This window comes from Halichoeres trimaculatus, unplaced genomic scaffold (genome assembly GCF_033239565.1).
Source record: "Halichoeres trimaculatus isolate MK-OKI-2021-1 unplaced genomic scaffold, fHalTri1.1 fHalTri1_scaffold_18, whole genome shotgun sequence".
NCBI lineage: Eukaryota > Metazoa > Chordata > Actinopteri > Labriformes > Labridae > Halichoeres > Halichoeres trimaculatus.
The window spans coordinates 19,346,520-19,418,608 of record NW_027437196.1 but is presented as its reverse complement, the minus strand read 5'-3'; the positions used below and the strand labels follow the sequence as shown (position 1 = coordinate 19,418,608).

At 40.2% G+C, this 72,089-nt stretch overlaps 1 protein-coding gene across 1 annotated transcript; it reads right to left on the bottom strand.

Annotated features, from left to right (window-relative positions):
* Positions 1-39,049: 39,049 nt before the first annotated feature.
* On the bottom strand, positions 39,050-48,335 carry slc35b3 (solute carrier family 35 member B3). The gene is made up of 10 exons (XM_074693849.1): positions 48,029-48,335; positions 46,935-47,171; positions 46,571-46,692; positions 46,233-46,387; positions 43,255-43,362; positions 42,968-43,065; positions 42,699-42,791; positions 42,227-42,338; positions 41,917-41,986; positions 39,050-40,000 (listed from the first exon to the last, which is right to left on the bottom strand). Exons 1-10 carry the CDS (start codon positions 48,110-48,112, stop codon positions 39,850-39,852), a joined length of 1,230 nt encoding a protein of 409 aa, XP_074549950.1. The 5' UTR covers positions 48,113-48,335; the 3' UTR covers positions 39,050-39,849.
* Positions 48,336-72,089: the final 23,754 nt, after the last annotated feature.

Here is a 72,089-nt window from a genome sequence, read left to right as displayed (position 1 = left end):
TCAGTTCTGACTGGATGCCAACCTGCAAACTGGACACTTGTGAATTAGCTCAAAGGGGCACATGGGTTTTATCTACCAATAGAACAAAAACATCAGAAGTTTTTTAGTAGAGCGTACACATTCCAAAATAAAGTCGCCCAAAACAAGTGAACCACACTCAGCCTTCTGTGTCTTCAGATGTTTCTGGCCTCCATCAATAGATATTTACCAAGACCACCTAAAGGACAGGACTTTTTCCACAAGCCAACAACACTTCCTGCATGTGTGTTTGTGTGCACTTCTTTACTCCTGTAGACACTTCATGTGCCTCAGCAGATTTCCTGGGCAACGAGGATTTCAGTCAGAAAGGCTCAAACCTTTTCCATAACATAGAGGTCTTTGTCTGTCTACAGCGTCCAGAAAGAGGCAGAAAGGGCATTGGCCTAGGCGTCTATCTTTGTCTTTGCGTGTTTCAATGTGTGTGTGTGGGTGTGTGTGACAGCTAATGTCCACCCTGGTGACACGCTGGCAGCTAGGCCCTTGGTCGTGTTTTGACATACCTTCAGCTATGGGAATCATAAAAAGAACAAAGGTGCCTCCTCGCATGTGTCTGAGTGATACTTTGCTGTTTAATGTGTTGAATGTGTGGTATTCAGCACTTTGGAGGTGGATGAGGCCTCAGCAGTCCTGCAGGAGCGCCCAAATCTAAGCCGACAGTCATTCTGCTGAGCTGACGTGAACTCACTGCGCTTAGACACACTTTCAAGATCAGAAATGTTGAGGTGTGTGATTTTGCCAATGTTGGAACAGAACATCTGGGCAGAAATAAAAATGTTATTTTTTGTATTCTGATGTGATAATCTGGTGAAATGTTTGGTCTGAAATTAAAGAAATAGGACAGTTTTGTTATATTACTTAACATTTGAGTTTTTCTTCTCACGTTTTTGCCTCGAAATGATTCGAAAAGTTGTGAAAACAACATATAAATGAATTAATAAAATAATTTAAAGGGATAACATGGGCAGCTCTAGAAAACTTCACAAGTAGTGGGTGATTGTGTGACTTTAGCCTATTAGCTTATCTTAGCTCGGCTTTTGTTGCTTTGGTTAAACTTTTCAAACCATTTTTAAAGCAGTCAACTTTACTAGATGCCATTCTTGGTATAAACTGTATGAATTCAGATCATAAACAGCCATTTATTTCCATTCAGTTTAATGCAAATTTAAAAAAAATAGTATACATATTAAAAAATATGACATTTGAAAAATAGTGATAGAACACTGCGTATTCCACTTCTATCAAGTTTGTTTCTTGTGCAACCCGAGCAGCTCTCTTTTATTTACTAAGCTATTTTTCAGTGTTTGACTGCTGAGCCATGAGGCACAGTGTGTGTGTGTGTGATGCACTTAAACCTCCCCATTAGAGGCTTTCAGTGCTACACCCACCCAGACAACCCACAGTTCACCATTTCAGAAATAGAACAGGTTCAACCTCTCTCAAATTTGACTCACGGAGCAGATGTTTGTGCCCTTTGTTGGATGCTTTTATCCACAGTCCCTGCAACACAGTGAGTATGAGAGGGCCCAGAGGGAATCAAACATTTTTCTTTTCTCTCTGCCTCCTTTTCTTTCTCTTTCTCCTTCCTCCATCTGAGGTAAGTGACTGAGGATCTGTACTGTCTTGTGAATGATCAGAGTTCAACATTTTCTGAATATGCTAACAACAGAAAGAAGACCTTCTGATAAATAATTTCAGGTAAATTGGTTTAAAATGTGTACTCAAGCAAATGCAGAAAAATCAGAGCGCTGAGAGTTTAAAATGTAACATCTTCATTCACTTTTTAAATTTTTGCATACATATATTTGGAGTCACACATGTCAAGGTTTTCTTTTCTTTTTTTAATGTGTGTGCATGTGTGTGTGTGTGTTCGCTCCATTCCAGCTGTCCCAGGGGACCTGCTGGTCCAGGCAGTTTAAGTTGGAGCTGCTGAAAGGCCGTTGGCACAGATGTCACCAGTCCCCAGTCTTTTCCAGGCTTATCAGATCATGTTCCACTTTTAGGACGCTTGTTTTTTTGTCTTACTGCTTTCCCTCTCCTTTCCAACCAACAGACTTTACCTGTCTCAGCACCAAAAGCAGCTGCCAGGTATCTGTCTCTCAGTCATTTTAAGTCCGTCCAGAATTCATTCCCTGCTTGGCCTGCCGTCTCTTACAATTTGTGTCTGTAAAAGGCAGCTTGATTTGGAAGTAACGGACCTGATGCCAGCTGTTCTTTCATACTGAGCTTGATGGACATCTCTGGTTCCGGATAATAGCCTGGACTCTGTACATAGAGCGTCTTTGTGGCCACCTGAGTGTACAAGTGTGTCTTGAAAATCCCCAAAATACACTGTAATGGATACACACTGTAAGTTGTGGTTCAAGGAATGCGGCTTATTCCCAAAACCACAAACTGCTGAACTGGGAATGCATGACGGCAAAACTGAAAGATTTTAAAAGTTATTTAACGGTACTTAAAAAGAAAATATTGCTGTTTCAATTTGAAATACAAACTGAAGTGAATCAAGTTCAAGGGTGGAGGATGTAAGGTCAAATTGCTGGATTATAGATTTAGATTTTTATCACAAATGAGCAAAATCAAGCACATTTCTAGGGTTTAAAAAGCAGTCAGACTTGTGGCATGTTACTGCATAAAAGCATCAATTCACAGCTAGTACATTCCTGACAATGGGTAAGTGCTGCACATTTCATATAAATAAATACATGCACACACCAGTAAGTGCTTATAAAGATGTAAAAATGTAAAAAACATTGCACATTAAGTACACAGTTATTTGGCATTTTACCCTTGCCGCATATGAAAAATGAGGCCCGTTCATGAATTTACAATTCAGATGGGTTTCCTTAGGGATGCCCATTTAAGATGCATTGGTATAATATATTTGTTGTCTTTACCGCTCACCACTGCCATTGAACATCATTAGGTAATGCGCATCCACTGGTGGAGGAAGAGCTGGTGTTTATCATCATTTACTTGGCAAGGAGTCGTTAGCTGAGGCCTTGGGTCGACTCTGTTGTGAACTGGGCTTTTTGTATTTCCACCACCACTGTGCTCCAGCCTGCTCCGTGTCTCCCCCATCATCTATCATATCAGTTTTACATACTAAAGACCAAAGAAGAAGAACACCATTAGCAGCACGTTTAGTGAGGGGGGTGAAGTTGTCTGGAACTGTCTGTGTTTCTGTGCGTGCCTTTGTACACATCTGTCTGACAAATATGAATCCATGAAGCTCATTTGTAAGTCTGTGGGAAACTGCAGACTGACAAATAAACAGGGAAAAGTCCAGGCAGCCATTTTGGTTCAAGGAGCGACAAGTTCATACCGAGTGGATCTTTCTTTCCTGCTGTGACGGATTATGAGAGTCATTTTCTAGGGTCTTGAGAAGAGGTCTACATGGAACTCAACAACCCCTGTTTTAACTCCATTATACATCTCTCTGTGGGGTGCAAGGAAGAACCATCCATCATGTTTTGGAGGAGAGAGGAATGAGGGATGACCATATGAGCATCTGTGAATATTCATCCTGCTTTAGAGATTTTTGGTCTTATTTAAATGTCAAACTTCATTCCTTTGAAATTACTTTCACACTGACACTATTTCATTTTATCAATTCAATGAAAAATACATTTCTCCCTTAATCAATTTCTCCGCGACAAACCCTCAAAGCAATCTTTTTTTTCCATCCCTATCACATCTGTTAAATTGCTAATGTAGAGTGACACAAAAATGTTAACGTATTTTCTTTGTTACACACCTTTAAATTCTTGATTCTGATTGGGCAGTACTCTGTAGCAACAGTCTGTCATTTATGGATAGAAAACTATAGCCAACAAGATTTGATTCATAACCTGCCAGTAGTAACATGTTATCACAGTGAGATTATTCCAACAGGTCCTTTTTCATAGTTTTTTTTTTTTTTTAATCGCATTTTTGTCCCTCTATAGCTGCCATAGCTTCTTCCTGCCACTGTCTTCGGGGGAAAAAATAACATCACACAGATTTTGAGCGGCACATTTGGGATAAAAAAATCTTGCTGAACGTTTATAAAAAAGGGAATTACAAAAATATAACAAAGTTCTTTTGTTCTTCTTGTTCCCACACACAAGTTAAACATTAATTTACAGTGGGTATGCCTTTAAAATTCATGTTAGTAAATCAATAAAACTATAGCTCAAGAATTAGAAGTTTTTTTTTTTTTTTTTTTAATTGTTTCAAAACCTGATGGTGCAGCATTTATTTGGATAATTAAGCCAAGAGTCAGGATCCTTGTGTATATTTCATTGCTTAAGACAGTGGTCAGAAATACTCTATGTTGGTTGTACAGATTCAAAGATATTTAAAAATACAAAACAATGGAATTCCAACATGTGATTAAAAACAATTTAACTAATCATTTTTCAAAAAAAAAGGGGAAAAAAAATAATCGCTTAACATCCTGAAGTCATGCACCCAAAGAAAGTAATGTAAAAGTCTGGTTGGGTTTTGTTGCCTATGGAGCGTCTGCCTCTGTTCTGATGTTGGATTATGATTATTGAGGAAAGCAAACTCCATACAAAGCTAACACTGGAGTCTAACACTGCCCTGAAGCAAACAGGACAAAAAAAGGCTCTTCTTTACCATTTTTGTTTTTAACACGAGCCGGCTGAAAACACTTTCTGACTCTGGATAATGGGGAGACTCATTTGACATGGCACTGCGTGTTCAATAAGATTTCCCTCTCCTCTCCACACCACTTTTTCACACCACTTGTGTTGATAATTGAATTAGACGTTTAAGACTATTATGATACTGCAATTAGAGATTATTTAATTCCCTTTTATCAAGAGCTCTTTAATTTAAGCAGTGCAATGTCATTATGATCCAAACAGAGAGAAAATGACATTAGTGGGGCTGGCATCTCTTAATCCATAATATTCTTGGTCACCACTAATTGCACCAGAAATTCCATATTCATCCTTTTTCTGTGTGCACATCACTTGATTGTAATAATTAATGTGTTTTTTTTTCTGCTTATTTGAATGAAAGTGTCTGAATCAAATTTGAGGGTGTTCATCAGAAACAGAGCTCTTACCCTGATAATGATGTTTGGAAACTTTAAAGGCACAGTTCACTGCTGTTGGGATTACATTTATCCAGTACCTCATGAGAGATACGATAATACTGTTAATGCTTGTAGGTGAATGCAAAGGCTCATAAAAGTTTTCCTGTGTTGCATCTTGCATATCAATCCAGAAAACATTTTTTCTAGTCCTAATTTGTTCAGAGAGCCAATCACAGTCTTGGTTTTACTTCATCTCCTTCCTCAACCTTGCAAACAGACTTTTCTTTATGTTTTTGTTTCTCCTTGTCCTCCCTTCTTCCCTCTCTCCCTTCCCCGGCCCGCCATGCAGCTTCTCCCACAGTGCGTAATGTGAATGGACTCAGTCTCCTGGGTGTCGTGGCCCCCTCTTGAGCCTTGCAGGCAAATCTGCGGCAGCCGCTCAGACAGGGGCAGCACACGCGGAGTCTGCAGCAGTCTGTAGGGGCAAAGAACAGAACGATGTGAAAGGACGATGATGGGTTTCGTCTTGGACTTGGAGGATTGTATTGCCTGCCGCATGCAGAGCGCAGCGGAGCAGGGAGCAGGCTGCCCGGCCGAGGCAGAGCGTTCTTGACAGTGCTTTGTTTTGAATCCACAAGGACCTGACATATGCCTCAAATCGTTTGCTCTCACGACGCTGCAGATCCATGCTCCGCCGTGATCAGAGACAGGGCCCTGCTGTCTGCTGCTGAGGGTGTGTGTGTGTGTGTGTGTGTGTGTGTGTGTGTGTGTGTGTGTGTGTGTGTGTCATTCCACATTTGTGTGTGTTTGTGCCAAAAAGATGTGCACTTCTTCAATGTGTGTTGGTGTGTTTTTAGTGCTTGTGTGTATTTAGTGTGTGTGTGTGTGTGATGGAGAGTATAAACAGCAACATCCGACAGTGCTGTTTCCTGCTTCACTGCCTATATCTGTCTTTGTTCACTCTCCCTTCATGGGGCAGACTCCTCTGTAAAGTGGAACATGGTTAACATCTATATGATGAATAAAAACATCAGGATCGATAATCTTTGACCTTTTCAGACTAACTCAAACCATTTACAGCATCTGGAGTTTTACCTAATTCATTTTATTTTGAATTCATTTTTTATGTTGCGAAGAATGTTTATCCTCAAAGTGGATTTTTCATATGAGAAACTACAAAATAGGATCAAACTGATGTTTTTCCTCATAACTGTACAGATATCAAAGTGCACAAATAAATACTTCTCTCCTGTCACGTATGTATTGGTAAAAAGACTCACTAGTCAATTCATGGTAATAGGTGTACTTATGTTTGTTTGTCTGGAAGTGTGTGTGCACTTATGATTTTTTGCGTGGTGACTGCATGTTGAGGCATCTTTATGAAGGTAACATAAAATACTACACATTCTTGTGTACGCTCTTGGATATGTCTTTGTGTGTCCCATCAAGGACCGACTGACTTCAGATGCTGTGGCTATGAAATAGGTCAGTTTTCAGAGCTTCTGATCGCCAGAGCATGGCCACAGCATTTCATGCTACATTAATCTGGTTTTAAAACCTAATCTGCCTCTATTAATGTTTCATGCTTAATTTCACGGAGGTGAGGACTGGCTGATGCGGCTCGGGCACAAGAACTATTACCTGGTTGCAGTGGATGGTGTTGGTAGGCATGGCTGAGCGAGCAAGGAGCTCTTTGTTATTCTGCATAAGAGCAACAAATACATCACAACACATGAGTGAAGTTATACAATTACTATTAGAGACATCCAACCTGTGTCTGATACAAAACACTTCTGAAGTGACACACACTTAAATAACAGAAAGGTTTATCACTTTGATATGTAGGCGCTAACTTCGTAAAACAAAAGTCAAATAAAAGCTGAGTTTTGCTATGAATAAGGACAGAATTGCCAAAGTTGCCTTGTTTTTCATATTGCTTTAAACTGTTGCATGACCTAGACATTTCTGTTTCTCAGGATTTTGTGGTACCAATCTGATGGCCCTACTTTTAGCACAATAGTGTAAATAAATATGTTTCTTCAACCAGGAGAAAAAGGGAACAGCCACACTGCAAGATAATAAACCAATGGTACGTTAGGTTGTAAAATCGAAAAAAGTAAAATGTCTGAAGTTTCTTTGAAATTTCTCAAGTGAAGTATCAACTTTAAAAAATCACACTGAAGCTGTGTGTTGTGAAGTTCAACTCGCTGTTGTCATTCTGTACCAAGGTGGTTCAGTGCAGCGTTGCATAATAAATGACTTGCATTGCCCCGGAGCAAAGTGCTAATCAAGGCCGTCCCCTAACTCCAATCTAATTGTCCACATCCAGCTGATCAGGCATAGGAGGCCTTTTTACCCAGCACTTACTGAGATCATTGATTTGAGAAATGATCCAGTGGACTGTACTAACTCAGATATGATTGGGTGGGCATTTAATAGCATTCGGGGGATGGTCTTGTCAATGTCTGCTGGAGCGCTAATTGTAGCTAATTTACTGTGAAGCTTTTCCCAGGCCGCAGTGGTTGGGGGAAGACTCGTTATGGTTACTATGGCAGCTATTTATCTGTACAAGTAGGGGTGAGAATTGAGAAGAGAATAAAGATTTAAAACTGAACACTTATATATTTACAGAATAAATTCAGTGCTGTCAAAAAAAACTTGAGATTGCAAACTTTATTAAGGGTCAATTTTCTGTCATGCAAGAAACCAAATCATGTGACACATGAACATTAAAACAAAAACCAAACAAAGTATTTTAAAGATGCTTTCTAAAGAATGCACTAAACAGTTAAATTTCAATGAGGCACTGAGATTTCATTTTTTTCCCCATTGTACAGCCAATGAATCCTTTCAATGTAAGATACTCAATAAAGATACTGAAAGGTTGGTGTAACACAGATACTCGTCTGATTGGTCAAATATACAAAGTGCATTAAATGCAATTGTTACACAAACATTGTGCAAATGGCCTTCTTGTTGGATACTTATTAATCTTCTCAGAGCTCATGCCATCAGCTTTAAGGCTGTCTAATGACTCGTAACGAAGGCACTGCTCTCTTCTTAATATGGGCCTACTGGGATCACCCCCATACTCCAACACCAGGCTGTCCACTCATCAGTTCCAAAGGACAACTGCACCTTCCTCTTTCAAACATTCAGGTTATTCTGCAATTATTTTCTTTGTTCCTTTCATATTCATGAATGAAATCAATGGCAGTGTATGATTTCTTCCAAAACCACCGTAAATACTGACATTTTCCAGCACAATCCAAAAAACACTAAGAAAAGAGAACAAATATTATTATTGAATTTTCTACTTAAACCCATTCATTTCCATCCTTTTAAATCATGTTCTCACTAGATGTTAATGAAGTAATTTACTTATTCTATTGGCGTCTGTTTGAACACCAGAATACTTTTACCTGAAAGTAACTTGTTTCATTTGCAAATACCTAAAAAATCTTGGTTGGGTTTCTTCAAACGCCGCTCAAGGCTGTTGTCATGTAACAAGAATGAGCAATGCTGCATTGCATAGTTATGTCAGCTGGGGGCAGAGCAAACTTGCAAGTACAATCGCTAACTAGAATCAAGAGGCAGGTTTTCACAATTTAGCAGATAATCCAACCTCTTCACTTACTTTCTTTTAAACCAGCTTTGTTGTATTCCTGTTCTCATAAAAACCAGATACTGTCATAGAATTCAGAGAATCAGTTTGTCCCTTAAAGGGGACATATCATGCTGTCCCCTGATTTAATACCAAGCGGCCAGTCTCAGAATATGAGACAATGCGGAAGAGCTAAAATCTGCTGTTCGTCAAGTGTTTGCTTGAGGCTGGCTCCGGAAGTAGCGGAAGTCACATACACACCAAGCCAAAAATGCCGTTTTCAAAGCAGAAATTAACCTATTTACAGCCTGGTTCGTCTCCTGTTTGAGTCGCTAATTTTACCACCGGCTCCCACTGTACGGGGGGTGAATTTTTTTCAGACTCGGCCGTTCAGAGGATATTAAGATTGCGAGCTTCCCCAATAAGAGGCACAGCTGAGGGTCACATGACAGCCGGCGCCTTGTGGCTGTAGGCGAAGCCCTTGCCACTACCAATATGGCCCCTGTAGCCAATGTGCTTCATTTTCCATTTCAGAAACAGACATGTGACGTCGGCGAGACTACGTCCATGTTTTATACAGTCCATGTTTAATACAGTCCATGTTTAATACTTACATATAATATAATAAATTTGAAAACAAGACCTTACACCCCCTGAATTTTCAAAAAATGAGATATTGTATTTTTTCTGATATCCTAGAACGAAATTTGATGCCTCTGAAAATAGGTCATTGCCAGTTGGCCGCGAGATTTTGACCTTTCTGACGACACGAGGATCCTTTCTTTTTATTGGAGTAATCTGATAAAGCAGCTCCTCCTCTGTGAAGTCAGTTAGTCACACAACTGCCACCGAGGGATACACCCACCAAGAGCCGAGTATAAACGTGTAAACTATACATGTTACAGTACCGCTTTGACTCACCACACTGAAGCGTCCTGAGATGATCCGTGTCGAGGTGGATTTTCTTCCTCCTGAGCTGCAGAACCGTCCGGGTCTGACTCGGGGTCCAATACAAAAGGACGTATCCCACACTCTGCCATTTTATTAGTGCTATCAATGCCTTACGGTGAAGTTTTGGCAAACAGCAAACTCGCTCGGTCTGCCCTATCCTAAATAGCGATTTTGTACATACTGCCATGCTGCAAAAACCGCCCCCTGGCTCTACTCCCTCCGCCCCTCTGATAGAACTGACCAATCAGAGCACAAAGGGCTGTGACGTTGCGAGGTTACTGGAGGTCATTCTCGAAATGGAGCGTTTCAACAAGATCTTCAGAATGGCCTAAAATGAGGATATTGAGAATGTTATTGTGGGGAAATGAAGGAACTAAATGACTTGTACTGAGGGCAGAAATGCTTTACAGGCATCCTAGTCTGGCATAGTGAAAAGGAGAAACAAGCATGATATGTCCCCTTGAAGGCTGTGTTATGCTTTCCACACGAACTTGACACACGAGAAATGGGACATACAAAATCCGCGCAAGGGAACGTGTGGGGCTTTTATGCTTTTTTACACCCCACGTGGCATCCATTGATGTCCATTCCCAACTGCAGGGGGCGGTGTAGCACAAACGTATATCTACCAGAACACTAAATGACAGTCAAGGAAGTTTGGCTTTGTTTACAACACATTTACATATCTGTCCCAGAGATTTTCCAGGTTCTGTTGACCGATTTCTTTTCTCTGCAGAGAGTGGTCGCAATTTCACACCATGAATCAGATACCACGTGGTTATCATGGTGATCTCTGTGTGAAGAGTCACTGTACTTCTGCAGGTTGACCACTTCCGCCATCTTGTCTGCATGTCCCTGTTCGGCAGGTTAGAAATTTTCAAGAGTGCACGATGCTGAAACTTTCAGTGTGAAAAGATCCACATGAGGGGGCGTAGGTGCGAAAATGATGCCATTCGTCCACATGAATCTTTTCACATCAGCCTTTACTTTCCAGAAGAATGAACATCTGCTGGTCCATTCAGTCATACGTCACCAGGAACTCACATCATTCACACTGCTTGTCATGTGGCCTGGCAAGAACTTTTGTCTAAATGCATTTTAACATTGACTTTACATCAATATACCTTCACAAATAATTTCATTCATGTTTGGTGTGACCACAAGATTACAGTTGAGGAGGCTGTTTGGCTCAAAGAACAATAAAACTATAGCTAATAACCAGAGGGAGTGTGAAAACTATTTGCTCTACTCTGAATTTTTATATGTTTATCAAACTGTGAATTGTTTTAGTTAAAAAGAAGACATACAACCAAAGATGTTCTCATGGTATCACTTTAAAAGGGTACAGGTGTTTTAAAACAAAACCCAGACCAAGATCTACTCCAACATTACCTGCCGTCCTCCGTTTAACCATGAATCATATTCTTACTTTGTCTAGAAACAGTGAGAACGCCTCCTTCCTCTTACTTCGATCCAAAAAAAGACTGACTATTGCTTCGCTCACTCTGCGGGTGCACTCGTCACCTCTGTGTTACCTCTGGGTTTGCCCCCTCTCTCTCCAGGCCTGCTCTTTTCCTGGCCACATTATTCCATTTAAACTTCAATCCTATTTACAGCCTATCCTCTCCCCCTGCCTGCCTGGGGCCATCAAACTATTCATCCGGCGGACTTCATGTCACCCTGCCCTGTCATAAAAGCCTCTGTTGGGATATGTGTGCATGAGATGTGTGTGTTTGTGTGGTGTGGATAAAAACTGTGTGTGTTTATGGTCGGGAGGCAGGAGTGGACATGTTTATAAGTGTGCTGCATACAAAAATGTGAGCTGTTGAACACATTTACTTGATAATTTGGATGCAAAATCTGACCCAATGGCTCTCATTCATCAAACGTGCATATGGCTGAAAAATGGGTGTACGCTCCGTCCCACGCACAGATTGGCATTTATCAATCTGAATTTGGGCGTCAGACAAGCTTAAGTCCCATGACAGTTACATGTCAGAGGACGGTGCGGCAAGGGAATTATTTGTTTATTTTGTATTCGTATGAGCACCAAACATTTTCAGACAGAAAAACTTATGCTCTTAGTCTTCTTCAAATCCATAAAGTACATCGCTATGAAAAGCAGCGGTGCGAGCTGTCAGCTGATTTTGTTCTGGAAAAAAAAATGTGTTTCCTTAAAAGCTTTACTTTGAAAAAAAAAAAAAAAAAAGAGAAAAAAAATCGAGATGCTGTCATCAGTTTTTAATGTGCTCCCATGTCCATGATAAAATCTCTGCAGAGAACATCCAGAGGACGCTGAGTCAAACTTTTAGCCTGGAATTTTTTTAAGGAAGCTGTATTGATTACAGAATTTACTGTGAAGATGATTATTTCACTCCTCACAATAGTATATAAATGTGAACTGTGCAAAAAAAAAATGAATATGTCATAACAAAAGATGTTCACTAACATGGGATCATGAACAACCTGGTCTTCTTCTGGTACAAATAGTCATAAAAATCTGGTCTATCTGTGCGTAATTGTGGCTGCCGAACTACGCAGCGCCATTCCTCTCTTCACTGTTGCTATGGCGTTGCCGAAGTTCCATTTTTCCCGTAATGCGTCCCCCGATGATGTAAAGTCTGTGGGTTGGGTCAGCTGAACCTTAAATGTTTAGGCATGTTATTTAGATTACGACTGTTTTCAGCCACCACATTTATCAACACCTGATCAGGCATACGTCATGATTGGCCCTGGTACGCACGATTCATAAATCACATGTTAACATTGCCGTTAACACATTTTACACCCAGATCTTCGCCAATTCCCACGCAAGATTGATAAATGCAGGCCACTTTCTACTAATCTGCTTCTTTTTTGACTTCACAGGCAAAGAGACGAAGTTACTTTAAGAAAAAGACGTCATCAGGTGTATGGTCAACCCACCAAACCTCGAGTCTTTGACCAAAGTAAAACCTTATGGATGCCTGTCAAAGTTAGAGGTTTTCACAGATTATTGAAGCATGGCGCATGTTGTACTGCCCTAAATGCTGCATTTAGAGTTAAACAGGCCAAATGTGAGGTGTACAAAGGAGTTAAATGAGGACAGGTCCAGCAAATTGAAAAGTACTATAATAATTGTAAAGTAGCCGAGAGAGCAACAAAGAGATATTGAACATGAGCTGTCAACTTATGGCTCAACAGCTCTTCTTTGACTCCCTCCTCTTCCCAATTTGTGCCCCGGTGGAACCTCCTGGATCAGCAGAAAAGGGAAGTTAGGAAGAGGTAGGATAAAAGGTATGCCCATCACCGTCCTCTTCCCCCCTGTTTTTGTTGTTGCTTGTTGTTGTTTCCTGCTTGTCTTTTACGTTGCATTTCCCCACCAATTACTCTGGAGGATGCTCCTCCTAATGGGCCGCTGCAGCGATGTTTCAGGCGAGGCTCTTTGCTCTTTGGTGTGCTGGAGTCAAGGGGTGCTGGTGATACTTCAAGACAGGCGAGATGAGGGATAATGTGAGATAGATTGACAAGCAGAAGAAGGCATTAGGCAAATGGCATCATTAAAAAGTGCAGTTACCTGCACAGGGCTTCATGTGGCGTCAGATGAGAGGGGAAGAGTGAGAGGCAGAAAGAGGGAAACACATTGGGGCTCTGTGCCCGCAGCTCTGCTGCTACCCGGGTAATTTTGATCTTCTTGCTCTTTTCTCCTGTTTTAATATCCTCCAACACTTGACTCACAGGCTTTTTCCTGTGAAAGAGACCAAAGGAGGCTTTGATCAGGCTGTTCACCTTTGATTCTGTGTCTATGTATGTGTGTGTGCATTCAGACCTTAATAAAGTAGATTAGAGTTTTTAAACAAATAACTTGAGGTGTTAAAAAAATTATACACACAAATTAGAGTTTTCTGTTGGAAGAGAAAACTAGCAGCTATTATCTTGACTGATGGTGTGAGTTTTTGGCAAAAGTCAATTTGACTTTTATTTGGTGACTGTTTCTGGACATAGCTCAACATCATTTGCTTATTCATGAACCTTTTGGCCGACTGCCACAAGGCCTAAAACAATACAATCAAAGACGACTGTGCTTTGAATGGAATTTATACCCCTGATCATGTCTGTAAGTTTGGTTTGTGCACATGATGTGTGTGTGTGTTAGTGTGCGTGTGTGTTTCACGAGCTGCCAGCGGCACCCCAGCAGGATTCTCTGCAGTCAAATGATTTTGTATTCCTTTTTCTCCTTGGCTGCTCGTGCTGCCATTTAAACAGAGCCGCAACAGTGGATGGTCATGTGTGCCTGAAACAAACACACACACACACACACACACACACACACACACACACACACACACACACACACACACACACACACACACACACACACACACACAGTTCTTTCCCTAACTAGAGAGCACCAGAGTGCTTATAAGCTAAACCAAAACTATGATGGTGGTAACAGATAACCTGCTGAAAGTCAGTGTGTAAAGCCCTGTTTCCACCAAGTGGTCCAGTTTGGTTTGTGTCAGTATGGCACACTTTTAGTGGCATTACCACTGGCTAATCCTAAGACACATCCCCAAATAACCAAGATGAACCTGTCATGATTTGGGTTTTCTGTTGTGTTTTTCTGGATTTTGGAGTTTTATGTCTTGAGTTTCTTGGTTCTTTTTGATTCCTGTGTTATTCTTGGTTATTCTTGTTGAGTATTCTGAATTTCCTGGTTTTGTCTTTAGTTCCTGTGAGTTTTTTTTTTTGAGCAGCTACAGGGCGCCCGCCGGTCACGTGACCTGAGCTGTGCCTCTGATTGGAAAATCAAACAACCTAATAACTTCATACCACAGAGATAGAAAAAAATCACTCACTGTACAGTGTGTGCCGATAGTGAGATCGGTGTTTTAGACCCAAGTTGTTTTATTAACCAGGCTGTAAATATGCTTTTTAATTTTTTTTTTAAGTGAGTTTTTGATTTTAAGTGTAGTTAAAATAAAATTTTTTATTTCCATCTGCTATTGGGTCTACCTCTCATTTTCTGCCCCTCTGGATTTCCGGACAGAACCGACCCCCCTTTCTGGGAACCTTCCATTGTTGGGGTGCGAGAAATTTGATCTGCCCCCACTGGAGTCATAGCACTGCAGTCAGGTTATTGGTCCAAAGAATCATCACTTACTGTACGACAGTGGCGGCTGTATTTCTCCTTGCGGCACGCAGTCTTTTCTAAAACAAAGCTTGATTGTGCTTTGTAGCAAAGAGCCACATGGAAATCACAAAAAAGGCAAATTTCTGGATGTCCCCCATCGTTGCGCTTTGTTTACCCTGTCATGTTTTTCTTCTTCATTGGAATTTTTTTAGCAGGGTATGCTGTTGTGCTGCTATGGCGTCAACCTATTACATAGCTGATGTGGCCATTGGCATCCAGCTTACACACTGCCAACCATGAGGGGGCACAGTTGACTGTGGAAACCATAGACTTTTTATAGAGTGGACAGCGTGGCTCCGCCATTTATCATTGTACGGTTTTGAAGCCAAAATTCCTCCGTCACAGGCGCAGCCATTGTAATAGTTGTGCAGCCAGATTCTGCGCAGTAGAGGCTGTGAGGGATTCTGGGAGAATCTGAGTGGAGCTGGGTGACAAAAATAATAATTATGTTTTTTCTTTCGAGAATCTAATCACTTCTTGACTCCCAACATATTTTACAATCCCCGAAAAAAATACACGAGAACGGCAGCTGTCAATCATCGTTAAATGTTACATAAAGCCTCGTTTTTAACCTTGTATAACTAATGAAAATGAAACTTTTCAGAACACAGAGGACTTGAATACAAGACAGCCAAATGATATCTTTGGACGTGAGAAACATTTCTACGAGGTGTATTAATTTTCTAAAGTTTTACCACAGCTCATCTGGAATGGCTGGAGAGCTGGATTTTTTAACCTATACTGCAGCCAGCCACTAGGGGGAGCAGTTTTTGTGGAGACCTCACTTTGAGCCGAGCAGGCAGAAGTCCATTTTGTTTACAGTCTATGGTGGAAACATAAACAGGATCAGGCTTAACTGATCCAACTTGTACCAAACCGTACTGATCCAAACCTGACTGCTTGGTGGAAACTGGGCTTGAGGATCTTGTTTGTAGTTAATTTTTTCTGTTATGTATAGACTCTCAAAGCTGCATGGATGTAGTTTATAAAACCTTTCTGCCTCATATAAAACTAAGACGAGGAATTGAAATGTGTTGGCAAAATTGTATTTTCTTAAACAGTTGCTTCTTAAAACGTAGGTTTCCTCACTTAAATATACAGATTGAATAGAGATAACAAGTTGTGTTCTTATCAGTCCTTATGCGTGTGTACGTTTATTAAACTATGTCTCTTTCAGGAGCCTACATCTGCAGATGAAACAGTTTTCTCATTCCCAACACAAATTGGTTTCCAGCACTAAGCGTAGTCCAGGATGGGAGAAATGTTCCCCTCATGATTGTCACAAACCAACAACTCGCTTGTTCCCGGGTGCAATAGACCAATGAATGAATAATGAAATAAATAAAATCAATGCCTCGCACATGTTTCAAATCCATAAACCTATCTAATCGGCTCGGCAGGGAAATGGAGAGCAGTTGAGGCCTCACTTTCTCAGCGTTCTACCATTATGTAAATTGAAGCCAATCAAAGTCCCGCCATGGAGAAGCTTTGTAATAGAGCGTTGATTAGCTAGGCGGCTTTGAATCAGCCATAAAAAGAGTCATATAAATGGGTAAATTCAGCCTGGCATAATTTAGCCCAGTGAACTTAATTTGACTCTGAAGCCACACTGTGTTATACATGTGAACATTATGGTAACCATCCATGTTCAGGGGAAATTTATCTTTCATCTTTCATGTTATTAATGGATTTGATGCCAATTCAGCTTAATTTCAGACCCTGACATCAATCTTTGGGTAGTCTGTATAATCAAAAAGTCCTCTTGATAGTTCTGGGTGAATCCAGGAGAAGTGAGTTGGTATTTTAAAATGGGGTTACATAAGGTTTTTAATTAACCACAATACTCACACAAAAGTTTAGCTACAGTGTTTACCACTGGAAAAAGGATCTGCAACAAAACATCATTTCCAGCAGCCACCACTTAGTACATGATTAAGTTTCTATTTCATTTTACCACCAGAATGCATTTTATTCATATAACATATAGGTTTCTGAACCAGTGCCTCAACTCCAAAGTAGCATTAATTCATTGGAGGTATTAGGCCAAGGTTCTAAAAACTAGTGATAATCAGAGTAATAAGTGACTTTCATCAAAAATGTAACTGAGGTTTATAAAAGCTGTCAGTCAACCAAGAGAGTAACTACTGCATTATTTTGTTTTTCTTAAACACTCTTAGGAATCTTATACAGTTCAGTCTAAAACATGTAACAAAATTGAAGCACATCTCAGTGACAAAGTAAAAATACTTCCTGTTCTTTTGTTCTGCTCCTTTTTTACAGTTTGATTGAAAGATTGGACAGTTAGCATGTAGCCTGGGTAGAATACATGTTTTTCTTGCTCTCCCTACTTTCACTCCTTGTGTCCCAAACTCTGTCACACCCTCTCTCTTCTCTGCCCTTGTTTGCTTTTACCTTCCAGAGTCAAAGATAGGTCTGGCCTGTTTGTGTGTCCTTGGGTGTCCCTCCATCTCTGCCAAAGACATGGCCATGATTAGAAAAAGGTGAGTGAGCACTTCCTCTGGTTGTGTCCCCTCTGACTCGCTGTTGTCCTCTTTAGTGTTGTTAGCCAACAATATGACTCCGGCGTTTCCCCTTGGTGACAGTAAACTGCTGTTTGTGTCGACCTTGTTGCACACTGAGCAGGTTCCAGTTTATAGTTGGTCTTCTGTGGACCTGCATGTCTGTGTTTGTGTGTCTATAGAGGAGGTGTGGAGGTTACTGCAGGCCTGTGTGTGTGACTACACAAAGATGAGACAAATTAAAAGAACACCTAATAAGATAAAACACTTTATTAGACCTGCAGCGAATTACCATACACATGAATTTCTTTTCTTTTCTTTTCTTTTCTTTTCTTTTCTTTTCTTTTCTTTTCTTTTCTTTATTTTGCTACCCTTTCACTAAAGTTAGTCAATAAGGAAACAGGCTGAAAGTAATATTAAGGCTCCTGAACTGGAGATGGTGCAAACCAATCGATTGAAAATGAAAATTAAAAAATCACATAGTACCAACATTAAATATTTTCAAAGCCAGCAGGAAAATACATTTTGTCAGAGGAAACTACCTGAGTATGAAGGGGCAACATCAAGTAAAGATCGTTTTGTCCTCAGGGGGCAAACATGATGGTGAATTTTAGAAAACTTAAGGAGATGTCAAGAGTTATGTATAACTAGAGGTACAGCTGACTGGAGTGACAGGCTGGCACTCTGCATGTGTTGGCAGAAAGCCTCAGCTCTGCTTGTTTCCCAACACAACTTTAGTTGGGTCAAGTTTAGTATTTCCAATATGGCACCTGGCGATGATAAAAACTTCACTTCCTCAAACAGATGTCTGACATCTTCAAGACTATGTCCATGGTACGCCCACCAGATCTGTGTCGGGTCTGTCTCCACTTCGGTGTAGTTACCTCCTCCAAGGAGGCTATGTTTCTGAGAGATCTTGTTCGTTTGTCTGTCTGTAAACAACATTACTCAAAAAGTAAGGAATGGATCTTGATGAAATTTTCAGGAAATGTTCAAAATGGGATAAGGAAGAGGTGATTATATTTTGGAGGTGATCTGGATCACGGTCTGGATCCAGGACTTTTTTAAAGGATTCTTTATCGTTGTGAGATAGGGCTGTTTTCACCATATGTGTATATAACTCCACAATAAATGGTCGGATTGCTTTGCAAAAGAATACAAGACAAGGTCACCACAATTTCTGACAAATGTAAAAGTACGATCCAGAGCCTGTCAATATTTTGGATACTAAGATCTGGAATATGAAATATGTACAGGGTCATCATAGTTTTCAACACTGTCAGGTAACAAATTATCGTACAAACCTGCAACTTACACCAAATTGTAGCAGACAGTTTGCTGAAAGGGAGTATAACATTAAAGTAGGACTAAAGTGTTGCGTGTCAATCACAATATGCTTGGTGGAGGTCTGCACTCTCTGAGTGCTTTTCTAGTTTGAGTATACTCCCTTGTGCTTCAACACCAGTACTGAAGTACTTACGACACCTGGAGCCACGTGACCAGGGATTTCACGCTGAATCAGTGGTTCTGTCGGCCCATGATTCAGTCAACACTGTTTTAATTTGGAAATCACCTGAATGTTTTCATATCATTTTGATGTTTGACTTCCTGTCCTGCTATATCTGCTGTGTGAAAATTGATTCACTTCACCATCTGACATAATTAGAAGTGAACGATTGCTTGATCTACATGTAATGTTGCTAGTTTTACCTAGCTAATGCATAACTGAAGGTGAGAATACCCCAAACTGTAAGGTCTCATGCGCCAGCGTGGTATTATTAGACCAAATTTAGTTGATTTTGAGTGAATGATAATTGGAACAAGTAATGAAGACAAATATTCCTGAGGATTATTGCTGTCTTGGGTGTATTCCATTACTCCTAAACTGGTAGGAAGGGCAGTGACATTGCATTTCTGTTATAGTGGTCCCTTGCCTCTTTCACCTTGCATCTGGAGAGCTGTATCTAATCTACAATACACTTTGAAACACTTTGTATGGACTGTGCATATCTGCAGGCGGCACACCTTGCTGTACACATATCATTTGGAGCAGGGGCAGCAGAAATCAAATCCATACACACACGCACCCACAGAAACATATTTGCCTCCTGAGGTCTCTTTCTTTCTCTCTCTTCATCTTTTATTCAAAAGTGATGGGTAAGTAAAAAAAGAGGTTTGGACGATCCAGCCTGAAAGACAAGAGGAAGGTGTGAATTCTGAGAACAAATTTGTATACTCATCTTTTTTTTTCTCCCCTCAGTGCGTGCTGTCAACAGGGGGGCTTTCTAATCATGTTTTTAGTAGTGTTTACTAATGTTTCTTTCATTAAGCATCAGCAGCCACAGGAGAGGAGTCATCCATCCGCCAAAGTGGAGGTTATTATCGCTTTAAATCATCTCAAAGTGTACCTGTTTGGAAGGCTGTCACAGGCCAAGGGAGGATGGCCCCTGTTAGCCCCCGGGGAAGAGACACTGTCGCTCTTTTTTCCAGCCGTCTGTCTCCTTCAGCCACTCTTATTCATTTACATTACTCTCCCCTCTTGTTTCATCTTTCTTTCTTTCTTTCTTTCTTTCTTTCTTTCTTTCTTTCTTTCTTTCTTTCTTTCTTTCTTTCTTTCTTTCTTTCTTTCTTTCTTTCTTTCTTGCCCATGTGCCTGGAATATGCTCATTGTGCTGTTTTTATCGGGGCTCGATTAAACTACGGGTTGGACAAAGAATGTTTTCTGAAAATATTCCAGATTAGTGAAAATTACTGACAGTAATAATAATGAAATAAGAAAACATGCAGTTTCAATAACTGTATTACTTCCTGTCACAGCGTTTCCTGTCTGAGCATCAGGACTGGCAATTGTCCTTGCAGCGCCAGTCTGCTTTGTCTCTGAATCTGCCCTCTATCAGTCACACACATGCACACACACACACACACACACACACACACACACACACACACACACACACACACACACACACACACACACACACACACACACACACACACACACACACACACACACACAACTCTTTTTTTGTCCTCTCATCCTTGCTCTCTTCCTTTCTTCTATTCATCTCGTCCTCTCTCTCCCTCTTTCTCTCACACAATCCTTCACTTTTTGCTGCTCAGCACAGCAATTATCGGCCCACCTCGCTTTGCGGTGACCTCTGAGATGATTAAGTGAGATTACCTGTGCAGGCCTTGTGGTTGGAAGCATGCTGAGAGACATTTTATCTATGTGCGTGCATACGTGTGTGTGCGTGTGAGTGTGTGTGTACAGTAGCTACAGTCGTCTTTAGCCACAGGGCAGGTGAGCCCCTACAGTGTCTGTATGGCTGACTGCTTACAGTATGTAACAATGATTTGTAGCCTGACATACAAATGCTGCGCTTATGATCTGAGGCCTAATGAATAGATACCGAATGAGAAAACAGCTGAAGAAGAATAGAAAGTCTCTCGTGCTCACTTAACAAAGACAGCTCATCTCACTGTAAGACTGAGATGATGTGATACGCATCAGGATTTGGTGGAGTCTTGTTCAGTCTTGTTAAAACTGAGAAGTTCATAAAAGTTAGTTATTTTTGATGGTAGAAATTTTATCCCCTTGAGAAGAAGAAATATATACATTGTGCAGAGTGTGTATCAGCAGTCCTTCTTCATACCCCAGTTTGGGAGCCCATGCCTGTGTCTTGGCGGTTTTTGGTCCCCTGCTTTCATTACAATATGCGTCTCATTAGGTGTTCAGCACTCAGCAGCACCTCCGGGTGGAACTTACACTAATGAGGACACTACATCTAACGAACATCCTCCTCCCTCTGTCCTTAATTACCGCGCTGTGCCTCTCCCCGAGCCAACACAGCACCCAGTGTTCCAGCTGAAACCCAAGTGCCGCACAAACCTCTTCGTCCCCAAGAGCCGAAATAGAAGACGCATGTCCGTGTCCGCTATATGCTGCTGCTGCTCCAGCTACGCCATGTTTGGAGGGTGTAGCAGTGAGGCTGTGTGTGCGTGTCTTTGTGTAGGGAAGCGGGTGTTTGTTCATTACACGGTGAGCTGTGCTATTATTTGATATTAGTGGAAACAAGCTGTAGGCTTCTGGGTAGATTGGTGATTAAACATGCAGTTACAAATCCATGCATGTCACACGGTACGTCATTGGATAATAGCTTAACAAGGGCTATAATGACTGATACACTCTCTATTTACATACCAGTGTAACCTCCACAGAATCTGTCTGGGTTTAAAATACAGTAAACAAAGTTATCCTGTCATTTTGACTTCAAAGGGAAACAAATTCAGTCAAAATTATGCTCACACTTGGATCTGAGAATTAGTAAAAAAAAAAAAAAAAATGTTGAAAACAATTCAAAAAGGGTTTACTTCTCTTTTTAGTGGCTATTACGTTGCTAGAATCACATTTTGGTCAATAAAAATAAATCCAGTCACTCTGCAAACACTTCTAAAGCGAGGTAAAACTTTTTGGAGTAGAAATAAATAACTACTGACAGAAGCTCATCTCAGAAAATCCTGTGTCATTTTCAGAACATGCGGTAAAATAATATACAGTGGCACTTATATGACAGGGGAGGAGGTAGAAACAGAACAATATGTCGGTGCTTAATAATACCGTAGGTAAATGTGTGATGGCTCTGTCAGTTTTTCATTTTAACTTAATCTTCACACACGAGCTTTGTTTTATGAAAATCAGAGTACAACACAAACCTTCTGTTCAACATTTCACAGTAGAGTGTGTTTTTTTTTTTACACTTTCTCCATCATATTCTCCCCCTAAATCTTAACAGACCGCTGAAGTGATTAAAATTTATGCTTTTTTCTTGTAGTTAATCTTTAACTGTGTTAAGCCCTGAAGTAGATGAGTTGTAGCTAATCCTCAGTAATAGGCATAAATTATGAAGAAAAAATGTTGACCAATTCCTGCATCTTCTCTGACCAAATCAGTCAGCCTAATTGCTCATTTTGAGCTTCTGAAGACATCCACTACCACTCATTTCAGGACATGCTCCTGGGCCTACATTTCCCATTAGCACCCAGGGTTACTGTGTGCAGATTCATAACAATTTCTAAAGATTGACCCATGTTCATGGCCGCTGGCTTCTCCTACCTCAGGCTCAGTGAGGATGTGAGGCCACTAATTAGGGCAAAGGGGAGATCCAAGTCTGCCTCAAACTTTTGGACCCATTTTCATTTTCCTCTTTCTCTTCTTCCTCTCTGGGGATGTTCTCTCATGGCTGAATTAAGCTGAGCTGAGTTCAGCCGGCCATGTACAGTTAAATCCTTCCTGTGTCTTCATATCCTCCCCGTTTATTCATTTGGTCTGTGGGCAAAACCCGGCCTAGGTTATTAAAGCATCCTCCTATTCCTCCTTCTATCCTTCCATCCTTGACTTCACTTTTCACTCACTGCCTTTATTCCCCCTTCCTTGCTGTGTCTCTGGTACAAAGGGCGCCCACAGCTTATAATAAAAGGCATAGGATTTTAAATTAGAAATTAATTTGGATAATTTGTCTCCAACGAGCGCCCTCCTCCTGCCGCTCCTGCCAGAAATATGTTAATATATCACATTAAGTAATTTCTGGGCTCAGATACACATGCTTATGGAGTGTGTGTGTGTGTGTGTGTGTGTGTGTGTGTGTGTGTGTGTGTGTGTGTTAGAGAGAGAGAGCACATCAAGGTTGGATCTTCAATTAGTTAGGTTGGCTCTCTGAGCATGCTCAGTGCAGATCCTTGTGCCTGCGCCCTGCTAGCATCGTAGCTCTGTGACCACTTAGAGCATCTTTGAACCAGAAATGACAGAATTAATATAGAGGAGGGCAGAGAGGTAAGGGGACTCAGGAGAGAGGGAGGAGGAGGTAGGAGGAGGAGAGAGAAGAAGCTGGCTGGAACGAAAGAGGTAAAAGAGATGGAGAATTTGGTGAAGGGAGGATTAGAGAGCAGCGCAAAACACTCATGACAGATGTCAGCCTCTGAGAGCAGAAGAGTTACTTTTTAGTGTCACACAGTAAGTGAGTTTGGCGTTTCTGGAGCTGCTTAGATAACTTTTTTTGCTGACCTCCAGAAGTTCAACTTCTCATGTTTCTGCAGTTGTGTACAGGTTTCTTTCACCCCAATTGTGTGGGGTCTCTCTAGGGATGGAAATGGAAAACCGGTTCCTGTTGAGAATTGATAAGAAATGTATCAATCCATCGATACATCGATACTTCGTGCTTAATGATTCCCTTATCAATTCTTTACATTGTGCCGGAGCTGCAGCTATCTCAGCTTAGCAATAAGATAACGTTTCCCACGAAAACTCTGATTCAGGATTTTCAGCTTAAAGTTTTACTGAAGAACTGACTTCATAAAGAAATGTACATTACTCTCTCTCAGGAGATTCATATTCAGTACATTCGAAATGGTTTAAATCACCTTATTTACCAAAATAATAATAGCACAAGCTTGATGCTAACACATATGGGAAAATGAATTGATATGCTAGCAGTTAGCATACATCAATATAACTTCAGCTTCAGAATAGTATTTCAACTTTCATCACAGAAACATATCACATCAACTCTTTGTAAAAAAAATACTGAGAATTTCAAATGTCAAAAGCTAACAGGAAATTGAAAGGCTCATAGCTGACTTCATAACTACAGAAAGCTTCCAAACAACTTAAACCATTGCTATAAACACTCTGAGACACTAGATGGCCTACTGGAATTATTAATATATTACAACACAGAACATCAAGGTCACATTGTGTGCAATTTCTACTTGTTTCTGTATAATTATGCCCAGAAATATCCAGACTCAGGGACAATTTACATTTTATTCACTTACAGTATAAACTCAATTAAATGTTGTTGACACAGAAAACCTGTAAAGCTACTTTTTGTACCAAGAAAACTCACAACAGGAATTGAAAAGGGAATGGAAAAAGAATCAGATCGATAAGCAGAATCAATAAAGGCATCGGTATTGACAAAATCTTATCAATTCCCATCCCTAGGTCTCCTACATCGCTGTAGGACATGAACCTTAAAGGATACACCTTTTGTAAACGGCTTTAATAAACTGATAAGTCTTTTGGCATTTTGTTAAACAATAAGCACTGTGGGGAGTAATTAAATATTTTTTCCAACAGTGTTGATCTACCACTGATTCTTTTTCTATAGTTAAATGAAGTTCTCAGCATCATGACAGATAATTTCTTTCAAATTAATTATGGGTGCTTGGAATTGGGTTTCATTTTCTGTGAAATAAGTTGAGTTGATATTTGGCTTACACCTGCTGCTAGAGTTTGGCATTGAGCGGTAAGTTAGCAAGCAAGAGATGTTTTGTGTTCCTAAAGATATTTTCTATGTTGTTTATTTGCACCCATGGTCAGTACAGGAGGAGGATTGGTAGAAAGAAAAGTATTTCCTGTCAAAACATTTTTTCCAGCAGAGAAAACTTTTTCAAGGCTCAAGAGCAGACTAATGTGTGAATGTTTCACATCTTTTTGGGGACTTAAGAGCACCATGTGTACATATATGTTCATTATTAGGATGCTTATTGGGACTGTGGATCAGACATAATGACAGCAGAACTGTAAGGGGTAAAGTTATACCAATACGTCTGGATGTCTTATTTAAGCTGACTAATGGTAATAAATCATAGTTTACAGGTTTTTTTTTTTTTTTGCACAAGTTATGTTAAGTTATTCTACCAATAAAAAAACAACTTAATTTGTATTTTATTCATTTACTTTCATAAATATTGAACTCCATGGCAAAAGCAACAACTCCATTATAGTGGGTGAATGGTGCTCATGGGAATTGCAGTCTCCATCCTGCAATAACATCAACATCAACTTCTCACCGTTCTTTCAAGAAATAGTCAATATTTTCACCACAGATTTGATAAAGTGTCTTAAAAAAGAAGAAGAAGAAAATACTGATGCTCTCCAAGAGAAAATCAACACAGTGTCAAAACTCCTCACACTGCCTCTAAGTTTGAAACTGAACCTTCACACTTTTAAACCATGCCACATGCCAGCAAAGATCACACCTGGTTGATATCAAATGGACCCATATTTATACATTCACAAACCGCTGACAAACCAATGGAGAAATTTAAGTTTCTTGCCAAAAGACTCTTTGGCATGTGGGTGCAGGAGCCACAGCCACTCCACCTCATGCTCCCTTCGTCAAAGAAACCAGACAGACACTGAAAAATTATATGTTACAACTCTTAATCACTGTAAGCTCGTTTTTTTGGTCTCAACTAAGTTGCTTGAGAAGATTCAGGACTATCTCTGAAGACTCATCTACTGGGGTTGAAAAACTCTGGAAGAGTAGAGACCTTCTGTAAGTTCAACATGCCTAAGATATTTAGTTTTACAGACTTCTACAAGATGCAGTGCAGGTAAATGTTCTCAGGATGTTTATAGCATTGTTCCTTCAGCTACTTCTGCAGGTCTAAATCTAAGCATTTGGACACAAAATTTGAAACTGTGAGATCACATGTCTTCAAAATCTATAATTTCAGCGAGTGAAATTATGAGGCTTTAAAACCAGGTTGATCTGATCAGTAGCACTTCAAATAACTCTCAAAACTACTTGTTCAGACAAAGAAAGGTCTCTAAAAAGGAGCTGCTTGAAAACAGCAAACTCTAAGTGAAAAGTAACTGTTTTTGTTTTTTGTTTTTTTCATTAAAGAGAGTGAGTTGGTGAGCAGACAGAGATTTTACAAGAGACAAAACTGCTTCATGTTGAAAGGTTTGGGTTTGGAATAATCCATAATATTCATCTTAAAGGATTCTTAACTGAAGGGAAAGGAAAACTTATTTATTTTAAACTTTAAACTCAGCATTCCAAGCTGCATGCCCAATGGTACAATATAGTATATATGTGTGTGTGTGTGTGTGTGTGTGTGTGTGTGTGTGTGTGTGTGTGTGTGTGTGTGTGTGTGTGTGTGTGTGTGTGTGTCCAAAAGTATATGATTTCCATGGTCTGATGAACTGAATCATTCCTGCACTGAAAGAGAAAAAGATGGACATAATACTCTCTGCGACTGCTTCACACGCTGGGAATTGAATGGGGAGAGAAATGTCGTGAAAGCAATGGGGGCTGAGTGTGCTGAGTGAAACCAGTGTGTGTGTGTGTGTGTGTGTGTGTGTGTGTGTGTGTGTGTGCATGTGGGAGCAGTACAACCTGAGATCAACTTCACATTAAGAAGTGCCCTGTGGGTAGTTTAACAATGAGAGAGCGGGCTGGCTGGGAAGAAATATGCATTGCAATGAGACAGAGAGCGCGCTGAGGTGATAGACGCACATATCATGCTGTGTGTTTTGACCAAACACTGTTTAATCTGTTATGGATTTTCTCGCCCTCTCTCTGTCTCTCTCTATCTCTCGCCCCGCATGCTTGACACTCTTTATGTGACTCTCCTCAGGTCTAGCGACTTGCTATGCCTCGTGGCCCGTGATTAAACAGTGTGTCATGACTCAAAGTCAAATCTACCTCCGCTGTGCAGCGGGGAGCTGTCATCTTGCATGTTTTAGGAATCAAATTAGTTTCCAGAGTCTCTTGTAGAAGAGTGGCCCTCTCCCCTCGCACCAAATCTTTGCAGTTAGTCAAATGTTTTTGAGAGGGAACCCAAAGGACTTTAGTTGAAGGGCCACAAACACAGAATTCCCAATTACAAGTTTTCTTTGAATCCTCAATTGTGGGAAGACAAACCGCAGTTAAAAGGCACTCCAAAGCGTCTTTTGCATTATTAATGACCATGATGTAACTGAAAAACAACTTTTAGGAGGGGGGCTGAGCAGACAATTAAGCAACCACGGCTCATCATGAAAAAAAAAAAAACAGTGCAGATAATGCATTTCACAAATGTTTAATTAGACCGTATTAATTAAAGGCTTTCCTCTTCCCTTTCTCTTCCTTTTCTATCTTTCCCTCTCCCCCTTTCTTTTTCTCTCCACTTCCCTCTTTCTTTTTGTGATAGATCTGCAGCGTGACCCCCAGTTAATTGAAACCCAGGAGACTCCTCTTGCATAAAATCAGATTTATCTATCCATAAAAGGATTTCGTTAAAAATAGTCCAAATCCAGTGGCTCACAACTAAAAGCCTGCAGCTACCGAGGCGAGCCTGGCTCCAACCCCTTTCGCCCTCTTTCAGTCGCCACGGTGAAACAAGTGCTGCCTACTGCTAACTAGCTGGGGACCCATTAATTAATTGCAGGAAAACACAGACATTATGTCTGTGGGGCACATTTTTTTCTTCCCCAAAAGAAAGAAATGACTGTGTGTGTGTGTGTGTGTGTGTGTGTGTGTGTGTGTGTGTGTGTGTGTGTGTGTGTGTGTGTGTGTGTGTGTGTGTGTGTGTGTGTGTGTGTGTGTGTGTGTGTTGTCCCTCATCCACAGCTCTTCTGAACTGTCTCGAATGTCCCCCAGACTATAATAAGAGGAAAGTAATGATGGGCCCTAGTGATAATGAAAAACCATGCATCAAACAAAACACTGATTCTATGAGACAGGTCAAATGAATAGCTCGCTGAGTGGCACAGGACGTCCAGTGTTGCTGTTTCTTATCCAAGTTGAAGAATTGGTTTGTCACTGGTAAACAGAATCTGTTTATAGGCAAATATTGAAAACCTCTGGTGAAGATAACTCTTTTGTTAAGCATTGTGAAACTGGGAAATAAGCAATAAATCGGCAAGTAGGATGGGAAAAGAATTGCTCTACACTGAAGATGAAAAAACACTCCCCAGGAAGAAGTTCAGCAGCTTTGAGATCTTTATATCATACGTTCTCGTGCTGTGGCCCCTGCGTGCTCATTGCCACCTCAGTGGTCGTTTGGGACCAGTGGTGGCTTCTGTCCAAATACCTCTGGATTTATAGCTCTTTGGTCTCTCCCTCTTCCTCCCCCATGGTGTAAGAGGTGCTGTTGTTTGGATTGGCGCCAGTGATATTGGTGCTGCCACTCCCTCTTTAGTTATTTTGGAGGCCAGGGAGGGGTCGGAAGCTGGGTGCCTAATTAAAGCAGACTGGGACTTCCAGTGGATATAGGGTAGAGGCATGGATGTTCTGCCTGGGGGGACTATTATTGATGCAACACCCTAAGGACAAGAGTCACATATGGACCTCTATCTGTAGGCTTTCATTTTAAATTCACTATCATTAAGCGTATAATGCCACCTCACTCATGCTACCACCGACACAGTGGGAATAAACAGCACCATTACAAGCATGAGGTGCATGTGTTTGCCTGTGTGTATTCATGTGTGTGTACAAGTTGCGTTTATGCATTTATTTGTGTGTCTTGTTTGGCACTGAAGTGATACATGATGCGGCTGTGTTGTCCCTCCAATCAGCGCTCCCAGCCTCCCCCCTCTGTCCTTCTACAGGAAATTAATAGGCTGCTGCTACTGATGCGTTAAATTGCTTTGCGTTGGGCGCTGCAGACAACTGGATTATTTATTCTTTATATTCTCCATATTGGAACAACTGCCTTCTGCTTTGCTATTGTTTTTAAATGAGATCTTGTTTCCCTGTGTTGCATTAAAAGATCCTGTGTGTAATCGTTCCACACCATCACATGGTTGGACATTTGGTATTCTGTCTTGTGAGGTTTGATCAGAAATGTGTTTTATGACTTACATGATTTGACTAGAAATATTTCAGAGCACCTTTTATAAAAGAGACGGTAGAAGTTTAACTAACCCCTGCCATATATAAAGTAAACAGAAGAGTACAGTTTGAAAAAATGCCCAATTGTACTTAAGTATGAATACGGACAACAAGGAAACAATTCGATTAACTAAATGATTTGGGGATTTAAGACCCAAACTTAACAACTTGAGGGCTGAAAATATGAATATTGGTAATAATAGCTATTAAAACTCTCTTTGTGGACACAGCAGTGCCCAACACAATCCTCAATAGTTGAGACAGAAAAAAAGGTGAAGACATCGTAGTGTACTGCTTGAACACACTTAAAAGACGAGTAACACAAAAAAGTATATATTAGAACCTTTAAAGCCCCTTCAAAAATGTGACAGAACTCAAAACTTTCTGGCACAACGTCTTTCCTGGTGCTGACCAGTCACATCAAGTTTGCCAATTTAAGAAAAGTTCCCCGCTGATATTAATATTGACAAAGGTAAGAATTCCTGTAGGTTACTTTTAAACATTTTCTCAAGATACTGAGTATTGCAATACAAAGATATGCTGCCATATTGGAACTTGATACCTTATTTGAGCAGAAAGCAATGTCTACAAGGAGAAATTTTGGCACCATGTGTCTGATCAAGAAGGCAGACTTTGGGATAGGGACCAGGTGGGGGAGCATTTCTAAGTCAGGGCTCGCCATAATCAATTATTCGTCCAAATAATCTATAAGTGTGTGGTGTCAGGAGAAAGATTTAGATGCCCCCAACAGTGACAGGGCCCCCCTGATCTGGAATTGTAAATACTTAACGTGTTAAACATTGACAAGTCTTAGCTGAACTTTCTTCCAAAGAATACCCACACCAGGCAGAGGAGTAATCAGGGAAGTGACATCAACAGAACGTTACAGCTCAACAGTATAGCAGTGAATGTTAACAAAATTGTGTGGATCATCTCATTATGGAGTAAGATGTGTGGATTCCTACGAAGGCAACAGAGCACTTGTTCTCCATGTCCATGTCCTTATCCCTTAAGTCAGTGTTTCTCAATTTTTTTCAGACCAAGGACCACTTATTCCTCCAGAAAACTCTTGCAGACCACCACAAGCTAAATAGCCCCAGAACAACACCCAGAGAATATGCTATAAACTCGAAACATACATGTTACAACTTGCTAGGGCTGCAACTAACGATTATTTTGAAAATGGATTATACGCTAATTACTGTTATGATTAAAATTATACATTTTGTTTCTTTAATTCCCTTTATTCAGAACAAGTTTTTTTTTTCAAAATGAGACTAAAAGAGACTAGAGTAAGAAAGTGTGCTCATTTCCTCATTTTTTATTGTTTTGTTTGTTTTCTCTTACAATGAGGGAGAAAATGGACCTCAAAATCTGCGAACAACTACATTACTGATAAATTTTTCCAAAATACTTAAAATTTCTAGTCTTTAAATATGTAATGACTTAGATTAAATTAAATTACTCAATGGTTTCATGAACCAATTTTTGTAGATTTTATCAATTTGCGTAGTAGCCAAACAACTCGCACCCCCACCCCCTCTTTTTTCGTGAATATTCCATTGAAAAAAACAATTTCCCCACGGTCTTTGCGGACCACTAAGGGGCACTGGCGGACCAATAGTGGTCCGCGGACCACAATTTGAGAAACACTGCCTTAAGTCACACCAAGTAAAGCTCCCTGAGTCTTGATGTAAAAACAGAGTAAGACATGAAAAAACAGTGATATTTGTTTGGATGAATTATGTTTGGTCCCCTTAAAAAAGCTCTACAATGCTTGCTTTTTGATTTCTAATAATGTAAAATCTTTATTGTGACTATCACCTGGTCATTGTTGAATATGTTTTTTAGACTATTTTTTTTTTAGCTAATGTTAACTCATTTTAAATTGTAAAATCAAATCACTTGACGACTACAAATAAGAATTGCACGAACTCCTTAACTGAACAAATGGTGTTATTTTATCTTGCCAAATGCAACTTTTTTAATTTATAGAATTTTAAATTCAATCATTTTAAACATTTCTTCAAAATAAACTTTAAATTTCTAAGGCACTCCATTGTTTCATGCCATGTTACTTTTCAGCATAACATATGGCCACAACAGCTAAAATGAGCTTAATCATCACACTCTTCTTCATTCTCTGAGCCCATGTACCCTCTGCCACTGCTCTGTGTCCCTCCCATGTAGTACAGAAGGCCTGCTGCTTCTCTTTGAAGAGGAGGTCTCCTCTCCCCCACTGGACTACTGTCAGAGGGAATCTCCTTCAAACCCCTGCTGCTGCCCGGCCCAGCATCGCCTCACGCTGCCTCTGCACATATGCATGTCATGTGGTGTCAGCACCAAGGTGTACTCTGATGTTATGAAGCCTGATGGTAGCATATTCCCTGCTGATAGCGATGATTTCCACACTCAGGTATTAAGCATTGTGTGTGTGTGCGCCCTCTGAGCTGGTCTTCACGTTACTGGTCCATGCCCGGGCTGACTGGTTAGCCTCCTGCACCCACGTGAGTCTGCAGGGAGGATTCAAGATGGCAGCTGCAGGTTTGCAAGGCTGCCGTCCTTCCCCTCCTGTTCTCTTTGCTCTGTTTCACCTGATTTTCTATCCTCTTGCCCCTGTTTGCTGCATTACTTGAGCTAAACCCCCACTTTTCCATGTGGCTGGGCTTAAAAAAAGGGGTGACTCACACAATTTTTGAAGTATGTGGGGGATCTGCTCCACTATTCTGCATCCCCAGGTGTAGTTTATATTGAATGTTTTATGTGAAGGGATTCAAAATTGTATCACTAGCAATCAGAAAAATCAGTGCGGTTACTTTTTTATACTACTTAGGACACAAAGGTCTTCATCATAAAGCTTTTCTTACCTTTATATTTAGCAAAGATGAAATAAGACCTTAAAGAGACAGTTGAGTTTTTTTGAAGTGGGGTTGTATGAGCTCTATGTGACCACTAAGGACATTAGATACAGTAGAAAGGTGTCTCTTCTCCCTCAGTAAGACACAGACTGTAATCACTGGTGACGAGGAAATACACGCTAACAGAGAGAGACCGTACCAAATTCAAAGGCTATTTTCTCTGCCTACAAGAACTAAAATCAAATTAATACCACAGTTTAAGAGTAAGCTACATAAAATATTTTCAAGTGCATTAAGTCTTCGGAAATATAAACATTTATGTCTGTAACCGGTGCCTGAAGCATAGCTAACATTCCCTACAGCTGAAAGGAGGGGGGGGGATGGCGTGAACTAGCGCTGCGCGGAAGGACACATGACCAGTTAGTTAGGTCCGGATAAATGTTTATATTTCCGAAGACTTAATGCACTTAAAAATTATTCTATGTAGCGTATTCTTAAACTGTGGTATTACTTTTTGATTTTAGTTCTTGTAGGCAGAGAAAATAGCCTTTGAATTTGGTACTGTCTTTCCCTGTTAGCGCCTATTTCCTCGTCGCCATTGATTACAGTTTGTGTCTTACTGAGGGAGAGGAGACAACTTTCTACTGTATCTAATGTCCTTAGTGGTCACATAGAGCTCATACAACCCCACTTCAAAAAAACTGAACTGTCCCTTTAAGTTGCGACAGAACCTGAGAAGGAAATATGAAATCTACAAAACCTATTCACATCAGGCCTCAGATGAGTTTTTCTTTTGATATTGAAAACAGCATTGAGTAATATTCAAGTTAGCTGTGATTTAATATGACATTTAGATTTTGCGACAGCACAGCGCAGACCAGGAGGTCCCCATGGGAATCTTCTCCGAGTACACGGTTAACATTCCACATTTGTCCAGCACTCTGTAATTTATTGGATCTCATCTGTCCAGACTTTGATTTATATATTGATTTGAAAAATAAATAAAAGTGATAGGAACCTGCATTGGGGTGTAATGATGGACTGTGTCGACATGCAGGAGTAGGGATATGAAACATTGGGAGGAAATTAGATATTATGCCCCCAAGACAACTGCAGCCAGCAGCACATTCATTATTGGCTGGATATTTATTATTAAGAATTTCTCTTCATGAGTGACTGCTGTGGAATATTTTGGCCTGGCCTGAGTTACAGAATAGGATGTGTGTGTGTGTGTGTGTGTGTGTGTGTGTGTGTGTGTGTGTGTGTGTGTGTGTGTGTGTGTGTGCATGTGTGTGTGTGTGCGTGTACAGTATCTGTACTTGGATGTACGTACACAAATAGTTGCTACCATGTTGTCAGTGGTGCAGACAAGCAAATACAAGATGATTCGTTTTTCTCTTGTCTTTGACTCTTGCTGTAACACATGTAAAGGAAACTCAGACCACACACACTCACACTGCTGTGAAAGCTCCTCGGGTGAAACTGAAAAATACATGCAGTGTGTTTAAAAAAAAAAAAAAAAGCCCTGGTCGTGGTTATACAATGCATATTCACACCCTCCAGCCCTAAATTTCAAACTGACAGCGCCACATTCACAGAAACAGTGTGGTAGAAAAACACTAGACAGCTGTTGTAAACTAAAGCTCCTTGCCAGGACTACAACCACCACCCTGCACCAGTTTTAATCACAGCCCAGTGAATTTTAAACAGCAGTATAGAGAAGGGCTGCTGTCCAAGCCTCCAGAATTTTTATTTCATTTTTTCCCTCCCACCTCTCTGCTCTAATCCACTTCAATTATGTTTCCTCCCATTTCTCCCGATCACTTTACAGCTCAGCAGCACCTGTGCTAATTGTAGTGGCGATGATCGCTGATATGTTTTGCATTCTTAAAGGAGTTTGAGAGGGGGACGACAGATAAACATCTAGCCTCGGGGCTTTTGGAAAGCGTGCCTCAGCCTAGCAGATGGCCATCATATTATACGAGGAGAGCTTCTCGCTGAAGCTGGTGTTCTGGTGGGTGGGTGGGTGGGGTGTAATGAGTGTGAGGTAGGAGGAGGAGGAAGAGATGGAGAGATGGGGAAAGTAAAGTAGAAAAAGATAAGATAGGGAACGATGGAAGCAGTGAATAGAAGTGATAGGAGGAAAAACTCCATGTTTATCAAAAAGGGCAGCAGAAACTTTAGAATAACAAGCTGACCTCTTCCTTTTTTAAGGTACTTTGGTTGTTTGACACTTTGTTTTAACACTGGCCCCACTGCACAACCTTGAACAAGGAAATTTAATAGCTCTGTGATATCTACGCCAAATACAAAGCTGATACCGTCTTGCTTAGCTTTGCATCTGGAACTGGTGAAACAGCTGGCCTGGCTCAGTAAAACCAGTCTTTCATCACTTTTAAACCTCACTCATAACAATTTAATCTTGTTTGGTCAAACCACATACCAAAGAGAATATTCAAAACAATAATTTTGGTAGAAGCTGAATGTTAAAAGCAAACCCAGAGAGTTTCTGGGCAGAGCAAAATGATATGAAGACAAATAACCGTACAGCCACAAATTAGCAAGAAGACTGTTAGCTAGAGAAATAGCATCAAGCACTAGCCTAGCAAGTTACTGCTGAACAGCTGCACAGGGGCTGTGAGGAATTTCTAAATGATCTTAAAATATACTTACTATAGGCTATTTTGAAGTGCTAATTCCTAGCTTTCTGATTGGGCCGAGCAAGACCGGATTGATTTACAGCACTTCTAAGTCTCTATGACAACACCACACCGGCTGATGATGTAAAGAAGTGAGAAGACAGATCTATGTTTTTCTCTGCTGAAAACAATTTATGTAATTAACTTTTTAGTGACAGAGTAGCCAAACTGTCAGACAGAAAAGGACAGAAGAGCAGCAGAAAGCTAAACAGGAGAGTGATAGCGCATTAGCTAAAGGCTAAAACACGAGCTAATATGTTTATGATAATGTTCATTCCAACCCACAGTCAGCAGTTATTCTGCAGTGGTCTGTTCAAACTTGAGAGTCTATCAATAAAATAAAGAGTGAGGTTACGTTAGCTCTGCTTGGTAGATGACTGGCAGGACATAACCAGGATTCACTAACGCTACACATTATGGACACATCTCACAGCATCAGTCAGTAGCACTTCAAACCTTGGAGTGTTGTACTTGTTGAAAAGTTGTCTTGAACAAATAAAATAACACAAAACAAAACACAACATAAAAACAAACACATGCCTTGATAAAAGTCACGTCTTAACAACAGTGTGTGAGACCCAAAAGTGGAACTGTGGTTAAAGTAAAACAAATTCTCTTCACTGCATGCTAAACATACACGTTCAATTACGAGCTACAGATGACTGAAAGTTATGCTCATCTTGAAAACATGAGATGTATAATTTTCTCAAGTTACATCACAAGACAGGGAGTAAGTCAGCATTCCTAAGTCTTTATTTCATTTCTGAAAACAGTTAAAGTAACTGGTAATATATTGACCAATTATAGCAACATAGATTCAAGCAGATACAGTCTTTGTTTGTTTGTGAGCCTCTTATTAGCCAAGGACGACAGGAAGACCTTCTGTGTGTGTATGTGTGTTAAAGAGCTCATGTGTGTACATGTCTTTGTAAAAACGGCTGTGTATCGCTCACCTAGCCACCTTGCTGCCCCCACTGAACCGATTGCACCCATAATGAATGGGCTGCCAGCCGTCCCCGCTGTGGCTATCTGAGGTTGGACCACATATTATATTGCAACCTATCTGAAGTGGACCGCATATTATATAGCAGCCCATTTGCTGGGATGATGAGCTCTGGACACCTCCCATTATTTATTAGGAAGGACTGCAGCCTTGTGAGAGCAGAGGTTGAATGACCGAGGTTACCAGGTGTGTATTGTGTTGGGGGGATGGAGAGAGAAAGAACCAGAAGAAAGAGGTGAAAGGTTTTTATTTTTCCTATCAATTTTTGAATAAATCCCCATAAATTCTCACTTTCAGGAAGACATCCTTTCAACATTTGATAGGAAAATTAAAAAACAATTAGACAGTCATCAAAGCATTATTTGAGTTGCACCACTTACAGTCACTTCTAATGAAAAATTAAAGATAAATGTTTGTCTTTAACAATAAAAAACAGCTGACTTCAGTGGATGGTAAATTCCTGTGTGGCTTTAAAAAATGGTCCAAATCCTCAGCGTTCTAACAGGGGTCAGCCTGCTTTGTTAGGTGTGTTCTCCTGGTGCTAAAAGACAAATGATGTACTTTGCCTTGGGTCAACTGGGCTTTCCCATCCCATAATGACCTTTCAGGGAGCTGGAAAAGAACAGGCGCTCCCATAGCGATGAAGTAGTACAGTACGCTACACATCAAAGGTGTATATAGTGGCCAACTATGTTTTAGTGCTGCAACATGACCTCTTCACCTCAAATGGAGTGCTTTACTCTTCATCAATCATATAAAGCTACAAACATTATGAAGGTGCTGTATTTTAAAATAAAAACCCTTAAAAACACTGCTTTTGGTCCCTTTGTGAATCTGCAGCCAAAGATGCAGGCATGCAAAGTTCTTTTCAGTTTTGAATTCAGTTACATGCTGAAAATATGTTTAACACTCCGCACTTTGCTTTGGAAGAAAACCTTAGCACCTCTCAGTGTGTATATTTGTGTGTGTGAGTGTGTATGTTTGGCTTTGCTGCCAAAGGTTCCCTGGAGGAGTGAGGATCTCTGTCAGTTTGTCATCAGACACGAGCTGCCAAGTTTCATGAAATACCAAATTACTAATTGGCCCAGCATTAGGTTTCCCGCCTGGAAGTGAGACTGTAATATCTGGGCCTCTATTAGGATCACAGAGAGAGCCGTACTCAGCCGCCTCCTGCTGAGCTGGCAAGTTGCTGTCATTTCACACCATGCTATGACAGTCACACACACATACACAGAATGTGATCATCAAGGACAAAAGGCTGCAAACATTTTCAAAATATTCCAAGTTTATTGAAGTATTTCCTTGACTGGGTCATTTCGGGCTTCATCCAATTGAAATGTAGTAATCTGGTTTTCAAATGGGGCATGTAAACTGGAGCTGATGAATCATGATTTGACCTATCAATCTCTATTAACACCTCCATTTTTAAGTCAAAAAGGAGTGGGTAAAAACATTGATGAATTGATGCATTGAAAGATTTCCTCAGCCAATTCAATATCGATTCAGCAAATCCTCTGAATCGCTTCACCTCCTGGCTGTGCATGTTGTTCGCGTTTGAGCTACACGAGACCAAACAACAACAAAATGGTAGCCAAAGCAGCAGCTTAAAGCCAGCTCCTTCAGCTTTTAAGTCTGATGTTTGGGTCGTTTTATTGCCTCAAAATGTGAGGTGACATACCACATATGTTCATATGGGGCATGAAAATCAAAGTATTTAAATCAATATTGAATCCAAACGATATTGATCACAACCTAAAGAATAAAAATCAAATATAATCGTGAGGTTCTTAGTAATACCCAGCCCCAGTCAAAACGCACATACAGCAGTGCAGGATGCTTGATTGAGAGCAGGCTGGGTCAACACAGCTTTCTGGGCCCGTATGCACATTCAATCATTACACAAACGGGTCCATAAGTCCTAACACTCTGTTAACGGGCCCGTTTAGCTGCAGTGTTAGCCGTTAACTAGTTACACCATGAAAGCAAGGCAGGTGCAGATTACGTCATTATAAGAAGAACCTCCTGAACCCCATCAGAAAATTTGAACTGTGCATGTCTACTACACATAAACCCCAATAAACCTTTTTTAGCCGGAGAAATGGAGATTTATCACAAGAATACACAAACAGCTGTCATCTGTGAATCAATCAGGTGGTGTTTCTGAGCGCACAGTAGACAATCTCAATCATAAAATCAGTAATATGAAGGCTACTTTGCGACACAAGAGCTGCAGTAATGTCCCTGTACACCTCAAGGAATTACTCTTAAAGCAGTTTATGTACTCCAACATTTCATCACACACATCTTCAAAGGACCCAGATGTATAAAAGCAAAGAGCGAATCAAACTTGTAAAATTTATAGCAGTGAGCCTCACTGGTTTGAGACTTTGATTGTCTCCTTTATCTCATCTGTTCACTGAAAGAATCTGCTGTATGGCTATACATTGCCACCTTTCCAAAGGATTGTCCACTGTCTTTGCATATTTTGTCTAAAACTGTAACGTATTGCACGATGTCTGCCTTTAAACAGCCAAACAGGCGCTGTAATCCTGCTTTTAGCGCCTGTTATGGTGGGTCATACCACCATTAAATCTAATGCTCTTTTGGGCAGTTAACCTGGCTCAAGCAAACCACTAATCAACTTTTGTTTCGCCTTTAGTCAAACAGTCTATTGCCCCTGCTAAAGGCTTGTCATGCATACGAGCCCTAGACACTAAACTACAAACTAAGTCAACAAAATTTGATTGTTGTCATGTTTCAAACAGTAGCGCTACATGACTACAAATAAAAAACGTTGCCTTGTTGCTTTGTAGCCTGGAAAAAAGAGCTAAATACTATTCATTTTCTTCCAGAAAATAAATAAACAAAAAAATAATGTATTAGCAAGAGTCATGTCCTTATGATGCAGAGCCTTCATCCTTGAAAAACACTCAGGATTCCTGATTGTCCTCTCAGCGCCTTCAACAGGAAAACAAAGAATATGAAAAGAGCATGTATTCAGAGAAGTCGGTGTTAGGAAAACATAAAAATCAGCTTTTTAAAACTTTTACTGCACTCCAATTGTTTTATATGTAAAAGCATTTGCTACAAGTTAAAAAAAGGTACAATGAAGTTTTGGCAAACTGTGACATCATTTCCCTGAATGCCTCTCTGGAGTATCAATATAAAACCTGATGTGTCATCACTCCACTCTGAGTAAGTAGAGACTGACTTTAATGTAAATGACACACAAGCATCCACATGACGGTTCCAGATGAACAGGACAGCCTCAACGGCGTGAAGTGCTGTTAGCTTTTTGTTGAGCAGAGCTATCTTCTTTTTTCAGGACTCCTAATCAAACATGCCCAAGGCCACCGGATGGATAAACACACACACAGTTTGGCAACATTTCAACTCTTCTCTCAGCGGTGCAAAGGGGGAGAATACGAGTTTTGCTGACAACACACACACACACACAAACACACACACACACAGAAAAGAATGGACTTGAGGAGAATTTGTCTCACTTTGTTTTAATGTAAAAGAGTGGTACCCTCCCACCAAAACACAAGGTTAGGAAATTATGGCAGTTGACCTTTTGATGTAGACTGTAGCAAACATCTTTAAATTCTCCAAAGTGTCACCGAACAATCACACACATCCCACATTTTTATGAACGGGGGTACAGTCAGGATATAAATTACCATTAAACTATGAAACCTTTATCAAGACAATGCTTATGTAAAACATAGTTTTGTTCCGCTTTACTGGCACATGCGAGGGCAGCGATGCCGATTGGTTAATTTGTTTTTGGGTAAGAGACCAACATTCATTTCAGAAATGATAGTTGAAATGTCACTCTGTGCTCTTTCCTTCATAGGTTTTAGTTCCCAACCACTCAAGGGCTTAAGTGTCATCTTGTTTCCAGTGCAAAACTGTGCGATTTGGTTTGCTAAGGCGCTGGCTTCCCTTTAGAGAGTCTTAAAGGTCCTCAGTGTCATCCACAATGTTGGGAATGTTTTTAAGGGCTCTGCAGCACTGTTCACAGAGCCCACAAGCTTTGATCCACTTGTTCAACGTAGTCACAGTTCCTTCAGTTTGTTGCAGAGTTTGAGTCTTTTCCGTCAAGTTGTACTGAAACCAGGCTTTTGGTGTCTCAACCCAGTTCAGCCATCCTTTAGCCAATGTTTGTGTCAATGAGGCTCACAGCTCATGCACACTCTTCATCATATCTCCTGGGACAGCTGGGCCAACTCTACATCTGAACAGATGCAAAATCTGCTGGCTCAGGTCTTCAGCCACACTTGTGGATGCCCTCTATACGTTTTGTGAGAGAAACCGGACTTTCTTTCCTGTTAGCAGCAAGCTCCTGAGGTCCTTGAAGGAGGGAAGCTTCATTTTATCTCGGTTTTTACTGTAAACATTTAAGAAGATGCCGAAGAGCACCAAAAGGCCACCCCAGATGTACCTGAGGACAGAAAGTTCAGTTAGTTTAAGGGGACAGGAACTGAACAAATACAGATTATGAAAACAAAGAGATGCTTGTTTACTTTAGCTTTTTTTTCTCCAAAAAAGATTTGATTAATGTTGCATTTTTTTGTTCTACTTGCACTTGAATCACACTACACCAATAAGTTAATGTGACGTTTCCCAGACTTCTTATTCATCATTCAACTGTTTCAGTTTTGATTGAGATTTTTTAAAATCCATTGAAAACTGTGATTAATTCTGCATAACAAAAGGGACAAGCAGCACCCACATATATCAAATCATTTGGCAGTGAAGAGTTCAGAAACATTTGACTTGGTACTATGGTAAAAATTGACAGAAAAAAAAAAAATGTTTACAAAGTGAATTGGTAGGCAAGATAACATACATTTAGCACAAAAAGTAAGTAAATTTGTGTTTGGTAGATTACTGGAATGAGCTCTTTGGCATTGGAAGGTTTAGCAGCGTTTCAGCCTCGCGTTTACATGGAAACTGCGTTTTAGCCGACCTAAAAAGCAACCTTTTGAAAACGGCCTCCAGAGTGAGATTTTTCTTAAACGCAGCCAACACATAGACTGTATTTAGAGTGGACAGCGTGGCTCCGCCATTTATCATTGTACGGTTTTGAAGCCAAAATACCCCTGTCACAGGCGCCGCCATTGGCAGCAGTTTGGAGCCAGAGTCTGTGCAGTAGAGACGATGAGGGATTCTGGGAAAATCTGAGTGGAGCTGGGTGACAAAAATAATTATTTTTTTTCTTTCTTTCGAGCGTCTAATCACTTCTTGACTCTACCTCCTGACATATTTTACCATCCCTGTAAAAAATACACAAGAATGGCAGCTGTCAATCATCGTTAAACGTTACATAAAACCTTGTTTTTAACCTCATATAACCAATGAAAACAAAACTTTTCAGAAAAAAGAGGACTTGAATACAAGGCAGCCAAATAATATCTTCAAATCACCGCAACAACTGGAAGTGAGAAACATTTCTACAAGGAGTATTAATTTTTTTAAAGTTTGACCACAGCCCATCTGGAATGGCTGGAAAGTCAGATTTTATAGCCTATACTGCAGCCAGCCACCAGGGGGAGCAGTTTTTGTGGAGACCTCACTTTGAGCCGAGCAAGCGGACGTCCATCTTTTTTTACTGTCTATGAGCCGACACCGTTACGGTGTAAACAGTAAGCCGGCATTTTCAGTGGAAACGCTGACATCACACTCCGCTTCGCACGAGCGCATACAACAGGACAACAGTACCTTTGTTACAACTGTCGCGAACTACGGTGTTGTGCAGTTAAAGCGCCACCTACAGGCCTGGATTGCTTACTACAGCGTTTTCAGGCCCTTGGCGTTTTTCGTGTAAATGCATATTTTTTTTCACTGCATTTCAACATTTTCAGACAGAAATGTTGTTGTGTAAACAGAGCCTTAGTTGATATCCAGTCTGCACATGAGGCCCTGACCAGGTCTCTTAACAATCTGCATATCCTGAAAATTATATTTTCAGTTTTAAATTTAGCCAGAAAAGTTATAGTAAGTCTAGTAATGGTCAGTGGCACCAGCTGGAGGGAGAACAGAGTTGGCTATGAGGATAATGGAAATTATTTAGTTTTTGTGTTTTTTAGAGTGTGTGTGTGTGTGTGTGTTTTTTTGTGAAGACTTGGAGGTGAAGCAGAAAACGGAGTCAGAAACACACGAGAGTGAGTAAGAGTTAAGGACTGGGGGAGAGAGAGCATTGGAGAAGTCAAGGTCTTGAAATGGACTGAGGACATGAAAACCAGGGCCAGGGGAGACAAATCCAGTTTTTCTTTGTTAAAAACAAAAATCAGTGCAGACCAGTTGAGTTTTAAACTTGAGGAAAAGTGATCAAAGTCAAAAGGTGGCAATACTTACTGAAAAGTGAAAGGTTTTGCAAAGAACATGAAGGAAAGTACGATGGTCATGGCCTTTCTCCCCGTGGTCACTGCAAAGAAGTGCAGAACATGTGAGGATGTTTTAACACAACAAGCAAAAGCTGCAACTTTCTGAGATGTTTCAATTTAAATTTCTGCTCTTCATTCAGGTGATGCATTTAATATACATCACAGTAAATGATTACATAAACAAGCACACACAGGTAAAAACAGCTAAGTTGAAAAACAATTATAAAGTTTTTCAATCTGTTCCTGAACAAAGGGAAGATGTGAAATCATGAGGCTCTGACCTGTAACTGCAACTAGGGCACCAAACAGCTTGATCAAGGCCAGCACGAAGGAGATGCCAAAATAACCGGTTAGAGAGAAGAGGAAAGCATAACCGTAGGTCTTCACAGGATGCTGGAAGGAAGAAGAGAATGAAATGTTAAACTTGTCATTGAGATGGATGAAAGTGTGTCATACTGATGTGGCAGGACTAGCTAAGAGCAAATACTGTGATAGGCAGCACCTCTCATTATGGTATGATTGTGTGAATAGGTAAATGCTTCCTTGTGGTGTGTAAGGCTTTGAGTTGTTTAAAAGGTAAGAAAGGAATTATCAAGTTCATTTATCATTTCCATTTTTCCTATAAACTGATCTTCATATCTTTTTCACATGGTACATTATTAAAACAAACAGGCCCTGTGATAGTACCAATCTATGTGCAGCTCCACCATATGCTAAAGGGTCCAGGTTTTAATGTCTTCAGGTTACTCTCACCTCTGAGCAGAAGGCCACTGCAGGCCCCAGTCCCCCCACACAGAGCAGGCCTGTCAGTATGTAGACGAAGCCAATGGAGTAAGAGTACAGCACCTGTCAGCACAACCCAAGGTGATCAGTCAGTGACATCACACACACATTGTTCATTATATATCAATAGCCGTCAAACACCCAAAACATGAGGAGTCTGTTTTTTATATGCATGTCCACACCACACCTGACCTGGTCATCATCAGACCTGCAAACTTTAAATCCTGATATTAGTGTACCATTTCAGAGTTGGAGCCGTTATGGAGTTTCATGGCTTTCTCCTGCACATTTCCAATAGCTGCATCTGCACACAGCGCCAGGGAGATGAGGAGAACACCTGCGCGCAAAATAATGTAAAACAAGACACATGGGTATCTGAGGACAAATAGATACGCATGTAAAACTCCACTAGCAACATACAATGTGTCTATTTTTAACATTTCAAACAAGTAGAAAATAAAGATGTAAATCTATGACCAAGATCATTTATATGAGAAAATTTCTCCAGTCTGCTTTCTGAAGTTACCTGTAAGGTTAAAATTTGGAGCCACTTTGCTGTCGGCCAACGTAAACCAGATGAGTCCCAGACTCATGCAGAGAGCAGCAGACACATCAGCCAGGTTATAGCGTTTACCTGAAAAACAAACAGAAAGAACTGAATGCTTTTGAACATCTTTTACTCTAATGTCAAGCACAGAAACTCTGGATCTCGGAGAACCTTTGTGCTCAAGATCATAAAAGAAAATTGAGGAAATTATTTTGGTCAAAGCGACCTGAATTCTCAACTGAAAAGGGTTTGATTGGTTAAATTGTGGATGACCCTTGACTCAGTTTAAAAATTTTATTTTAAGTTTTTGCTATAGGTTTTCTTGACAACCAGAAGTTTTCTGAGTTTTTGCACGCAACAAAGCAGTTGAGGAGAGGCTTTGTGAAAAAAACAAAAGTTGGGAGGAAAACAACAGGATGAAGGAGTCTTCTAAAGCAGACTGACGGATAGATGCCTAGAGGATGACGGGGGGACGGAGCATCAGGTTGGCCGTGGTCGGCTTTGATTCCCTGACTCGCCTTTGAAGGGCCTCAAATCAGATGCAACCCCACACCCCTCCCTTCATCTGTCCATCCCACTCTCTCACTTTTTTTCCTCTTTGCATTCTAAGTGAACAAGTTCTGTTTTCCACATGACCCCTTCAGGGACCGTGGTCCTCACATCTACCTTTCCAAAAGGGCGGAGAGAGGAAGATGTAGAAAGGCAAAATACTGAATAACCTGACGCTGAGGACACAGAACCTTGAAAAGGCGGGCGTAAGGATGAAAGGACAGACGAAACCAAAAGAAGAGAGAAACCATGAATGTATTTAACTGGCTCTGACAAGTGAAAACAACAGGCAGCGATAAGATGGAGGAATTAAATGTTAAAAGTGGCCTTGGCTTAAAAAAAGTGATAGTGCTGGTGTGAGGTGTAAAATATAAAATTGGTGTGGATGATGATGATGCTATGATTCATTCGATTATTATTTTGGAGTATAACTATGTTCAAAAAAATATTAAGCAACTGCATTTTTCTGTGTAAATATATTGAAAAGGTTTGCAAATCCAAAGAGAAAACTTGTTGCTTGATACTCAGATCTGGTCTGGGCCCAGCCCTTTAACTTTTGAATTCAGGATAACTTATTAAGACTGAGTGTGTGTCTGTGACTTAGATGTACAACTCACAGATCACAAATAAAGGGCTGGCATTAGTATCACGGTAAACCTGTATGACAACCTAAACCTTTATTTCTTCAGTCTGCATTGTAGGTATGCAGGTTAGAACCTGGCGTTGCAGTCGGCGCCAGCCTACGGATGGCATGTGGCAGAGGGCTGAAATGATTCTTTGAGTAACTTAAAAGCAAATATTTTGCCTCAAGGCTTTGTCTAAATCTAAATAACTATACAGTGCACAGTGTGTTGCACAGATAGTTATTCCTGCAGCGCTCCACTGTTGGCGCAACATGTATACAAAATCAATGACAAAGAAACAAAAGAGAAAAAAAAGGAAAAACAACTGACACCCGAGTGTAAACAAAAGAAAATGTTCAAGATTTTAAATTAAAATTAAATCTGGATGGGCCAAAGCACAATGTTAACCATTTTTAACAAAAAAAACTACTGTAAATCTGTGACAGCTGAGATCACTGAATCTGAAAGCGTCTTGTTGCACTCTACACTGAGTTTGACTGGTCGCTCTTTCTGATACATGCTCTGCTGCTGGTCAGAGAAAAACAGGGAACCTTCTCATTCCTTTTTGTGTCCTGAACCAACCTCATCAATGTGTTAACTGATCACAAGCTTAGAGACTGTGGTATTGAGTGCTACATTTTAGAATAAGAGTTAAATTATTTGGTCATCCAAACAAATGTACCGTTAGTGATACAAGACGGAGGTATACAGAAAAGAGAAATGAAATCAGGAGGGAGATAACATAACTAATTGATGATAAATATAAATGGAGTTATGTTTTATCTATACTGTTAGAAAAAAAAACTGAAATAAGCTAAATATCCGCAGCTTAGCTCTTTTTTTCAGCTTTAGATTGATCATTTGATTTGCAATCTAAGCAATTAACTTGTTTTATTAAAAAAAAAGGAAAAAAAAGGTAACAGTTTTTCAATTAGGAAACCTGTCTTACCCTCTCTTTGCTGCACTTACAGCTTCTTTTGAAAAAAGCAAAACTAATTAAGAAGAAAAATTGCAAAGCATGCATTGATTCTTCTTCTATTACTCAATCATCAAAGTAATCAAGGTGATCAATAGAATACTCAACTACCAAAATAATCAATTACAACAGCCCTGATGCAGTCTCTCTTAGTAACCAGAGGAATAAAAAGGCGCAGACCACTGACTCACTATGGTTTAGAGTACTTAAGATTGGAAATTGAGCCCTGTGATTGACTGGCGACCAGGCTGGGGTGTACCCCGCCTATTGCCCAAAGACAGCTGGGATTGGCTCTAGTCACCCACGACCCTGAACAGGATAAGAGGTATGGAAAATGAATGAATGAATAAAGATTGGGAACTGATCATAATGTATGTAACAGGCAATCAAAAGCTTGATTTGAAAATTCTTATTCAAGTTGAGCTTATCTGTTGATTGATGGCCAGTGAGGCAGCCAGTAGCTCCCTTAGACTGACTACTTAAGGTGCAGTCAATCACATCCACAATTTAATTTATAAGCAACAATCTCCTCCTAGCACACAGTTCACTCAGACAATCACACACATATGCTGCTTTGTTGTTCAAGTGGGTGCTACACTGAAAAACATATGAAATTATAATTATAAGATATGGAAGAAGTTGGCAGAAACAAGTTTAATAATATTACTTATTGTTACTAACATAATATTAGTATTCACAGCAATAGTGTAGCACTCATTAACACTCTACAGATAGTGAGAACACTGTACAGAAAAAAAACAGTAAAACAAATCACAGTAGTGAATGTATACCCTTGGCTATCAGCTTACCTTGTATAAACACTCCTCCAATCATAACTGGGATGAGTTTACAGCATTTGAAGATGACCTGTGTCGGGTAATTCAAGTATCCCAGCGAGGTATTGGATAAGCCCATAGTGCCCACTGTTAAAAAGGCTATGATCATGTAGGTCTTCCCTGGTATCCTGTGGGACAGAGGAGTGGTTGAAAAACAACTTGCAATGTCTGATTGTTTAAATGCTTCAGTAGATGTGGACATATCTTCTGTTTTTAACCAGAAAGTATTCGTTCACAGTAAAACAAAGATGGCAAATGACTGTAACTAAGCTGAGTGAATAAGCTGTTCTCTGAGAGCAGGAATTATTTACCTTCTGCGTTTGTCCTGTGTGAGCTGAAGCTCTACAAGTCCAAACGTGGAGTAGAAGCCGAATTGGACCAAAGTGAGGTACCAACCAAAAGGCTTGAAGCCTTCCACAGAAAAGATCAACTCCTGAGAAGAGAATGAAGAATTGCATAGCAGAAAATGACAGGCACAGGGCAGAAAGTTAGTTTTCATCTGGGTTGTCACACCTACTCTTAAATCTGACAAAATCTGCTTTCAAGTATAAACAGAGAAGTGTAACTTTATTCAGTTAAACAGTGCATGTAAGCATAGTTCAGGTAAATGAAGACAATATAACTATTAAAACACATAAATTACTATGTTTGTGTTTGAGTGGGCCTTCGGCTCACCTGTAGGTATCCATAAATGAGGTAAAAGAGGAAGACTCCTGCCACACAGATTAAAAACTGTGTGGGGGGACTGAAGCTGCTCAGGTTGATTCCTAGGACCCTCAGCTCTTCAACGGACTTGATGTGTGGCGACATCACCTCGGTGGATGAGGGGATGGAAATGGAAATGTGCTTCCGTGAACTGTTGTAGCCCACCAGGCCATATTTGGCACTCATTGTGTCTCTCTCTGCAGGCTGCTGTGAGGACAGAAAGGAAGTACGGTTTTAGAGATTCATCATTTTATTTTAAGTGACACAATAAGGAAAACATTAATGGTAGAATAGTAACAAACAAAGTTAAACTTTATCCAAGGCTTACATCCACTAAGAATTACAATCATAATAGTAGTAATCACAACAGGAAACAAAAAAAATGTGACTGTGTTACAGACGGTAGTACCTTTTTGGAGGAAAGCATGCACAATACAGAGAATCAGTGCAAAGAAGTAAACATAGCAAATTTTAAGTTAGTCTCTGTGACACAAGACTTGTATTAAAATAAATAAACAAAAATCATTTTTTTTCTTAGCTCAAATCATACACAGGCAGTGTTTTAATGACTAAATCCTCTTATATGACCTTGATGGACCTGTGTTTTAAGTATCATTTTATAAATGTTTCATAAGCACTGTAAATATTTGTAAAAGGGGAGAGTCAAATAGTAGGTATGCCGTGTTACTTTTAAGGTTAATGTAGGAGGAAAGCAAATATATGGATAGAGACTACAACCTAAAGCCAAATTAAACGTTTCCACTTTGTCCAGTACTCCAAACGGTCAAAACAGACTAAAAATTTACCTAATTATACATTCTTTGACTCTGAATGTAAAGAGGCATGTGTTCAGGACAGTATGACAAAAAGTATCGTCAGCTAATGTGCCCTAAACAGCATGCTTACAGACTTAAAACACTTGGTGTCATGATCTCGTAGATTATAGACCCGAAGTTAAACGAGTGTCATAGCAATCCACCTTGAAGCGACGTATAACAGAGAAATTTAGTATCTGACTGTGATTTTTTTGCCAAACAACCAAGCTACAGCAGAGAGCTCGTTACCTCCGACGACACTTCCGTGTTTCTTTGCGTTAGCTTATCCTCTTCTTCAGGACCGTTGCCATTCATACTCACTTCCCTGGACATGCCCGCGCTCTTTTTCGCACATTTCCAAAGTTTTCATTTCCCCCATTTGTAATGACAATAAGCAGAAACACGTTTATAAAGGATTAGCATGCTAAGAGCTGCAGAGGCTTCAGAGGCAGGAGCAGCCAACAACTTCCGGTCCACTCCGACCTCTGAACTACGCTGCTATTGGTCGATACAGCCACGCGGTGCAGCAGGTGAACTAGTACACGTTAACAGTGATTGTACACCTTCGAAATCAGAAAATCATATCAGCAGCGTGCGTCATGAACAGGAAGTAAGATGTCCAGAAAAAAACAGCAAGTGCAGAAACAGGCTTCAAGTCTTACACGTAGTGATGGGTCTATGATGAATCGCCACAGACTCTGTATCACAGAAGCTCCAAGTTTGCTCTCTTCTTCTCACCATGCGCTTCAGCATTCCAGCCCCACAGGTATGTCCAGTTTGGCAAGTTTGGTAGCTCACGCTAGTGATTTGCTTTTCCATAAATGTTGCCAGAAATGTTATCAGTATAATTAAAAGTCAGAGTCAGAGAGGGCAGGCAAACACTTTCTTGGGCATATATCCAAAGCAATATAAAAATAACATAAAATAAGTAAAATAAAATTTTAAGAATAATCTCCATCAAATGACATTTACCAGATTTCTTTCTTTCTTTCTTTCTTTCTTTCTTTCTTTCTTTCTTTCTTTCTTTCTTTCTTTCTTTCTTTCTTTCTGTGTGTGTGTTTGTCATGGTGGGGTATACAAATTTATCTATCATTTCAACATTTTAGCTTACATTCTACTTGTTATCTACTTATTTGATATGGCAAACATGATCAATAAATAAAATAAAGAAATAATAATAAAAAAAAGAAAATAAATTAGAAAATGAGTTTGATTGGTATTAAATAACAGTTTTGGATTAATTCTGATGCTGTTTCTCAAAAAGCTCACTCCTTCTGCATTACTGTCAGTGGTTGGTGACCATTGGACTTGATGTGAATGCTAAGCAAAATGGCATACAACCCTTGTTTACATTTGGAATGGAATTTTTTTTCCTGAATAAAATGTGGGTTGGGACCTTAGGCATCAAAACCAAATCAAGATTTTTTTTTTTTGTTGTTGCTTTTTTTTGCATTTTTTTTTGCATTTTTCTTGCATATCTCAGCAATGAAAATCCACATTCTGCATGTTTTATAACTGCATGGCTGTTGCAGCCCCATTGTAGAGGCTCAGGATGCTAAGCTGGCATTCCTGCTTTGCCAACTTTCCATCTGTTGAAAGATTTGATGCACCATAAAACAAGAAGTAAGACAAAGGAGACACCAAAACGGTTGAGCAGCTTAAAAACTATTACCTCATAATTTTTTTTTTTGCCTGCCTCCTTTCCAAATTCCAAATTTCCCAAATCATCAGCATAAATACAAAAACTGTTCCTGTAAAGTTGGTGTTTGTTACTTTGTATGCTACCATGTTGTGAACATGCTTTTGATATTATGCCCTGTCATGTCCTGAAGAAGAAGTTTCTGAAAGTGTAAATGCATTTTCAGCTGTGAACACACAAAAAACATGTGGTGGCTGGGGACACATTTTACCAACTTGTATTATTAACTGCATGCGCTTGTGGAGCAAAGATCATGTGTGATGCATCTTGGTAGTCATGTAGTGTGCAGCAAAGTCAGATTTCCCAGCGTTTATCATTGATGCAGGTTAGGCATTAACATATGTAATGAAAAATTTATTTAATGTGTTTACAGATATTCACCTAAGGAAATCTGTCCTTACAACTCCCCCTCCACCCTCTTTCATCTCCTCCCTTCATGTCATTCCCTCATTTCTCTCAGATTCCCTCTTCTCCTATCTTTCCCTTCTTCCCTTTGCAGGCTCATCCATATCTGCTTTTCTCCCCCCATACATTTCTTTCAGCCTTTGTCTCTAAATCCTTATTGCATTATTCCCTGCTCTCCCTTCTTCTGTTCTGGCTCTGTCTCTTGGCCATCTCATATCCCTGTCTCTCCCTGTTTGGATTCTGCAGCATAAGGCATGAAACTCTCTTCTGCCCCCTTCCTCTCCTCCTTCTTCAAGCCTTCCCTTTCCCTGCTGTCCAATCTCAAATCCCTCTCGCCGCCTGCCTTTCTTCTCTCCCTCTCCCCTTCTCTCTTTCTCTGTCCTCGTTCCCCAGCCAGAGGTTAATACACTCCAGGATGGCATTATTTCCTCCTCGGCCCTCTGACAATATAAAAATTCAGAATGGACAGCTCAATCCCTCTTCCATCTCAGATTTGATTGTAATGGTATTGCCTCCTGTCCCTGGGAGGCCCCTGCCGCCTCGCCAACCCGGCCTTTATGACACTAAATGGCCAGGCTACAATTTTTCCATCTATTCAAAAAATTCTGTTAATAACTCATTTGGAATGAGACGTCTGCGGCCAGGTCTCTCACCCCTCTGCTCATTGGGGTCACAATATACAGAAAAGATGCAGGGCTGAATCGCAAATGTAAAAGGCTAATTAATCTCCCTGAATTTACAATCCCTTTCCCCCATTCCCTTTGCACTCCAATTGACAGTCCCAAAGAGACAAAAATGTCATTTTTACAACCTGGCATGGAGAAAGTGCTCAGCAATGCACAGCCATGTGAGTGCAGGCCTGTCTGACCACTTTCCTGCTCCGCCGTCCAACTTTACAAGTGTAGCCATTCATCACCCCTGATGGATTTATGTAATAAAACCCATTTCCTTCTCCCATACGATCCTATTAAATAATAAAATAATTATTTATTGATTATTCAAAAAGGTACATATGCGCGGGTAATGGCTTTGTACCACACCACTGGACCTGCAATAAATAAAGCAGGCAGAGGGAAGGCTGGAGAGCGACAGAGAGGAATAAAGCAGAGAGAGGGTGGGAGAAAGGGGGGAGAGAGAAGGGGAGAAATGAAGGGGAATGAAATGACTTTTGAACCAGTGAAATCTGGATCCAATATGGCCTCTTGCAGAGCGGATCAGGAAGGACATTATTCAATCTTCAGGAGGCTCATATGGGAGCGTGACCTATGAATGGTTTTTATATGCTATATGGACCAGAGAAATTAAAATAGACAACTTTTGACTGTCCTCTGTGAAATTTTAATTCAAGATTTCAACATTTGATTGACCAAATATAGTCTTAATTCAGACCACAACACCTGTAATTATCAAATCAAATGAAGCCAGCTGCTTTTTTCTTAGTGTTAATAAAATCTGCCCTCAAGTTTGGAAAAAGAAAAAAAAAACACCAATAAAGTTAATTTTATAACTATCAAGAAAGGTATCAGCCCTATCCCCTATATCCCCTCAGAGTTATACCCCATTATAACTGCAGTTATTGTCAAGATAAGACTCAGGAAATACTATTAATGCTGAATTTAAACATTCACAGTGACTAATGGTGTTTGTTTTGGACACTTTTGCAGAACAGGGCTTCTGGGTGTTTAGCAAACCATCCAGCAAACTTATAGTGATCGCTACTTTTCTTCTACTCTCTTCTAACAGACACAAATCCTCACATATAAGCGCCCACTCCCTTATAGTAATCCTTCATATTATTTATTCAACTTCAGTATCATAAGAAGCCCTCTATCCCCAGCAGTGAATCATTATAAAGGAAGACACTTTAAAGTCAGCCAGATATTACATTGGGGGCTTCTTAATAAGCCATTTGTGTTTGGACTATCCTGGGCTAAAGTGCACCCGCTCTCCGTTGTCTTTTTCCTGGGCTTGTCTCAAGCCTCCTGCATGCTACGGAAAACAGATGCTATCTCGGCTATATTACTTCTCAAAGCGCTCATATCCTCTCCCATGTTATTTTCTTTGATCTGCTAGGCTCGCTGCTCTTACATTTTTCTTTCCCCCCTCGTCTCACGCCCTCCTCCTCCTCCATCCCAACCCCTCCTCCCTCCTCCAACCTCCATCCTTCTGCCAGTGACCAGAGAACAGAGACACAGCAGCCAGACTGGCTCGTGGTGGCTGTGGACGTTTGAAATTCAGCTCATCTGTTCTCTGTCATCAGAGGGCACAGGGTGCATGGTGGGGTGGACCTTTTAGATTCTCCATTTAATATGCTTTAACCATCAGAGGAGGCTTCAGAGAAGAGCTCGTATCAGGGCTGGGGTCAGTTCACATTCAGTAAACAGGCTGTTTAAATCAGCAGCTTGAACTGCATCTGTCGTACTTAGTACTTCTTTTACTTGTCACCTGCTATTCTTAGATCTTCTTTTCATTCTAACTGAACCAATCCTTGACTTTTGGTTAATTTTAGTTCTGACAAGTGGATATAAATCAGTAATGTAGTTAATAGGTTTACTGATCTGATGGTTTCAGGAGTTTTTAAAATAATTTCTAATTATAAAAAGTAACTTCAGAATGTCTTAAGTTAAGTACAATTTTCAGTGGTGTTTAAAATGCAGTCTTTTTGTATCTGAAAACCAGTTTTCAGTCCAAATTTGTGATATTAAGCAGTCCTTATTGTAAAAAAAGACAACCTAATGATCTTGACTTTTAGATATGTAATTCAAAGAAATGTCGTATGCTACCAGCGCCGCCTGAAACCAAGACTGTAGACAGTCCCAAAATTTTTTTATTTTTATTTTTAAAGATGACACTGTTACATATAAAGAGAAAGGGCATACACATTAGGTTAAATCAGCATGAATATGTAGCACAGTTGTTTAATATTTTATCACTCACTGATTTCCAGTGATTCCTGGCTGATGTGACAGCTTTTGCACTTTGTCCAGGAGTTCCAGTTGATTTGCTTTCTCTGTTTCTTACTAACACTCTCAAATAAGTGCTCTCTGGTATTTGTGAGGTTGCCTGCTGACATCAGTCTGGGGAGCTGCTCCTGTATAGTTTGCTCAGTGAAGGTTGGTCAATCTCAAAGCTTAAACTCAAAGTCACTGAAATGTCATTTCAGTTTTTTTTAAGTGGTATGCCATTCAAAGGTGCAGTGATGTTTTTTTTCCATTGTGGTGGCAGCAGGAAGATGCAGTAGCAGCTTAGTGTGCAAATAGCACAGTATTAAAACTAATTAACCCAGTGACTTCTCATCCTAATTAATGTCAAAATTCCAGGATCTTCGTTCTGGCTAGTTCTGGCTCATACATGTTAAAAAAACAACAACATTGAGCTCTGGGATGATAGACAGAAAACAAACTTTTTGCTTATCAGCTTTGGCTAAAGGATAGTGTATGGCCTGTTTGTGCATCATTTATGTATCTCATAGTTAAAAACAATTGAACACTTTTGTCTTCAGCAATGAAAAAACTTTTGAATCCATTTTATGCTTTTCCTTCTCAAATTCTCCCTTACTCTTTTCATACTTTTCTTTAAGTAACTTTGACACCAAAGTGTCTTTGCCTTCATAAGAATTGAAATCATAAAAGTAATACAGAAAATTGTAGACACTGCAGCTTATAGTCTGAATAATAGTGCTGGACAGTTTAAGCGACCGGCCTTGGTCTTTAGAACGCATCAAAATGAAAAGCCAACGCTGCACATGTATGTCAATTAAAAGATCACAAACATGTCAGCAAACTTTGCAGAGAAATCATATTCTAACTTATAGAGTTTCTTCCACTTCTACAAATCAAATGTGGATTCTTACATTTGTCCCGCTCCTTCACAGTTGTGCTGAATTGATTTTCTTGCGCACACATCATCTGAAGCAACGTTTGAGTGAGTGGTTAGCACTTAGAGACCGGGGGAGTCTTTAGCTTTCTTATGAGCAGCCAGGAGGGGGAAGCATCCCTCTTTGCAAGTTGTGCTCACAAGAGAAGGAAAGAAAAGTAATTAAACAAACAATTTACCAGGAATTGTGTGTCTGCTTATCCAATCTACCATACTCGCCTTTTCACTAATACATATAGACAGGGTATGGGGGAAAAAAAAGATTGTTTGTTGTCTCCTCAGACTGATGGTAAATGACACACATGTTTCATTGCCCATTCATTTAACCTTCAGTGTGCTTATGAAGAGAAAGGGATTGGGAAACAAATTACGTGGTGTCATTTAATTAGGAGTTTTGCTGTGAGCAATAATCCTGTTTTTTTTTTCTCATAACCTTTAACTACTTAATGGATTTGAGAAGCTATTACCTTTCAAGATTTCTGTTTTTAATTATTTGGAGTATTGTTACAGATATGAAATGTCAATCACATGCCAGGATTAATGCTGAGGTTTACGTCTAAATATTATTTACTTATAGACTGAAGCTTGAGGACTTCTTTCTGGAAAATACCAGAAATTTGAAGAAAAAAAAACTCCTTTCTGTGGCCTATTTAGCTTTTCACTTTCATTTATCCTTATATGCACATTTATATTTAACAGAGCCTCATCTTAAATCCATGAGACTCTGTTATTTACATAGATATTAACAATAAATTTATGTTTACGGCAAGACAGTAAATCTCAGAGTAATATTAGAAATATGGCTTTCTGAATCTTTGATTAGATTATAATAATGACTCATTTTTAATATGTACAAACTCAATTTATAGTTTCCTCCTTTGGCTCTAATACTCTAGGTGTGCGTGTGTAAAAATATAACCCAGAAGCTGTGAATATGTGTGTGTGCATGTGCGTGTGTGTCGCACATTCGAGGACCTTCCTCTCACCCTGATCACGTTTAGGCAACTCTGTGAAAGTGGCAGACAGAGTTTGTTTGGTTTCCCCTGGAGGACATCATGGCTCTCTGCCAGCAGACCAACCCACGTGCTGTGACATCAGGCCCGCCTGTGTGGATACAAATGTCTCCTTAAATACATGATCCATGTAAGGTGCGCTTGATTTATTTTGCCAGACACTCACAAGACCACGAGGGCATGTGTCCTCATCCTAAATCAGTGCTTCTTACTCAGGAGCTGACTGCCTACCTGGGCTAAAATGATGTATTTTATATTCTGAAGTGGATCAAAAAACATATATCAGACACCCCTGGTGTAGCTTGTCTAGAGGGTGATACTTCCACTCCAGGATCGGCAAATGTCTCGAAGGATAAATGAAGCACACCCCAAGCAGTTCAAATATTCAAAACCTTATTCAAATAGATGTTTTCATCTGGGTTTGACACGGCTCTTAAGGCTGCTGCATTGGCTCCTCAGACCCCCCATGGCACGGGGCATGTAATCATCCTGAAAGTCTCTTTGGGTGTCTGCACCCTCATAAAGCAGGAAAATGGATCGTGTGGCCCAGGAAGGGAAAATGAAAGAAAAGGAGAATGAAATTACAGACCTGGCTGACTGCACAAATCATGCATATCATGTTTTATGGCTTGCCAGAAGAATTCAACACCTGTGGATCACCGTTGCTATAATTGTACATGAACACACCGGGCTGGGGGTGGGAGGAGAGTTTGTGGTTTGTGTGTCACTGAATCTGTGATAGAGTGTGTGTGCCTGGTAGGTGTCTCTGAGTGTATGTCAGTGTGTTTTTCTTGGCATGGCCAGCTTTTAGAGACAGAGGGAAGATGATAAAAGAAAGTTACGGGAACGCCTGTTGTTCACTTCTTCAGTACATCCTGGGTGAGCTGCCCGCAGCCCACAGGGCGCGCTCGCAGAGGCTTCATTTACCATTGTAATTACCCTGTTTATTTACCCTACCTGCTTTTGGTGGTAAAACGGGGGCCAATTCATCAGATTAGGACAATTTGGCCTTGCTTCAGCTTTGCCATTTACTTTAATTAAATGAGGCAATCAGTGAAACATAAATCAAGATCTGTGTGACCACTGGCTTTGTTTGAACCTGGTCCTCTTTTGTAAAGCTGACACACCTTATGCTAAAACTTCTGGAGCTCCTCAGCATGCTGATAAACCATTAAAAAAGATACACGTGGGAATTTGATCTCCACACATAATGGGATACTTTTTTAATCCTGCACCTTTTTTATTCCACTCATAAATGCTTCTAAGTTTTCTGACTGTTTAAGAGTAGATTCACATGTATGAATGAAGGCTTAAAACGAAATAAGACGACAGCACAGCAGATCAAAAAGTCTCCCTTCATCTCCTCCCTCCCTTCTTCTCCCTCCTTTCCTCCGTGGATGCTGATGCTTGAGTCAAATTGATTACACCACTCCATCTGCATCACGACCGGCCTCCTCCTGTGTTTGCCGCCTCTGCCTACAGCACAGAGTTAGTGTACAATTACATATAGTTTAATATATCTGCCTGAGCACCTTTAAATAAGCATCACAAGTCCACAAGGTGATTTGTCTTCCAGCCCCATTACTCCATTGTACATCTTGATAGCCAGGGATCGCTCCTAGCTATGTTTAAGCATTAAATAGTGTATTATTATTTCACATAAATCACGCTGAGATGTGAGGGGGTATTCATAAATTTTGCATTTCTCACAGACAGTATTTTAAAGCCTCTCTCCCTCTCTCCGCTGCTCTGAATTTGGAGACTAAAGCAATTCTGCTCCCTGCACTTGATAGTACATTAAAGAAGGCATATCAGGGAGGTATATTCAAAACAACATGTAATGCAGTTTAGATTAAGTTTGAGTTGCTCTAACACATTCATCATGCACTATTTCCATAATAAGTACCCCTGTCTTTGTCGCTGATGCATCCACACGCATGCACCATTACCAGCACAGAGCTTTGTATTGTTATTGTCATGAATAATGGGGGAAAATACTAATAAAAGTCCATTTATCACAATATTTTCAGTTAGCTAAGGCTACTGAATCTCTTATCTCTGCTCCAGAAAGCTGGGGTAAAATTCAATTTAAAGGTGAGTGTTTGCCGTCAGAAGAAGTGGCCCCAAAACCCCCGAACTCACCCCCTCTTCTCCATATTAGACCCGTGTTTGTGCAAAACGTCTACAGAGGAAATGACTTCACTCAGGAAACTGGATGTCAGCTTTGCACACGAGCAGGAGAGCTGACGGTGTTTTAGTCGAGCCGACAACATGTTCTTTTCTCAGCTCGCTCCACAGTTCACAGTAGAGCTGCAAAAAGTGACAAAAGAGGAAATTGGACTGGGAGTTGTTATGGTTACTCCAAGGACGCTTCGCACATTTGTTTCTATATCCTGTCTCCTACCTTGTTCTCTGATTGGTGCTGTTATTCAAGTCAGGTATGAGGGTGTCAGGTAAAAACCACGAGGTCAGAGGTTTTCTCTGTTTCTCACAAGAACTGTAAAGTGATTGCATCAAAACTCCAGCGCTTAGTTTTCAGAGAAATTCCTGTACTTTAAAATATAAACTGATAAGAAACATCTCAAAAATCAATAAAATAAAGATGATGACCATCCGGCTCTCTGAAACAACACCAGAGTCCACTGAGATCCTTCCAAAATAAATCAGACCAAATCACTCAAATAAAGCAAAAGTCTGCTATGATTGACTTCAGTGATTTCATGCTCACATTGCAACCGTACACCACAATTAAACCTAATTTTCACTTTTAAAACACGCTTATCATTTCCTCCACATTATAATTATATGACCCACTGGCCCGGGGGGCTTTAGTGTTGCAGCAAAATCAGTAAAAAAAATCTTGTAAAAGTCCTCGCAAATTGGAAATTGACGAGATGCCAGGACAGTAAGTTGAGGATTGAGGGGGGAGTAGGGAAAAATGTCTTTGAACTAGTTTTTGCTTGCAGAAAAAAAATATCGCTCCTGGGTTGATATTCTTTCTGAAGTGTTTCATGGCGATGAGAATTAAGAAGTAAAGTGCAGAGCCAAATGATTCAGTGAATAGATGGCACACACCCACAGGTATTCTGTTCACATGACATCACCCTGTGCTAAATTGACAACTTCATCTACTCATAACTTTTTTTTTTCAAACTAGGTACGAGCAAAAACAATTCAAAAGAATTCATTTGCAAAAAAAACAAACAATGATCAGAAGAAAATTATACACAACCAATTTTAATCACCACCTCCTGTATGAATGTGAAGCAAAACTCAGGTAGGGATGTACGTTTATGTTTGCTTTCACCGTCTTTTTTTTTTTACTTTGACTCATGACAGACTCAGAGCCCCATCAACGCACATGAGAAGATCTCTCTGTGTCTCTTCCTCTGCCTTTATTACTCTGAAGAATGTGTCTTCTGACCTTGACATGTGCAGGCTGGCTGCATGTTTCCCTCTCGGTGCACCCTCACCTCGGCTCATGAACTGGAAACTTTGCTCCTGTCATCCCCCTCTATCTCTTTCTGTCTCTGTCTCCTGATCACTCTGCCTGCTCAGCTTACACACAGAGCTCACACAGAGCAGCAATACCTGGGAGGATAAATGCTCGGTTAAATTGAATAAACATAATCCAGACATGCTCCATTCCAACCTGTCTGTCAGGGGGAACTTACACAGGGATCCCTGATTTCATCGGTGAAGGAGGCGCACAAACAAATGCAAAGATTAGATGTCAGCTGAAAGGCCAGTGTTAGATAAAGGATTATGCAGCGCTGTCGTGATAAAGAAAATTTAATCAAACATCTGATTATCTGTGATTTTACTGAACCAGTTTTATTGCTTCCTCTGTTATCTCCTGATGACTGATAGCAGTATGTATAGCATACATTCACACAAGTGTTTTATAGTTTTCTGTTTGCTTATGTTTCAGAAAAAGGCAAATACAACATGAAGTCGCAGATTAAAAAGTGTAAATACAACACCTGACTTCAGGCCCTGCATCTTTATTTGGCAGCTTCCAAAAGCGGCGTCTGAAAACTGCATAAACACACAAATTAAAGAGTAACCCCCATCTCTGTGTGCGCTCCCTGCGTTGCCATGTCCTCTCATGTTAAAACAAAGCATGTGCCTGTCGATCATGTAACCATAGGCGCTCTGGGTGGGGCAGGTTCAGTCTTTTGAAGTGAACCTGTCATGGGAAATCGGCATCACTAGGGCTCAGTTCAATCACGGGCTCAAGATTAATTGTTTGTGGTGCACCACTTCAAACGCCTTTTTCACAACGTATTATGGGATGAACCTTTGCAAGGCCTTTCGTCACCTATGCGCACACACACACACACACACACACACACACACACACACACCTGCACCCACACATACGCTCAGTAATGATGGTAAATTCCTGTGTGTCTATAAAAACACATGCATGCACACATACGGTCTTATGACTCTTAAGAACAAAAACTTTGCATATTCACTAAAGCAAATATTTACAGATGTAGCTGCACAAATATATATTTAACGATGTATGAAATGACAGTTTAATGAGCATTGACAAGTTACACCCCCTCTGCCCTCAAAAACACATGCAAACACATCCACGTAAACACACACACAAGCATGCAAAGACTCCACACAGACTGCAGCAACACAACATTAAGCGGTTTTCTCTTCTCTGTTATCTCCAGCTTCCTTTTTGCCCTTTGGTTAAACATTCTCTTGGCATGCATGATCTCATTTAACTTTGATTTCCTCTTTTTCCAGGACGGCATCCTCGGTGGTTCCAATTTCCAGCCCATTCCCCAATTTTCAACCCCAATGACAGACAACACATGCCTGAATGGCTGTTCGACTAAAGAAGGGAGTTGGTAAGTGATGATTTTAAATGCTGTTTAAGATAAAAAGAGGAGTTTAGAGCAGATAAGGGTCTGTATGGGTAGGGAGCAGGAAGCTGCGAGAAGCTGGTTTGAATGTGCCGATGCAGGAGCTGCATTCCACTAATGTGATTTATGTCACTGAGCTTCAGGAAACGCTGCTGCAGATTACTTCTGGAAAGAAATGACAAAGTGTTCCTACTTCGCTAAAAGTTTAGTCACATAAAGACGGTCGTTTTTTTTCATGGATGTTTCTGAAAAGACTTTATGTTGGTTTTCACACAAAAACATTGAGAAAACTTGGCATCCGAGCTGTCTTACCGACATCCTCATTTTTGCACACGCTGTGAAAACATCCCTGGTTGTTCATTGTTTATACATTTTTAGTATTTTATACTACTGAATTTTTTTATGTATTTAAATGAAACATTTCTTGATAGAAGAAGTGCTGTTGTTTCTTGTTTTGTCTTTTTAAATACCTTTATGTGTTTATTGTTTTGCATTGAAACTGCACAAATTTCCTGTATTTACAAACTTAAACTGCAAATAAAATAGATTCTGAAATGTACTAGCTTATTTTCTTTACTTAGAGAGGTAACTGGTTTTATTAAAGGAAAAAAACAAAAAAACAAAACACCAATAAATTTTTATAAAATATGTTTAGTAAAATCATGTGAAACACTCGCATAAAGTAAATGGGAAAACAAGGACCTTAAAGTCACTGCATTTATTTTTGCCAAATATAAGTGTCATTGCACTTAAAGTGAGAACAAGGAGGAAAAAAAACAGGCTGTCATTGATTTTTTAAAAATATTTTGAACTTATATTTGATTATAATTTTACATATTTTATTTTAGCTGTAACATAATTTTAGTTGTTCTTTTTAATTTAATTTGTATTTAACTTGTTCCGTCATCACAGCCAGTCTGCTTTCAACAACACTAACTTCTCCCCCAGGGAAACCTTCATTTTTTTTTCTTTTTAAGTTTAGCTTTTAGTTTTTCTTTTTTTGTTTACTACTTTAAATCCAGACCATTAGCACTCAACATTTGTGAATCATTAAATATAATCTATGGGATGATGGCATCCAACACAATATCACAATATTTACTTAATTTGCTCCTGATTAACCCCTTGACTGTGGAGAATGTGTCCTGCATGAAGGACTTTTTTGTTGTTGGAAAAAAGCCGCTCATTGTTGAGCTTTAAGTGGTTTGTGTAATCCTTTATAACCAATACCATGAAGGCAGAGGATTCTGAAAATCTGTTTTCAGCACATTTTGAGTAGGAGCGGACCTGGGAACTCTCTCTCTCTACGTCTCTGTCGCTCCCCAACTCTGTCATGAAACAGAGCTCCCCATTTCCATATCAATCGGATTAGTTCCAAGACCAGGGAAGTAGGAGTAATGTAAGTAAGCGTACAAATTTAAATATAGGACATCAAAAACATTGTTAGGCATTCATTTATTTTTGCGGCAGCCCTGGCTCTCTGTGTCTCTCTGTGAAGATGAGATGAAAATGCATCTCTTCAATTTGACTTTCATTTTCATGTGAAAGGTGCTGAACACTGCAGTATTTCAACATTTCATGTGCGCCACGGTGTCCCGCTGCTCTTGTGTGCTTAACCCCGTTATTGAAAATGAATATGTCACATCAAGCAATACACTCGTTCAGAAGGCAACATCAAAACAATTTCAGGTGGGCAGCGTTCACACAGGCGGCACAAACAGACTCCAACATACTGGACTCCTGGATGCTGTGATACTGATGCCAGCTGGCAGCAAAAGGTTATGGTTTACCGTACAATTCAGTGCATGGCTACATATGTACTGGAAAAGGTACATGGTCTGGGAGTTTGATGCAATGAATGAAAATAAAACGCAAAACTCAGTGAGCCTTGTATAAATCAAAGTACATTTTTTGTAGTTTATAGATTTGAATGATCCCGATAAGTTGGTACTTTTTTACAGTTTTGTTTTTAAGAGTTACTCCTTAAATCCTCTAATTGCTGATCTCATAATAATCTCAGATGATTAAAACATTTCCAGAACTTTTGTGATTCTGTTCCCATGAGTGTTACAAAACTCAGACAGCTGGATGCTAGTGGAATTAGCACTGGAGTTTCTATGACATTTTTACTGTGTTATATCATCTTCTCTCACATTTGGGGCAAAAATAAAAGGGATAAGGAAGTTAGAAGGTCACACAAATTGTCAGATTATCTGTTTTCTTAAAATTAAAAATCCTGTTTCACAGTAAATGTTGAGCGGAGAGTTTATTTTGAAAAGCAGCTCGAGAGATAGTGAGGATTGTGTATGTTTATGTGTAATCCCACAGGTTTGTGTGTCACTGTCTGGCTGATCTGACCAGATGAACAGACGGATAGACGGATGCCTGTCTGCGCTTCCTCAGCCCTTTATGACTTAGCTTGTCTCACTGTAATTGAAAAAACTAGCTAGACTGTGTTGTCTTGGGATTTTTCTCTCTATAATGCAGCTTCAAAACAGGAAAACCAATAGTGGGAATAGACCCCCGAATGTAATTAATTTTGTGGGGGCGGGGGTGAGAAGGGGGGTGGATGGGGGAACTATTATTGCAGGAGGAAGAATTCTAATCAGTTGCAGATTCCTTCCTGTTTGGTTAGCGTGACCGTGGCCAATTACCAGTGAACTCTGTGTTACAGTTCCACTTCCTGTGCTACCCAGAGAACGGACCGAGGCCGGCGCTGCAGTGCTGCAGCAGGACGGCGCAAGACAGAGGAGGAGAGAAGAGAGAGGAGAGGAGAGGAGAGGAGGAGAGAATAACAAAACAAGACACAAGTAGAGGAGACTTTAGGAAAGTAAACAAAGCCCAGGAAGGGGGAAGAAAAAGCTGAAAAGGGGAGGGTGAAATCTCCAGCCAGATCTAAGGTGCACAGACATGAAGGCACATACATCCTTTATCCAGCTAATATAGAACATGACATGTGGTTTACAGAGGAAATGAAAGGATTTTGGACCTGACTTCTCTCTGGTTGAGCTGTTCTCAGGTAAAGCCTCAAACTGCAGAGAAACAGACCAAACCCCAGACACAAATGCAATAACGCAGAGCTGAATCGCTGTTGTGATGTTATCAAAAGACACAATTTGGCATTGCTGTTTCCCCCCCTAAATCAAATTAAACCATCAACCCAAACAACTGAATGACAATTGCAGAGGCAAACCTGAATTTGCATAAAGTGTGCTTTTTTCAGCGTGTAGAAGTAACTTAATATGCCATGGTACTTCCTGGGAAATTCTCCACGCTTATTACGGCAGATACAGCTTTTGCTGAAGGCTCTCCAAACCAGTAGTTCCAACAACATGCTAAAAAACATCCATCATGCTCTCTCTCAGGTTTTCCTTGTTTGTGTGTAGGGGTTCTTATTTTTACATAATAAATTCAGAAAACAACACAGGGTTTGGTAAGACCATCTTCCCACTGCATCAGTCATTTGCATTTACAATCAATTACAATTTGACCTGCCAAAACGGTTCCCTTTGGCCTGATCCTGCTCCCTAATTCTCTCCTCTCACTCTCTTCTCGCTCCTCTAGAGAGGTCTATTCCCACACTTTCTGTCTCTAATAAATTTTTGGCATATTACTCTACCCAATCTACCCAAGAGGTCCCCTATAATTCACTTTTGATATCATTGTTTAGTTGTAGGATTAGAGGGAGGGGAGCAGACAGTCGGGATTGGCACTGGGACATTAATTCATTCAATCTCTGATGATGTGATCAGCTTCTATTAACGCAGTCATATTTGGATTGTGGTAAGAAGCAGGTGCATGACTCTTAGCTTTTCTGGTTGTTTTCAATCCAAATACATGTCCTCTTACATTCAGAACACGTCTACAACATAATTCAGACAGCGATGAAACTGTTGACAGATAAAATAAATAACTGAGTGATAAAAACACAATAAAATACTTCTGCTCTTGTAAAATGCAGGAAATCTGCTCTATATTACCAAACACATGACACGGCATGCAGTACCATTTTCCAGTGCAGCTGAAAACATCTCAGGGGTAGCAACACTTTAGCACTTACAACTGGAATAAACTGCTTAGATGATGTTCGAAGGATGGTGCACATAACTGATGATACAAACGTGAATTCCCAAGGAAGCCTGTTTTACACACGCGTACACAGACACACACACTGAACAACATGAGAAATGGGCCAAGTGCCAGACTATTCAGTGTGAACTGGAGGGTCCAAGTCGCTAAACTAATCCTGGTACCACCGGATCGTCTCGTGCTGCAGCTGCCTGGAATCATCTCACAAACACAAGGTATTCCTGGAAGAATTGATTCCGTTAGATAGTGCATTGATCACACACATCGCCTGCAGACACAAGATGGCTTTACAAGCAATAAGATGGGAGACAATTATATTATTTTAGTCAAATAAGACAGAGTACAAGCAGCGAGTGCCAATAGCTGAGGCAGGAGGGAGGGGGGAGGAGGTTCAGGCCCCCTCTGCGGCTGCCGCTGTGTGTTTGTGCTCCATCCTCAAGTGGCACGGTAATCCACTAAACTTTCCTCCACCCGCTCTTCTCGATGCAATCAGGATGCGAAGGCTCACCAGTGATTGCGTTCATTTGTAAAAGCATCCAAGCCAAAATTGAACCCCAAGGCTGATAAACTATAAAGATGCTGATCAGATCGCGGCTAAGGAGTCCACACTGGAGGGCACAAGGTGTCAGGGCGGGAGCCAAAAGAGCAATGACTCTGTACGCCTCACTCGGAGCCAGGCGGCCGCCCCGGAATACAAACAAGAGCGGAGAAAACACATAAAAACGACAACAAACTGCAGCTGGATTTTTCATCTGCCTACATCTTCCAGAGAAAGGAGGAATAATCTGCTCAGAAGATTAGCAGTTTTTCAGATGTTTGTTTTCCCTCCTTTTTTTATCGACTGTGTCTGAAGTGGGTGCATTCATTGTTTGAGCTTCTGCAAATGCATTGTATTTTATTGATGAGCTTTGTGTGTATTTCTTAATGCATCTCAAAGAAAGTAGGATCCTGAAAGAGATACTGTGCAGGGAAGTCTCAGTGTTTTCAACCTCTCAGAAGAATATTAGAAGCATTTCATCAGAACGGGAACGATACATAACCGCAAAGTCCAATCCACTCAGTTTTTATCGCACGGTCTTGTCGCTGCACTTTGACTTACTGCAACTTCCTTTTTTCCATGTTTCAGTTATTTCTCACAGCTATTGCATTGTCTCGTACTAAAAGAGCAGTGTCATTACTTTAAACACACATATCAGCCCCTGCTAAAGCACAAAGATTGAGGACAGAGAAACAGACAGGAAAAAAAGGAAGAGAGAAAAGAAAGAAAGGAAGAAAGAAAAGGGAGGATCTGAGGATGTTTTTTCCTCTCCATCCTCGTGGCCCCAGTGCGTGAAATGTCAAAGAGCAGTCAGCGGGAGAGACTGATTCCAGGAGGCGATGTGAATGGGACGATTGAAGACCTGCTTTGATTGACAGCTCTTCCTCTCCCGCTCTGCCCTGAGGGTGATTGACAATGTGGTTCATCTCACATTTTGTGACTGAGCTAATCCAGTAAATTCCTACCAGACGCAGCACAACTCAGCAGAGACCTGCCGCTCCTTTCCCAGGTGGAGTTTTTTTATTTTATCTCTCTTTTCCCAAAATAAATATGTTTTTCCATCTGTGGCACTGAAAACAAACCAGGGAGGGGTATAATTAAGTGAAAGTACATAATTAAACGAGTTTAGAAAAGTGCTAGTTTTCAATGAATTAAAATGTAGACTAATTACATGTGGGAATTAGCCTGCTGTTGTGCTAGTGATTAATATTGTCATAGGTTACCGTCTCAATATGCTGCCAGTTGGAAATGGGATCACCTTACTGGAACGATTGATCTCATGCCAAGTTCAATAATTAATTGACTCAACAATCACTGACACACAACTATCTCACACGTCCTCCCGCATGCCCACGAGGTGCGCTGCTCGTCCTCTCGACCTTGCACCTGTATTTTGATGTTTGCACGCTCCCTGAAATCACTTCCTCTGCTCTGCAGCTGCTTTCTGAAGAGCAAAGAAGACATGAGAACAAAACTCACCAGACAGACTTAACTCACAGAAACTTCTTCCCCGTTTGGCAGCGCTGCACACCGTGATAGCTGTGACTCGTGTTACAGCTGCAGCCCTGTGAGAGGTGGAGTGGGAAATATTTGACGTTTCATTAATCATCATTGCTAAATGATCACTTTGAGGGTCTGCATTTAGGCATGATTAATTGCAGAGTGAGCCTAATCAAGCAATGAATTACCTGCGTAACCTTTTCAAGAGCTCCGTGTTAAACTCAAATCAAAGCACTGATCCTAGAGTGGTTAACTGTGTCAATGACAGTAAGAGGAGACAATGAAATGATTCAGTCCAACTGCTCAGTTTTTTTTTTTTTAAGGAGGCACGTGTTTATATTTCATAGGAAGCCTCATTATTACAAAAAACTACTTTAAAGTAGTTTAAGTATTTATATAGTATTTTTTAAAGTATTTATCATAATCATCGTTGATCAGCGCTTTAAGATAAAATGCTTTACAAACTTTTCCTCTCCACTGTTTTTAACATGTGTACAGCCTTTACCTGATGAGAAAGTTCTCCAACTTCATAGCGTCCAAAACATTTTCAGAGAAGCCTCAGATGAGCTTAAACAGACAGTGTTTTACAGAGCTCTCTTCTGAATGATTCAGTGCTGAAGTTTCATACACTTCGCCTGTGCTGAGCCCAGGAGACAATAGCCCAGTGTGAGCAGATCAGGCGTGTAGCTCATGTGCAGGATGAAAGACTCTTGGACCAGTTGTGACAATGGTGAAGTGAGATAATAGCCCGCTGAGATGATTGGAGAATGACTTGTAAAAGCATCACACTTGTATGGGGGCATTGCTCACTCTGAATGGTATGCTTTTGAAGTCAGAGGAGCCAAAAGGTGTGGTTACCTCTGTCTGGTCCACCTCACTCTGTAGCACCATCGGGCTGCTGTTAAGCTGTGGACACACTGGATAGAAACATTTTTTACAATCATGACAAAAGTGTTTAACCTGATTCCTTGAAAAAGAATTAATATTACATTAAATACACCCCGTCCTCTGACTCCTGCGCCACAGTCAACACTCATTAGATGCAAATATCTGCTTCTCTAACACACAAATGAGGCCTCATAATTGCACGATTTTATGCACAATTCAAATTCAAATCATTCCTTCTTGACACAGCCAATACATCTGTCATGCGGCTCCTCTTCTTTTTTTTGTTGAATAATTAAAAAAAGAAATAGAGAAACATACTAATGAGAGAACCTTACTTGAGGGCTTTACCGCTCCACTGACGATCATATTAATGTATTCCTGTGTGAATTAAACGCATCATCAAACACCTAAGTTCCCTCCATATTTCCTGTGAAGACGAGGGCTGGACACCGGTGTCTACCTTGCCCTCCGCTAAAATGAAGGGCATTCTTCATTATTACTCCTCTTGTGATTACTTGTTAATAGCCATGTACTAAAGGTCTACCCTCCAAATTGACAAAAACACTGGGAATTTAGCTTTTTATGACAATGACATTGTTTCGGTCAATGATTTAGTCATTAAGACATGATAAGGTGAATTAAAAGTGAAATGCAGATTTATTGCACCCTGCTGTCTTTCTCCGTCACTCAGGTCTGAATCTGAAATTTGTTCAGAAATCTGTTCTTGCAAACTTGATAAAGTCAAAACGTCTGTTAAGGTTTGCAGGTAGATCTTTTTCCTCATCAACAGCAGGATTTCTTCATCTCTCCCTCATCCTTTTTGTTTCACCGGCTCCTTTCTTTCTGCCTGAAGCTCTGTCGACTGCCAGTGTAATCTGTGCCTGACCTTTCTCCACCTCTTTAAACCTCTTTCTGCTCCTCCCTCCCTTCATCCATTCATCCATTCGTCCCCGTCTTCCCCTCCACTGTCTGCAGATTGACAGTCATCAGAGCTCCTTTCTCTCCATGTCTGACAGCTTGAACCGGCTCATTAAGGCAAATTGGGAATGGGAGACTAAACTGAGCATGCAGAGTTATTTTAGAGGCCGCTCTGTGACTGAGCAAACATGCCAGCTCATGCTCCATATAATGACTTGTCCGGGGTTGAAGAAATATGTTAGATTTAATTATCATAACAGAGCATTAGTGCTGTGCTGCTGAATGGGTGAAGTCTTGCAGTGTGTGTCAGAAAAGATTAGAGATAATAAGTTGATGATATTTAATATTTGGAATATGTAACATGAGGAAAATCAGGTTTTAAAAAGTCTTTAACAGGCGTCGAACAGTGGCACAGAAAGTAGGAAACAACAAAGCATTGAGCCAAGGTGGGTCTGAAGTGTTAGTTTGAATATTTAGAATAGATTTGCCCATAGCTGTTAGAGAGCAAAGCCGGCAATGTGTGATTGATCACGTCCCACGGGGGCGGCAGCCAGCACGCCATTTATACACAACAAACGGCGTTGGCTACACTAAACTAAGCTCACACAACCTATGCAGATAGCACACTCTTTCATTTTCACATGTGCATGCTAAACCTGGCTGATAAACGATTTGCCTAGCAGCACTTCCGTCCATATTTTATCACGGCAGACAATGCTCGCTGGCGTTGCCAGACTTGGTGTTTTTCCAGTATTTAGGCAAAAAAAAAAAAAAAAAAAAAAACTTCTCCTCAACCCCTCAACAGCTTGGCTTCCATAATTAACTTCTACAGGACTGATGGGAGCCATAGTCAGAGGAAAGAGGAATAGAAAGATATGAATTAGAGTTGAGTAGACTCAGAAATGGTTGATAAACAACACCCAACAAACAATTACATAAGAATAAACAGACACATGTTACTGACAGAGGTCTTAACTCAGCCAAACTGAAACCTCAGTCGCTGTCTAACATTGAGCTCTTGCTTAGGGCACAAATGGCTAAAAGGATGACTGAATTGTTCATAAAAGTCCTGCAAATTCGAAAAAAAAAAGCCATGAAAACTTTTGAGCCAAGCCAACTTTTTTAAGCCAGAAGTCCAAATGTGGCTTTTTTGCCAACAAACATTAGTAGGGCAGGTTGCAAACTATTTTCCCTAGAGGAAGTGTTAGTAAAAAAAATAAAATAAAATAAAAAAAAAATACACGTTTTTTTTTGAACTACCAACTTGTATAAAATCATAATCATAAAATAAAAATTACTTTTATTTTTATTCTAGTTTTCTGTTTAAACTTTTAAATACATATTTTTGATTTCAGACAAATGTTTTTTTTTCACTGTAGACAATAGAAACATATTTAGATCACTGTGTCCCAGGTTTTAGTTAAGAACAAACTATGTGTGTGATATTTAAATGTCTATGACAGCAACATAAAAAGATGTTAAGTTTACATATACATTTGTAAATAAACCAAGAAACGTCCATAAAAAAAACAGGTTATGCATATGTTCTCACGCACATTCTCACAGTTTTACAGTCGGCTAATTGACCTGTTACTGGTTTATACACACACAGACATCTGCACACACACACTCACATGCACACAAAAACACACATTCGCAGACACAAGAGCTGCTTCTGCTCTTTCTCAGTCTAACCTTAACCAGACTGATCTTCTTCTCCAGGCCCCGGGTGTCTCCTTGGCTACCTCTGATTGGACGGATCCTGTGTGTGCTTTTTGTTAAAAAGGGATCATTAATAGCTGGAGCGTGACCTCTGACCATCCCTTTAAATCATTAGCCGGCCAACTGATGGTTTCTATTTAGTGTCCTCAAAGGAGATCTCACTGCGTTGAGGTAGAGGTATGAGGATGTTGGGACACTGGTCGTAGAAAAAATGTCTACATAGTCCAAGACAGAGTTTTTTTTCTTTTAAAATAATCGTTTAGGTTGTAAGTTTGATTCCTTTTTTTCTAACCCTGTGGAAGAAGAGATTTGAGACAGGGGTGATGCCTATTTAAAGAAAACTAAATTGGTAGAAGTATCGAAAATCTCCTCTTCGCATACAAGTGTCAGTGTGTTCGCTTACATGTGCACCAATCTGTGTGTGTATATATATATAAATGAGATAGGAGGATAGCTCCCATTCAGTAACCTATCACTTAAATCTGGCTGCAGGGCACAAAGTCCATTTGTCACGTCACGCTTTTGTTATCGCACTGCTCTTCAGAGAAAACAAACAACAAAGCCCACAGAAGAGTAGGCAGAAAAAAGCGCTGCCTCATCCAGCGAGAGCTTTGCATTAGATATGATGTGTAGGGCTGAGAGGAGAAGGAGTGTGATTTAACGTCTGCATGTTTGAGTGTCTCTGTGTGTGCAGCATGTGTTTGCAAGTTTTCAAAGTGTGTGTGAGGGGTGTGCATGTGAGGTGTATCAGAAGGATACCCGCAGCCTCACTGTGCTGTCCTGTGCCTAAATCATGTGTACAAGCTGTTTCCAATAAACTGTTAAATTTGATAAAGAGGTCTGGTATTATATTACAGAGCCCACAGGGCACTCGGACCTCTGCTATCATGAATACATTTCGCCTGATAATAATGCTGTGACTTCAACCGCTGCCACAGGAAAAACTGCTGCCCTCCTGGAAATCAAGTTGTGAGGCAGGGTGACACCTGTATAAATGGACAGGTGATGAGATTATAATATATTTATGCTTTCTGGGCTAGTGTTAAGGGACTTCTACAAGTGTGCGTGAGTAGCACGAGGGACTGGAGGGCACTACTGGGAGTGCCATGGGGGGCAAAGCCTCTCACCTCACAGAGAAGGCTTTTTATTCATGAGAGACAAACAGCAGAGGTACACACTGGGGCATTTGGTAATACGATAGTGTATATCCAGAACCAGCAACCCGTTTATTTACAGCATTGACTGGTTAGATGATCTTTTTTTGACATGAATAATTATTTTATCACTACTTTCTGTCCATGAAGACCATGTTCTCATTAAAGACTAGAAAAAGGCTCAGAAAGCACAGACCTCTTCCAAGCATATTGTGATTGTCCTACTTTAATGTTATACTCCCTTTCAGCAGACTTTCTGCTACAATTTGGTGTTAGCTGCAGGTTTGTATGATAATTTGTTTCCTGACAGTGCGGAAAATTATGATGACCCAGTACATATTTCATATTCTGGATCTTATTATCCAGAATATTACCAGGATCTGGATCGTACTTTTACATCTGTCAGAAATTATTGTAACCTTATCTTGTATTTTTTTGCAAAGCAATCCGACCATTTATCATGGAGTTATACACACATCTGGTGAAAATGGCCCTATCTCACAATTATAAAGAATACGTTAAAAAAAGTCCTGGATCCAGACAGTGATCCAGATCACCTTCAAAATGTAGTCACTTCTTCCTTATTCCATTTTGAACATTTCCTGAAAATTTCATCAAGATCTGTTTGTTACTTTTTGAGTTATGTTGTTCACAGACAAACAGACAGACAAACTCTTCCAAAAACATAACCTCCTTAATGGAGGTACTAACTTGGACAAAATTCAGGAGTTCAGAATTGCCCTGCTTACCTACATTGCTTAGTAGGTTATGATACCTCGCTAGTTGTTTTACTCTACTGCAACTTTTGAGTGAGGAATGGCTGATAAGTTTTTACTGTAGTGAAGGGATGTATGTCATTTTGCTTTTTTCTCTGTCTCACTTGTTCAGCTCAGAAGATCAAGGAAAACGTTTGTCTACCAATGAGTTTGGTTGGTTTCTACCTGTTACATTTTCCTTGCCACAGCTGCACAGAGAACTTTTTTTTGTTACTGCACACCTCAGGATGTGCATTGCTGTAATTATAGATTTTTTTTCTTACTTAAAAATTTTGAGCATGCTATCTTAGCTTGTCACATGTCCATTGGGGCTGATCGTGCATTTGGGTCAACACTGTCAACAGGAAGAGGTGAAATCAGACACTGTTAGTAGGTCAGTTTGATGTGGTTGTCCCTGATGTCACTCTTTCTGTTAAGGCTGTCCTGATACAAATTTTCTTTTACTTCCGATCCAATCTGATTTTTTCATAATATGTTTGGCTGTTACCGATCTGATACTGACACCTTTCTCTGATAAATCCAGTATTCTTTTGGGTGATTCCACTGCAGATGATGAATCACATTTGTTGTGTTAAAATAAGCCCTGTTGGTACCTCCTCGAGGAACACTCACTTTACAAATATTGCAAGATGCTGTTTTACCATAATTTCCTTCCAAAGAAAAGTAGTCCCACACAGCAAACATGTTTGCAACACAGTCGATTTACAAAATCTGATGCTATTCAATCCTCCAGAAAAAGCCGTATCGGGCACCGATACTGATCAGTGTATTGGTTCGGGACATTTGTGAAGTACACTGCCAGGTTAATAATAAGACTGGATAACGGTTGTCAGTAAATCTGCAGTG

Bases quoted from the DNA above. Each gene is read 5' to 3' on its own strand.
- slc35b3 (XM_074693849.1), bottom strand. From the start codon at position 48,112: ATGTCCAGGGAAGTGAGTATGAATGGCAACGGTCCTGAAGAAGAGGAT. The intron at 43,363-46,232 runs GTAAGCTGATAG...TTTGTTTTTCAG, and splicing joins TGGAGGAGTGTTTATACAAG to GTAAACGCTATAACCTGGCT. The intron at 43,066-43,254 runs GTAACTTCAGAA...TTTTGCGCGCAG, and splicing joins TCCAAATTTTAACCTTACAG to GTGTTCTCCTCATCTCCCTG.